The following is a 54842-nucleotide window of genomic DNA, read 5'->3' as shown; positions in this document are numbered from 1 at the left end:
GAACACATTCATCGGAATAACCGGTTATAAACTAGTGTAACCACATGTCAAAATCGAAGATGGTTAAATGAGAAATGAAGATTCAAAGTGGGTTACTTGTAAAGTTTAAAATAACATTTGTAAAATGTCCCACATTGTAATAATGTCCCACATTGTAATATAAGAAGGAGATATTGGACCGAATCCGAATTTGGGTTTCGGGATTTGGTAAATAGACATACTGGTCAAAAGATTATTCTTTTGTTACAAATTCTACTTTGAATTTTGTTGACAAAGTAAAAATAATATCAATTTTAATTTATGATATTGATATTATTATTATGGACAATTAAGCATACAATAAATCAGTTATGATTTCTTTGTAATATTTGTCTTAATATTTGTCAAAATAATTAATGTGAGGATCAATTTTTTCAAATCTCCACTTTATGGTTCTTGTTGACCATATTATAAAAGAGCCGCCCTCTTTTCATTCTGAAAAAAATTAAGTTGTCAACTCAATTGAACGCCAATCTTACAAGAGCCGATTGGCGTGCAGACTGTTGTGGCTTTATGAGTATCTTACAGTCTTCAAAGGCAATTCAACGCCAATCAGACTTTTGCTTTCAATTTATTTTCTAAGGCTTCTACAGCTTTTAACCGTCGGCTGTTACCGATTTACTCTTAAAATATTTGTTTTTTTTCTTTTTTTTTTGTCACAGAACTTTTATTAAAAACTCAAAATAGAGAATGGACCCAAAGATGCCCAACTCATGAAATCCATTACAAAGATAAGAAGATTTGAAGAGCTTTTTTTTGCTACAACTGCGGGTAAAGTAGAAAAATGATAAACGTAGATTGATGCAAAACCAGAAGAGATCGATCGGATGTCTTTCACAATTCCGATGATTTCTTTAGACTGGAGTTTGCCGGAAATAGCTCTGACGAGCGTTGAAATAGCGGAGAAAACCTTGAGCTTTTGGAACTCGATGGTTAGCACCATGGGCGATCGCATCGCCAAGAACCAAAGTCCAACATGACTTGATTTGACATTGAAGAACAAAAAAGATGGTCCAGAAGCTGAATAATAAAGCAAGAAACCATGTAGCCCCGTTAAGAACCAATTCTGTACTTGGGCTATGTGAACCCGGATGAAAAGACGTGAGAGGCTCTCAACAGCCATAAAATGGGCCAGGCCCATTGGAGACAAAGCATTAGTCTTTCTGATTAGGTCACGGCTCTTGAATATAACGAGGGGATGCAACAAACATACACGACAGAATTGTTGTCCTGGCGGTGGAGGATGTACTGCAGTAGGGTTGAAGCCGCGGAGAGTAGACTTCTCGTTCAGAAACAATTTGTATGAGTTTGATACGGTGCTGAAGAGGCTGAGGTTGTGTTGACTTTGGATGAGTCACGGGGGCGGCGGTTTGAACTCGTACTGATTGAACAGACCTGGACCTTGCATCCGCTTGTGAGGAGGGAGTGGTGGCTAGGATGGTAGCAGGGGTTGCAGTGACGACGACGAGTGAAGCGGAAGAAGCGGTGGTACTGGCGAGGATGGTAGAGGACGCGGTGGCAGAAGAGAAGGTCTGACCAGGGCCGGTCCTGGGCCAAGCCCAATGAAACATTGCTTTGGGCCCCCAAAATTTTTGAAAATCTTTATATGTAAATAGGTCTCCAATATAACCTGGGTCTGACGGATTGAGACTAACCAAGAAGCAGAGTAACCTAAAGTCACGTAAACTAGACTTTAGACGTTTGTGAATACCTTTTTTTGTTGCAATTTTCAAGTTTTCTTCTTTTTGTAATAAAAAACCAAACAGTTAAAATAAAGTATGTAAAATAACTAAAACAAACTCCATTAAAGACTAAGAAATTTTAAATTTGATGTTGTTGTACAAACACAAATTATTAATTCATTAAAATTATTTTTTTAATATTTCATTTAACTGATTAATAAATGTAAATTTGCATATTTGCTAAAAATTCTTTAAAAAAATATGTTTATGTACTTAAAGTGAAATTTAGTTTTAGTTTCAACAATTTTACTAATTAAATATTTCATAGTTATTTTATCCTCTTATTAAAACTCTTATATTTTATCTAAAATTATTATTAGTATATAAATTACACAGTTTCTACAGTTTTCAATACCAATCAGACTTTCAAAAATAATTAAAGTGAAAGTCACAGTTTCTACAGCCAAAATCTCTACCGCCAAAATTCTAAAGTCAAAGCCTAAAGCGAAAGTCATTGCCAATCGGAGGTTACAACACATAAAAAGGTTCGATAGACAACACATAAAAAGGTTCGATAGATTCTATCTTTGGTGTTGGAAGATGGAAACACTACAGTTGTATCATGGAAATATGAGCACTATGAAACTGTCACACTACATGGCATTTAAAGATTTAAGGAAACAAATTTACCATCTCGATTCTGTAATTCTTCTTTATCAGTTTATTTTGGTGTTGTAATTTAGAATTATGTTCTTATTACTTTTATACATATCAATTTCCCTATGGTAGTAAACTAAGGTTTCTACGTTTATAACACAAAAAATTATGATTCACCAAATACACATGAGGAGCACATAGTAGGGAATGTTATATATTACAAGTAAAATGGATGAAAATACCATGGTCATGTTTCTCGCACCCAAACGCTTTGATTCACTAATGTTTGATCAGTGGTGTCACATTTAAGAATTAGCGAAAATTTCATCGGAGTATGACGCCAAAGATGAGCATAGAAAAAGTTTGTTTCAGTTATACAAAATCTAAAGCGGATCATTGTTAAGAATAAGAAAAAGAAGAATACAAAGAAAAAGCAGATGGAGATCATGAAGGAAGATAACATTTATAAACATGTAGCGTATCAGAGAATATGAACACTGGTTGTGAAGTAATATAGTATATCCTATAGTTTGTAACAAATAGAATATAAATTTCATGTTAGTATAGACAGTTATATGTCATTGTTATTAATTGAGTTGGAACGAGTTTGGAGGCAGAAGCAACAGGATTGTTATATGCTAAGTTGTTAGTTTTTGATTTTATAATAGCATTTGAATACTATTAGTTAAAAAGACTAAAAAAGCATAGTGTTTATTCTTAGTAATGTACTAATTATAATTTTCAAATAATATATCTAAAATTAATTTTACTTTTTTTTTGCGGAAAAAACGATTTTGCAGGGTTTGATAGAAAACTTGATTTTGCGATTTTGACGGAAAACACACATTTCAAGAAAATATGATTGTACAATTTTGCCGAAAAAACCTGATTTTATGGTTTTGGTGGAAAAAATCAATTTTATTGTTTTAGTGGAACATGCCATTATACGGTTTTGCTGGAAAACACAATTTTTCAGTTTTGGTGCGAAAATGCGATTTCCGGTTTGAGAGGAAAAATGTGATTTTATAGTTTTGACATAAAAACACGATTTTTCAGTTTTAACTGGAAAACACGGTTTTTGGTTTTAACAGGAAAACACGACTTTCAGTTTTGACATGAAAATGCTATTTTCCAATTTTTATCAGAAACTGCGATTTTTTGTTTTTGGTGGGAAACACAATTTTTTCGTTTTAAAGGGAAAATGCGATTTTTTTTTAATTTTTACAGGAAACTGAGATTTTCTAGTATGGTAGAAAACCGTGATTTCTAGTTTTGCGAGATAACAAGATTTTTTTAGTTTTGACGAGAAATTATGTTTTTAGGTTTGACGGGAAACTGCGATTTTCCACTATTGATAGGAAATTGTGATTTTCTCGTTTTGATAGGAAATTGCGATTTTTTGGTTTTGACTGGAAAATATATTTTAAATTTTTAGCGAGAAAATGTGATTTTATGTTTTACTAAACAATGTGATTTTACGGTTTAGGGGAAAAACATATATTTACGTTTTGGCGAGAAAATACAACTTTATGATTTTGACGGAAAAATCCAGTTTTTGGTTTTGGCGGGAAAATGAGATATTTTTGTTTCGGCGAAAAATCCAGTTTTTGGTCTCAACAGCATCCTTTAGGGACTCAGTTAACGGCAGTTTGGAGGTCTTTTTCACGGGTGTGAGAGGCATTCGACAAGGCTGCTCCCTATCGCCGTATCTGTACGTCATCCTGAGTAATGTATTATCCAAACTGCTCAATCAGGCCGCGATAGCAAGAGAGTTTGAATATCACCCGCAGTGTCGGGAAGTTAAACTCACACATTTGAGTTTCGCAGACGATATCTTGGTGTTCTCAGATGTTACAGAAGAGTCACTCTTGGGAGTAATAGAGGTTATGAGAAGGTTCGCAAGAAAATCATGGCTGCATATTAATGCTACAAAGTCCTCCATCTTTGCATCTGGTGAAGATACCTCTGCACTACTCAACGCAGCTTCCAACTTGGGAATAGGAGTTGGTACCCTACCCATCAGATATCTTGGAATGCCTCTCACGACCAAGACTCTCACACCTCTAGACTATGAGCCGTTGATAGATAAAATCAGGAGGAGAATGCTTTGCTGGTCCAATAAAACACTATCTTTCGCGGGAAGGCTTCAATTGATCAAGACAGTGGTTGCCAGCACAGTAAAATTCTGGAGCTCAGTGTTCATACTTCCTGTTCAGTGTCTGGATACCATAGAAAGCATGTGCAGCGCGTTTCTATGGCCCGTCTCTCCAAATCAGACTCACAAGGCAAAGGTCAGCTGGGAGGACCTCTGCTGTCCTAAAGAAGAGGGCGGGTTAGGGATACGGAAACTGCGTGATACGTCTAAGGTCTTTGCCTTAAACCTTATATGGCGTCTCTTCACTCAACCTCAATCTCTCTGGGTTAGCTGGACGAAACACTACCTACTGAAGTACTCCTCTTTTTGGGATGTTAAAGAAAGCATGAAGGGATCTTGGATATGGAGGAAGTTGTTACAGCTAAGACCACTGGCCTATAGCTTTCTCAAGATGGAAGTCAGAGATGGGAATGCAACCTACTTCTGGTTCGATAACTGGCTGGGCATGGGAAGGCTCATCGATATCACGAAGGACATTGGAACCACCTACCTGGGCCTGGCTAGACAAGCCAAGGTAAGCACCGCAGGAAATCAGGAGGGCTGGTGCTTGAGGGGAGGCAGAAGTCGACGTTTCCAAGGCCTAACTACAAGAATCTTGGAAGCGCAACCTCCAGATCCTACAGCAGGAAGCGACATAGTGCTGTGGAAGCATGGAGAAAATGACTTTAAAGAAAGTTTCTCTTCGACAGCAACTTGGGAACAAATCAGGAGTAGCCGGGAAAAGGTTGAGTGGGGTAGGGTGGTATGGTTCACACAAAGAGTTCCTCGGTATGCCTTTATTACATGGTTGGCGGTGAAAAACAGGCTCTCTACTGGCGACAGAATGAGGCAGTGGGGTATGGATCAGGGCTGTGAGTTGTGTGGAGAAAGAAATGAGACAAGAGATCACATCTTCTTTGGATGTCCATACTCTTATACGGTATGGGAAGCTTTGGCTAGGAGGCTAGTTGGTGCTGGCATCAACCCAGATTGGCACTGGACTTTACAGTGGATACAGCATAGACAAGCTCATCGCCTTGATTGTGTCTTGGTCAAGATGCTGTTCCAGAATACTATCTATCATCTATGGAGGGAGAGAAATGCTAGAAGGCATCAACAAGCTTGGACCACAACAGATCAGATGAGGAGGCGTATAGATAGGGCTGTGCGCAACAGGATCCTATCTTTACGCTACAGGTTCGACCACAAATTGGGAGGACTAATGCAAAGATGGTTTCTACATACAATGTAAATGATAGATCGGATCATAGAAAGTAGCATTTTTTGATTCCCATGTAAATAACTTTCTCTACCTTTGATCAATAAATTTTATATTTCATCAAAAAAAAAATATTATATAAAAATTACAATAACTAATTTAATTAATTTTTATATTTGTATTAAAGTTACTTAGACTTTTTTTGGATTTTGAAATGCAATTATATCATTCAAACTTTATATTTTTGCATCTCAAATATTTAGATACATTAGATATTAGGATTTTTAACGTTAAAACCCCTCAACTATATTTGTTTTGGGTAAAAACCCCCAAACTAAGTATTTAACGTAAAAGCCCCCAAACTAAATTTATTTAATGAAGTAAACCCTAACAGGTCATAATTACCAATACTACCGGTAAATCTTTAGTTTAGGGGTTTCTACATTAAGTAAACATAGTTGAGGGGTTTTACCATTAAAAATAAGAAAATCAAATTTTATAATATTATCTCAAAATTAGTACTTAAATTTTCAAAATTAGCATTTTTAATTTTTTTTTGTAAATATATGAGTTTGATGTATTTTTAACATCAACATTATATATGTATAAATTGAAAATGTAAAAAACGAGAAAATATAACAAAAATTATATAAAGAATTTAGACGCAATAAGACTTTCTTCCCTAACTTCCAGATCAGACATATTCCAAGAGCACAAAATACTATGGCGGACAAGCTTTCAAGTGGTGCGAAGAGTTCTCCTTCAGCTATGTTATATGTAGATTCAATACTTTCGGTTTGGCTTTCTGAACAGTTACTTAGTTCTCGCTTATGTTGTCAAAAAAATTACTAATTTTTAAATAATATTATAAAATTTTGATTTTTTTTTTTTAAAATTTTAATAGTAAAACCTTTTTTTTTTAAATTTTAATAGTAAAACCCCTCAACTATGTTTACTTAATGTAGAAACCCCTAAATTAAAGATTTTGCCGGTAGTAATGGTAATTATGACCAGCTAGGGTTTAATTCATTAAATAACGTTAGTTTGAGGGTTGTTTCATTAAATACTTAGTTTGGGGGTTTTTACCCAAAACAAACTTAGTTGAGGGGTTTTAACGTTAAAAATCCTAGATATTATAAATATTACATTTAGATGGTGCATTTAGATGGTAATATTATAAATGTCCAAACGAAGACATTTGAATATTAACATCTAGATTTAGACCTGGATACAAAAACGAACAAGGCATAAACCCGGATAGAAGAAACTAGATAGGAGGATACTATTTTAAAACAAAAAGAAAAGAAAAGCAGTTGAAAAAAGAAAAGATAAGTTTGTTTAAGAAAAAAAAGAAAGAAAAGAAAATCTAAGTTTAAACCTAAATCCCAAATCCAAATCAAATCCATGAAAGCCATCTTGAGCATCTCAAATCCATCTCTAAACCTCCATTCCCCCTTCGAGTACTCTAAGCTAGTTTCTCGTGATGTTTTGGTGCACGATCGAGTCGGATCCCTGTAGGTGTGCTCAAACTGATTCTCACTTCATTGAGTGGTTAACTTGAAGATGAATTCCATGCTTAAATCCTTGTTCTTTTTAATATATACTAGGTGATAACCTATGCCTTGTGTGGAGTGAAATACCTAAAATAATGATATGTTTATAATTTAAAATCAATTATGTATTTGCATATTTTTCTCTATGTATAATTTAATAAAGCATAGATAGGACACGAAATATTAAATAATGTTTCTTGTTGTTTTTATTTTACTAATTTGATGGTGGTAATTGTTTAAAAATTGAGTTTAATTTTTTGTTTACCTCATCATAATTAATTTTACGTTTATAAAAACGTAATATAATTTTACATTCAATTTTATTCAGCCAATTTTATAGATTTTTAAAATCTTTGTTCTGCCCAAAACGAATCAAATGAGCTGAACTAAAAACATAATCTTCTCTTTCATATTTTCAATGGAGAGAATCAAGATCATTATCTTTTGTCAAAGCTAAAAAGGGAGGGGGGGGGGGGCATATGTTATGCAACCAAGTTTTGCTCAAACTATTCTGTAATATTATACATACAAATATGTAAAATTTGTAGGAATCCATTCGGCTTCATCTTCATTTTTTACTCTTCTTTTCCATAAAAATAATTATGTTTTTCTTTTTAATACATTAAATGAGCAAACATTAAAGGAAAGAGCTTAATATTTATTTATTTTCATATTCTAAGTTGATGATAGATAGTAAAATATTGAATGGTCCATTTAATGTTACTCTTTTAATAATCTTAATAAAGTCAGTCCAATTAAAAAAGAATACTGAGGAGCGCTTCCAGTTTGACACGTAAGCATGCTCTTCAAGGTTGTCATTTAATCAATGATTCATGATTAATATATAGGGAATGTTTATTGTTTTATTAAAAGGCTTTGCAATTTGTATGGTTTTGGTACTATACTAAACATGATGGATTTATCTTGAAAGTTCTAGAATTATTAGCTGTGAATAAGTTTGGAAATATCTGAATGGGTATTTCTGTGAAGATTATATCAAAAATTTGAAAGTTCATGTGTTTCAAAAAGTTTTTTTTTTTTTTTGCAACAAGTGTTTACAGAGCTTATTCAACAAATGCAAGTCAAAGGCATGCAGGTAATAATATACTTTTTTTATAGTGTGTTATCAGTTTTTGTTTTCAATTGTTACAGTGCATGATGTGTGAGAATAAGAAGGTAGAATGAAGTGTGATTAGGAGAATGATTTGCTTATCAAGTTTCATCTGTTATGCAACCAAGTTTTGCTCAAACTATTCTGTAATATTATACATACAAATATGTAAAATTTGTAGGAATCTATTCGGCTTCATCTTCATTTTTTACTCTTCCTTTCCATAAAAATAATTATGTTTTTCTTTTTAATACATTAAATGAGCAAACATTAAATGAAAGAGCTTAATATTTATTTATTTTCATATTCTAAGTTGATGATAGATAGTAAAATATTGAATGGTCCATTTAATGTTACTCTTTTAATAATCTTAATAAAGTCAGTCCAATTAAAAAAGAATACTGAGGAGCGCTTCCAGTTTGACACGTAAGCATGCTCTTCAAGGTTGTCATTTAATCAATGATTCATGATTAATATATAGGGAATTTTTATTGTTTTATTAAAAGGCTTTGCAATTTGTATGGTTTTGGTACTTTACTAAACATGATGGATTTATCTTGAAAGTTCTAGAATTATTAGCTGTGAATAAGTTTGGAAATATCTGAATGGGTATTTCTGTGAAGATTATATCAAAAATTTGAAAGTTCATGTGTTTCAAAAAGTTTTTTTTTTTTTTTGCAACAAGTGTTTACAGAGCTTATTCAACAAATGCAAGTCAAAGGCATGCAGGTAATAATATACTTTTTTATAGTGTGTTATCAGTTTTTGTTTTCAATTGTTGCAGTGCATGATGTGTGAGAATAAGAAGGTAGAATGAAGTGTGATTAGGAGAATGATTTGCTTATCAAGTTTCATCTGTTATGCAACCAAGTTTTGCTCAAACTATTCTGTAATATTATACATACAAATATGTAAAATTTGTAGGAATCCATTCGGCTTCATCTTCATTTTTTACTCTTCCTTTCCATAAAAATAATTATGTTTTTCTTTTTAATACATTAAATGAGCAAACATTAAAGGAAAGAGCTTAATATTTATTTATTTTCATATTCTAAGTTGATGATAGATAGTACAATATTGAATGGTCCATTTAATGTTACTCTTTTAATAATCTTAATAAAGTCAGTCCAATTAAAAATGAATACTGAGGAGCGCTTCCAGTTTGACACGTAAGCATGCTCTTCAAAGTTGTCATTTAATCAATGATTCATGATTAATATATAGGGAATTTTTATTGTTTTATTAAAAGGCTTTGCAATTTGTATGGTTTTGGTACTATACTAAACATGATGGATTTATCTTGAAAGTTCTAGAATTATTAGCTGTGAATAAGTTTGGAAATATCTGAATGGGTATTTCTGTGAAGATTATATCAAAAATTTGAAAGTTCATGTGTTTCAAAAAGTTTTTTTTTTTTTTTTTGCAACAAGTGTTTACAGAGCTTATTCAACAAATGCAAGTCAAAGGCATGCAGGTAATAATATACTTTTTTTATAGTGTGTTATCAGTTTTTGTTTTCAATTGTTGCAGTGCATGATGTGTGAGAATAAGAAGGTAGAATGAAGTGTGATTAGGAGAATGATTTGCTTATCAAGTTTCATCTGATTCTTAAGAACCTTGGGAGTACAAGTATAGGAACAGCTATGAATGAATGGTGCCTTGTTTAGTAAACTTCATCATGAAGAAAATATCTCAGCTTTATTTTTAATTTTTCTTACTCATATTCATGTTCTGTCATATAATTCTAGTCGTTCCTTTAAGATGTCTAAACAGAAAACAGAAAGCTCTAGTTGGAAAGAAACTAGAACTTGTTTGTCTGCTCTCGCGAAAGCATTTGTTGATATGCCTTGAATCTGGAGTTACATCTAGGCGATGGATGTTACATCACGTACATCATACCGACTCGGTTGCATCAAGAGCGTTGCATCAAGTTATTATGGATGTTACATCTGATCTTGGGCTTAAGCCCATGAGTCCGTTTAGTCTAGGGTTTTAGATGCGAGATGTTACTATATATATCTTGTATTCGAAGTAACCCTGAACTTGCACTTTGCAAGCTCAATATCACCTCCAATAATAAGATCTCTCTTTGCCCATGGACGAAGCCCTAGGGGTGAACCACGTTAAATATATGTGTCGTAGTTACATCGCGTTTATTCATCTGTTTCCGCATATGTTCCTTCTTACGTCCGTCACAACAAACTGGTATCAGAGCTCGGGGTTTGTGATCTTGTGAGAAGATGTCTAGAATAAACGCGAAGATCGACAAGTTTGATGGGAGAAATAACTTCAGTCTTTGGCAGATCAAGATGCAGGCGTTGCTGAAGCAACAAGGCATCTGGGGACCATTGTCAGAGAATAAATCTGAAGCAGCTGATTTGGAGGCTCTGGAAGAGAAAGCGTTCTCAACAATTTTGTTGTGTCTAGCAGACGAGATTATCATCGAAGTGTTAGATGAGAAAACGGCTGCTAGTTTGTGGCAGAAGTTGGAGAGTTTATACATGACAAAATCTCTGACAAATAAGCTACTTCTGAAGCAACGCCTCTTCGCCTTGCGTATGCAAAAAGGTATTGAGCTTTGCGACCATCTTGACAAGCTGAATTCGATATTACTAGAGCTGCGTAACATCGATGTTAAGGTGGAGGATGAAGACGCGGCACTAATCCTGTTGGTATCTCTGCCGAACTCCTTCGAGAACTTCGTGCAATCGTTCATTGTTGGCACAGATACAGTGAAACTGGAAGAAATTAGGTCGGCGCTTCATAGTCGGGAATTACGCCATAAGGTATCCAGCTCAGAGACAGACAATCAAGCATCGGGGTTGTTTGTCAGTGGTGTGAAGGGACATGGGAACATAAGGACTTCGAAAGATAGGAAGTCAATACCAAGGGGTCCTAAAGCATCTGATATTTGCAACTATTGCAAAGAGAAGGGACATTGGAAGTCAGACTGTCCCAAGATGAAGGAGCAGCAGTTTGGGTCTGTTGCAGTTGCCGAGGATGAAACCAAGTCTGACGACGACATCTCTCGTGTTGTGTACGGACACACACACTCTTCTGATGTGTGGGTTCTTGATACAGGAGCATCCTACCATATGACACCGAGGAGAGAGTGGTTTTCAGAGTACACAGAGGTACTTGACATCAAGATTAAGATGGCAAACGACTTTGTCTGCAAGATTGCTGGGATCGGCTCAATCAAGCTCAGGACACATGATGGTAGATTATGCACATTGAACAAGGTTAGGCATGTTCCATCAATGACGAAGAATATTCGGGTGGCGATGGAGTTTTGAATGTATACAGAGGTTCTGATGTGATTCTGAAGGATTTCATGAACGGTACTCTGTATTTGCTGAAGGGTACAACGGTTACCGGATCAGAAAATGTTGCATGCCAGAGATCCCAGAGGAAGATATGACTAAGCTATGACATATGAGGCTTGGAGATATGGGTGATCGTGGGATGCAAAATCTGTCGAAGCAAGATCTGCTTCATTTTGATATTGGTTTGGAACTCTGCTTGGAAGAGTTCAAACAGTTTTGTGAGGATGCAACATCTGCCAACCAAGCATCTTACAGACAGGGGAACACCACAGCGGGATGGTGTTGAAAAATTGATAAACCAGATAATGCTAGAGAGAGCGATGTGCATGTTCTCGAGTGCTGGTTTGGAGAAGCGGTTTTGGGCTGAAGCAGTTAACACGGCTTGCTACTTGATAAATCTTGTTCCCCACACATGCATCGAGTGCAGGATACCATCTGAGGTGTGGTCAGGTAGATCTGCTGAATATTCACTTTTAAGAGTGTTTATGGGCTACGGTGATGGAATCAAGAGATACATGGTCTGGTCTCCATCAGAAAACCGAATGGTTCTAAGCAGGAATGGTGTCTTCGATGAAGCTGCTATGGTTAGAAGCTCAGGGTCCAGTTCAGAAGCAGAAAAGGGTAGCACTGATAAACAGGTGGAGCTGCAAGATGATCATGAAGTGATCCATGTGCAGGCACACACAGAAAATCAAGAGGAGCGTGTTGAAGATGTTCAGTTGGAGTCTACGAAGATTCAACCGCTTGATATTACAGAGTGTAGCATCGTGATAGATCGACCAAGAAGGATTGATGTCAGGCCACCATAGAGATATTGCTTTGATGATATGGTGGGTTATGCACTTCGGGTTGCAGAGGAAGTGGATGTGTCATCCACTTACATGGAAGCTGTTTCTATTCCAGAGTCTGAGAAATGGCATGTTGCAACGAGAGACGTGGAGTCTCATCAGAAGAATCATACATGGGATCTTCACATTACCATCGGGGAGAAGGGATGTTACATACAAGTGGGTCTTCAAGATTAATGATGGAGCATCATCGGCAGAAGGAGTTAAGTATAAAGCTCAGGTTGTTCCAAGAGGGTTAAGTCAGAGAGAGGGAGTAGACTATAATGAGATGTTCTCACCTGTGGCCAGAGATACTTTCATCAGAGTGTTGCTAGCGCTGGTAGCACGTCAGGACTTGGAGCTTGAGCAATTTGATGTGAAGACAATGTTTCTTCATGGAGAGCTAGAGGAGATATACATGACTCAGCCGAATGGTTGTCGAGTTCCTGGAAAAGATGACTATGTGTGTACGTTTCAGAAGCCACTTTCTGGATTTAAGCAGTCCCCCAGACGATGGTACAAGAGATTCGACAGCTATATAATCAACTTGAGCTACATCAGAAGTCCTTATGATTGGTGTGTCTGCGTGAGTAAGTTGAAGGATGTGACGTTCATCTGTTTGCTACTCTACGTGGATGACATGTTGTTAGCTGAAGAGAAGTGTGACATCGAGAAGCTGGAGCTTCTGGGTTCTGAATTTGAGATGAAGGATTTAGGTGCAGCAAAGAAGATTCTAGGGATGGAAATCTTCAGAGATAGGGAGAAGAAGAAGTTGTTCTTGTCACAGAAGGCCTACATTAATAAGGTGTTGACAAGGTTCGAAATGTCTTCATGTAAACCTATTAGTACTCCGTGTGCATCAAATCTTCATCTTACCATGTATGAGGTTCAGTCTGAAGAAGAGACAGAGTATATGTCTCGAGTTCCTTATGCTAGCGCTGTAGGAAGCTTGATGTATGCAATGGTCTGCACAAGACCAGATCTGGCACATGCAGTCAGTGTGGTTAGCAGGTTTATGGGACAACCTGGGAAGGAGCATTGGGCAGCTGTGACGCGGATTTTCCGGTATCTGAAGGGTACATCTGATGTTGGTCTCATCTATGGATGCGATAATCCGCGATTGGTAACAGGCTATTCCGATTCTGATTATGCTGGAGATGTGAACTGCAGAAGATCTATGACCGGTTATGTGTTCACCTTGGGCGGCTCTGTGGTTAGCTAGAAGGCGACTTTACAGTCTACAGTGACATTGTCTACTACTGAGGCAGAGTATATGGCGCTGACAGAAGCTGCGAAGGAAGGAATATGGCTTAGATGATTGGTTAATGATCTCGGTTTGCATCAAGATTAGGCTACTGTGTATTGTGACAGTTTGAGCGCTATATGCTTAGCCAAGGATCAGGTTCATCATGAGAGAACGAAGCATATTGATGTGAGGTATCACTTCTTGAGAGATGAGAAGCGAATTGAAGTGAAGAAAGTAGGAACTGCAGATAATCCTGCTGACATGTTCACAAAGCCGGTTCCTCACTGCAAGTTTAAGCATTGCTTAGACTTGCTAAACATCTCAAACTGTTAGTATGGCCCTAAGGGGCATATGGCCCGAAGGGGCATTTGGTCCGCAAGGACATCTGGCCCGTTGGGGCATCTGGCCCGTCGGGGCATCTGGTCCGTAAGGACATCTGGTCCGTAAGGACGTCTAGTCTATTGGGACATCTGGCTGATAACGAACGTCTGGCTCTATTTGAGCATCTGGCCGTTAAATGGCGTCTGGTTCGTCTAAGCAGCACATCTGGTCCGAAGGGACATCTGAGGCAAAGAGAGCGATGGTACATCTAGCGCAGAGAAGCGCATCTTGTACATTTGGCACTTGAAGGTGCATCCGGTACATCTGTTATTGAGAGGATTTAAGTCAAGGTGGAGAATTGTTGATATGCCTTGAATCTGGATGTTACATCTAGGCGATGGATGTTACATCACGTACATCATACCGACTCGGTTGCATCAAGAGCGTTGCATCAAGTTATTATGGATGTTACATCTGATCGTGGGCTTAAGCCCATGAGTCCGTTTAGTCTAGGGTTTTAGATGCGAGATGTTACTATATATATCTTGTATTCGAAGTAACCCTGAACTTGCACTTTGCAAGCTCAATATCGCCTCCAATAATAAGATCTCTCTTTGCCCGCGGACGAAGCCCTAGAGGTGAACCACGTTAAATATATATGTCGTAGTTACATCGCGTTTATTCATCTGTTTCCGCATATGTTCCTTCCCACGTCCGTCACAACAGCATTTGATACACTCTCTCGTCGTTGAATCCCTTTGTATTTTGATTTTATTACACAAGAAAATAGAACCTCTAGATGAAGTTTGAATCCCCAAGGGTTTTGTTGGTTTTACATTCAAAATTCTCTAGCTGCAAATTTATTAACTTTTCTCATTTTAATTGTCAAAGAAAAATAATAAGGAACACTACAAGAAAACGCAAGTCAAATTGCTTACAACTAATAGAGACATCTTTTTTTTTTCAAGTTCGAATAATGTTTACTAATACCAAGTCAGATTGCTTACAACTAAACACTTGATGTTCCAGTCTGGAGAAAATCATATCTCGGAATTGCTTAAATTCTCCTCTGAAAGCCAGGAAGCTTCGGGACGAGACACTCCTTCCATAATATCTAAATCTAAAACTCTATTCATCAGCGGATGATCCGATGGGGAAGATTAAATGCCCCCAAACCCACCAATCTCATTTTCTCTGCGTCTATCAACATTTCATAGCTATACTTTTCTTCGCGTAATTAATACCTTCCATATATATACTGAGTACTTACTAAATCACAAGTGTTTTCCCTTTGTTTTGATCAGAAATGATAGAAATTAGAAAGCAAATCCAAAAACATAATATAAAACTAGAACTTGATTCGCGCGGGTGTTTATTTTTATTTTTTTATAAATATTTTTTTTAATATAAATGGTAATATATATTTTTAAAATTTATCCATATTAAATAATTATTTAATATGACATTTCTAAATCTAATAATTTTATAGTTTACATTGAGGGATTTATTTATTTTTGAACCGTCAACTATACCACCTACATTTTTTAGAATACGACCCATGTATCCACACAAATATATTTTCATTTTTTTTGGATCAAAAATTTAATGTATGATCAAATTATATATATATATATATATATATATATTATTTAAAATTTGGTGCTATATATTTTATACTCTTCAATATTTATCATACTGAATTTGAAGTAAGCTATTACTTATAAGAAAATATCCGTAAAAAATATATTTACATATTTATTTATATTTTAGTTATATACTATATGAATGACTAAAAAACGCTTAAATTATATAAAATGATAAATTTGATCGTTCATAAATCAATTTAGGTATGTTCAGAAATTAATTTAGGTAACTTTATAAATTTCATCGGGCCTGTGAATTAAAATTAATTAGTTTGAAAATAATTTAAGTTTGTTTATGGTTACTTTAATTGCAAAAAGAAAATAAATAAAAATTAGGATAAGGTAGTTTCTTTGTGGTATTTGAGTGTAATTAATAAGTTATTTTAAAAGGAAGTTCATATTTGTAATTCTAATTTAATAAGATATATTTTCGCTATATCTATATGAATGAATAAAGTTATATTAAAATGACAAATTTTTTCGTTCGGAAATCAATTAAGTTATGTTAGGAAATTAGTTTAAGTACTTTTATAAATTTCCGGGCGTGTGGATTAACATTAATCTCACAATACTAAAAACATGATATCAAGCCCTCTAAAAGCGTTCACGTGGAATTGGAAATTCAGGCCAATCAGAGATTGACTTTCTGCTACGTCACTTATTTCCCGGGTCTGAACCGGGCCAAGATTTATGTATCTGAGAGGGTCCTATTTTGAGATCCATCGTCAAACCCTTCATCTTCCTGCACCTCCCTTCTTTCATCAAACGTATAAAAAAATATCATTCACGAATAGATCAACGTTACATCTCTTTCGCTCCTTTAAGGAAAAACCACATTCAACACACAATTTTGCCTTCAGTTCCAAATTAAATCCCTTCTAAACATCTCTCTATTACATCTACCCTTTCATTTCAATCTGAATCCAGCCGTTTTATGTATCTATGAAAGCTCTCCAAACACGACTAAACCCTCGCCACAATCCACCGCAAAAACATGTCGTCAGCAGATTCGTCTTTCTCAATTCCCGTCTTCCTTTATTGCTGATCTTCATCATGATTTATGTCTCGGCTTCATACATCTCCCTCGACAGTCTCCATCTGGATTGATTCAACGTATTGGATTGCATATATGTTGGCTTACGGTATGAAACTTGCATTATATTTTGTTTTTCATCATTTTCATTTTAGTTTGGCATCTATTAAAGATTTCTAGAGTAGATTGTGGATACATTGTATGTCAGGAAAAAAATAGTGTTACTGTGGTTGAAGAAAATATGGAGAGCCTTAAGAAGTACATGTATTTATTTATTGAGTCAACATTTCCCTTTCTGGTTCTAAAAATTTGTTTTAATGTTTCTATTTTCTTTCAGAAACTTCTGAATCTTCTAAAGAAAAAGCTGAGAGTTTCATTCAAGGGAAATAAAAAGGACGCCACTGAATTCTTGGAGGTATATCATTTTAATAAAAAAAAATTCTTTCACTAATGTTTTGGCTGGTTTATGAAAAGTAGCATGCATCGTGTAATGTTTTGTTAGGAGATGAATGAGAAAGAAGCTACAGAGATGAAAGAAATCATGGGTCTAAAGGGGAATGGAGTTCTATGTGTCTACCCTCGGGGAAAGAACATCAAAAACATGCTGTCCATCTTAAAAGAGAAGAAGAAAGTGCACCAACGAGTTCAAGCAGGTATAATCATGTATGGTTTGATTTCTCATGTGTAAACATCTGCAACTTTTCATATATGATAATTCTATTCTTCACAATTGAAGTTTGTCCTTTAACTTGGATGAAACTTACCTCATCTTACACAATTGAATTAACGTTGTTACTTTCTTTTATGCAGACTTTTTTTCTTAGTTTTGCTTTTTAAGATTTCAAGAATAAAATCAGGTTAGTCCTATGGATGGCACCGTTCTGAGGTTTGGGGAGTTAAAAGAAAGTAGAGGGATGAACGAGCAAGTCAAAGGACATTCCTACTCAGCACCAGGTCTTCTCGGAACAAATTCTCCTTCCCATGGTACCTGAAGGTAAGGATGAATCTGAGGAAGAAGCTGTTGCAGATAAAATCGACAAGTCTTGGTTGAGATTCTCTTTGGCTTCTCCAAAACTACGGGAGAGCATCTCAGCTAGGTCAGTGAAATATTAGCACGTCTAAGCAGTGACTTTAGTGTCAAGAAAATTGCAACTTATATGATCGAGTTTTCTTGCAGTCCGATGAAGGGGATCTATTATTGTGTGATATACCTAAGACCAGGGGACTATCATCGTATACACTCTCCAGCTGACTGGAATGCATTGGTTCGTAGATACTTTGCAGGTTTGGTTACTCACTAATCTCTCATGACCTTTGTAACTATTGGTATCGTTCTAAAAACACTTTGTTTTTCTCAGGGCGGTTGTTTCCTGTGAATGAGTGTGCTACAAGAACTATAAAAAATCTCTATGTTGAAAATGAATGGGTAATTATTTATTTGTAAACGTACCAAATATGTGTAGGCTTTTCTTTTATCTCCAGATATTGATCGTCAGCTGCTAATCTAATTGAGAACATGTCGTACTTGAAGGGATATGGAAACAAGGTTTTATGGCACTTGCTGCTGATGGTGCGACCAACATTGGATCCATTGAGGTAACTTTGATGAAAGTTACATATCCTAACTTTCTAAGCCAAAGAAATTATTGACATTTGCTGTCACAGCTATTCATCGATGATCGAACCTAGGAGCAGGTGTACGATCCACAAGGTCATGGCGTAAAGCTTGAGAAAGGAAAGGGGGTATGTGGTTTCAAAAGATAACAGATACAAATTTGAGTCTAGGGAATGTGATAAAATAGCAAGGGCTTTCTCCGATCGAGGTCTTCCTCTCTCCGCTTTCAGACCATTAGGGAGGTGGAATATTCTTTTATTAATGTCTTTAGTAAATGGTCGATGCAGGTAGGTGTATTCAACATGGGATCAACTGTGGCGGTTCAAGCAGTTCCTCAGATTACAGATTCTGTGTCAAACTCTGTTTGTTAATGACAGTGTCTGAATATGACCGTTTGACAGGCTAATAGCGGTTGAGTGTTGGAGTTACCTAGATGCCTAGAAGAACTCGCTGGCAAGCAATGCTTCTTTCATGATTCAAGTGAAACCATACAATTTCACTCCCAACCATGGCACCTTCACGTATGATGTCTGCAACTTCTGAGGACGTGTCTGTGAAACTCTTTTTTGTGCACTACGTGTCTGTGAAACTCATTCAGAGATTAACTAAGCTTAGTAAAGAAAACATCTTCAACAGCGGTGATTGAAATAACACATCTACTTATTAGTTATAGGTTGAAAGCAGCAACACAACTCCACAAGCGGCATGGCAGATTGCACAACCACCTGCTTCTGGCACCAACCCGATGGATGGGGCTACAAAAGGGATGGACGTTGATCAACCAACACCACCCAGCTTTGGAGATGAGGAGAAGAGCCGCAAACACCCCTGGAGTGATTGTTGGAAGTACTACAAGTCGTCTTTCCCACCAAGTTTTCTTTTCCTACATTACAAGCTCTACGCAATTACTCTTTTCCGTCGTTTGTGTTTTTCCTATTTTTCCTAGTCGTCTTTTTAAATTAAAGGAAGTTGATGGCTTAACATGTTCACTAATATTCTTCTGGTATAATTAACATGAGGCTACCTTTAGTTAGTCCCTTGATGCATCAACGTACTATTAATACTCTCAATTTTTTTAAAGAAATACAGTGATTTGATCAAGTAACATAAATGCCGTAGCATTCAACCGTCTACTGATAGTATCATTTTTTTTTTGTAAACTAATAGTATCAAATCTTAAACCGATAAAAAGGTCATCAACTAAAAGCTGAATGACACTAAAATAGAACCAACCAAAAATAGTGACACAAATACACTTAATATGTTCAACGATGGTGAGGCAAATAATACTAAAAAAAAAACATCAAAAGACACACACAGGTCAAATGATCGTCATTTACAATTACAAGGTTTCTTCAAGTAAATCAAGAACACACCTACACCTCCCTACTTATTCCCTGACCCACAATTCTCTTCGTATGCAAATATCTACAACGTAACAACACACGTTTAAGAAGAACTTCACCTAGATGATTAATTACTCCATAAAGCAACAAGCCAACAACATATACGACTCCGCGCTTGCGCGCGGGGTTCTGCCCCTAGTTAGTTTAAAAATCAATTAAGTTTGTTTATGGTTACTTTTATTGCTAAAGACAATAAATACTAAAAATTAAGATAATGTAGGTTTTTGGTGGCATTGGAAGTAATTAACAAGTTATTTTAAGGGTAAGTTTATATTTGTATTTATATTTTAATAAGATAAACTATATCTTGACCCTACTTTGTAAGTGCTGAATTTTTTATGATGAATTTTTTTATTAATAACTTAACAAGTATTTGTTAATTTGTAAGAATTTTATGTATTTAGATAAAAGATTTTAAATTCAAATCGAACCCGCAATCAAACCGGTTAATCTGGTGATCCGATAATTTAATTTAGGTTTATAAAAATATCCACATTTAAAAAAAACACCAAAACCCGAGACTAACAGATTGAACCGATGGATGACCGATGTGTAATCCAATTTGATTTAAATTGTTATAGTGTCGTAATTTGTCACTTTTTAATTTAAATTTAAAGTTCATTGTTTTGCAATTTAATGAAATCATGACGTTTCGACAAAATTTTGTTAGGGTAAATAATAGATATAAAATAATTGGAAATTTGCTAAAATAGAACAAAAAAAAACAATCATATTGTCCCTTTGCCATAAAACCTACATTAACTTGTCCTCTTAGTATAATATTTATTGTTAATCCAATTAAGCCCCTCTACTTTTTTTTTGAACACCAAAGCCCCGCTTTAAAGCATAATATTCGATAATTTCATAATTAATTATAAAGAAAAATTAAAAGTTTCTTTTATCTATTTTTCTCACACAACTTTTTTTAGCTTCTTTGGGTTCATCACCTTCTACAAACCAAACCCTCAAATCCGACGATCTGGCTTACCGTTGCTTCTCTTCGTCGGCGTTTGTCTTCGGCTACGACCCATCCGCTCCCATCTCTCTGAGGAAGAGTTACGGGCAGACATCAAACTCTCCTATTCTCAGGATCGCCAAGCCGAAAGTACGCTTCTCTCTTATTTACCGAAGCTCGTTCTTTAGCTAAAGTGTTGATCTTTTGTGAAAATGGAATTCAAAGTTCTTTTTATCATTTGATTCGTATCAATTCGCTCTTCTATGTACTGAAGTTTTGTTTTTGAGGTTATTCACCAGACGTTCGTGAGGAATCATGGCAGGGCAGTTCATACAGCACAAGCTTATGCCATAAGCTAATGCCGATAGGATTAATTGGATTAATGGTGAATGTCCTGGACTGTTCATTTTTCCTTTTCTTTTGCTCTGCAGATGTCGTTGTGAGCATACTTTTAGAGCCAAAACTAAGATTGGCCCAAGCCTGGTCTTCAAATGAATGTTTCATGTGATCCTTTCTAGTTTGTATACATTAATTTACAAGTTTCCAGTTACAATCCTCTGCAAGCTGTGTGAATCTGTGCTACCATATTCTATAACTATTTATAACATAGTGAAAAATGAAGAGCCTTGATACAAGTTTTTGGAAACATTTTATGTTCTTTGTGTTTGTCCACACCAACTTCTAAGGACTTTTTGTAAGGGAGTTGCTCGCCGTCCTTTCAAATAAATGAGACACAGACACAGCTCTAGCTCATCCCTTGCTTCTTGTTTCAGCAACCAGTGCAGTATAAGCAAAGTCCATCCTTTCATAATCGAGATCATCAACCAAATCCATTGCTTCTTCAATGTCTTCACCTAAGACTTGCTCCTGTTCTTGATCTTCTCCAGTTGATGACGATGTTTGAGTAGACTGTGATGTCTTCACCTAACACTTGCTCCTATTCTTGATCTTCTCCAGTTGATGACGATGTTTGAGTAGACTGTGATGATGGTCCAGCAGTTGACTCTCTCCTCAAGCGAAGACTGTACTCTTTTAACATATCAGTCAAGACACTGTAAACCGACTGATACATCTCCTTAGCCGCATGTGTTTCTTTGCCATAGAGCTTCTCAAAACATAGCTTCACAAACTGCATTTTCTTGGTAGGATCAAACACAGAAGCAACAATAACCATCTTGCTGACATTCTTCATGCCACCCCAATACTTATCAAACTTTGTCTTCATGCCATCAGCCTTGCTTCTCAACTCCTTATCTAAACTCTGACACAACCGTATCAGATTGCTATCTATAGTGACTATCTCACGATAACACTTGTGAGAATAGACTGATGTGGAAGCGGAGACAACTAATGTAGAGTTGTAGAAGATGATAAGAAACTTCACTAACCTCTCCACTGCATTCCAATCAACAGTAGCAGGAGGCCAATCCTTTTGTTCCCATTCTCAACTTCGTTAAAGAAGTCATTGTAGAGCCGGTCTTCTTGTTCCATTTTATCAAAAGCAACCTTGTACTTGATAGCTCTCTGAAGCATGAGATAAGTAGAATTCCACCTCGTTTTGATGTCCAAAGGTAAACTGCCTCGAGTCATCTTTCCCGACTCAACTCTCAGCTGAAATGACTTCTGTCTATGAGTAGAAGACCTCACATACTGCACCGCATTACGTATCGCTTCCACGTTCCCATCAATATCCTGCAAACCATCTCTCACAACCAAGTTGATAATGTGAGCTGCACACCGCATATGCATGAAGCTGCCATCCAACACCAATGCTTCATCGCCAAGCAAGATGAACTCCCTTTGAAAATTTTAAAGGGCAGATGTGTTAGCTGTTGCATTGTCAACCGTGATGGTGAACACCTTCTCTATAGCCCACTCAGCCAAACACTCCAGAAGAACAGCAGCAATCGTCTGGCCTCTGTGATCACATACATGCTTAAACCCGATGATAAGCTTCCTTAGCTGCCAACTATCATCTACAAAATGAGCCATCACCACCATGTAGCTCACTCCAGTAGGATTTGCTGTCCAAATGTCTGTGGTAAGTTAAACCCTCTGCTTACTGACTTTAAACCAATTCTTCAGAGCCTCCTTCTTTCTCACATACATCTGGACAATGTCCCTGGTTGCAGTCCTTCTTGAATAAGGTTTGTAGAGACCAGCACAATCGCAGAAGTGTCTCCAAGCAACACTTTCAGTGAAAGAAAGTGGTAATTCACCCAACACTAGCAGCTCATTAGTCGCCTCTCTAAACACAGCTTCAGAAACTTTTGCATTCGTCAGACCTCCATCATTCGTAATCACAGTTGAACCAGGAGCTTGGCTTTGTTTCCATGACAAGTGAGACTTACAGGAGAGTAGATGCTTCCTAAGGTTGGAAGTTCCTTGTGAAGACGCACAGCCGAAGACACGCTGACAATGGTTGCATCTGCACTTGTCACGGTCGTCCTCTGTTCTTGTGTAGTGTTCCCAGACGTCTGATCTTGTGCCTGACTGCTTTTTTGCTGCTGGCCGAGAACTACCTCTTGAACAAACCTTCATTTTCCCATTCCTATCACGGCGTGCTTTCTCTTCTTGGGTTTCTTGAACTCCATTCTCTGTCTCAGAGTCAATGTTTGCCGGAAATGGTGAAGAATCCATCTACAAATAAAAAGAGTAAAGAACATCAATAAGAGAAGACCAATGACAAGAACATATCAGTAAGAACATACAATATGTTACATACTGATAAAAATATTGATTTCAATCTCAACTCTATATAACAAATCGATTTCAAAGCCAATTCTAGAAGAAAAAAAATCAATTTCAATCACAAAAAATCGACAAAACAATTTCAATCACAACTCAGAACATCGACTAGGCCTGGGCATGCAAATCAATTAACTATCCTAAATCAATTAACAGAAACACAATCAATGATCCTTACTTGAGATATGTTTCTCGATGACTCAAAAGCAAAAGAAAGAGAATGAATTTGAGATTTGGTTCCGAAATTCATCTCTTCTCTTTTAATAAGCAGAAGAAGAGCATCTGAAATCACAAAGGCCGGGTCTGTCAGGAAGAAGAAACGGCTGATACAAGAATAAAGAAAAGCTTGTGTTTTGGAAATCGAAATCGCATAAGGCGTGGGTACTGGGTAGTTTGCATTAACTAGGGCTAGTCTACTAGGGGTAACATAACTAAGCTTTAACTCGGCTCTAGTCGGATACCCGTATGGATCCCCGATATAACCCGTATCCGACCCAGTACCCGACCAAATTTAAGACCTCATCCGATCGGGTATTTTCCTCTACCCAAACCCGATCCGAAACCCGATTTTTCGGGTAAATACCGGTTCAGATCCGGGAAATATGCCCAGGCCTAACACAGACCAAAAGCCTTTTCAAATTAAAGCTTTATTTGTGGAAGAAAATATATGAAAGGCTGAAAGCTAATGTCATATTGAAAAGGGGTCTGATTATATCCTGTAAAAATGATCGAACTTTGACATCAAGAATGACAAAAAGAGTAAAATGTTGGAAAATTTTGCATAAGAGCAAGTTAAAGAGGAAGAAGACGCACAATTTTTATAGAATTTTTTTACGTCAAGAGGCACTTTATCACTTTTCAATTACATCGAAGGTCACAATGTACTTGGAAGACACTTTCTCATGGGACCTACAGCGAGAACATACATAGTTGCCCTTAATGAGAAGAAAATGAGATATTTCTTAGACAAGAGGAATAGAAAATGTGTTTTTTTATTATTGTTTACTCTACTTCTTAATTTTTTATTTTTGTTGATTTAAAATTAAAAATACATATAGCAAATTTTGTTGATATAATAAATTATATTTTTTTATTCTCTATAATTTGATATCCACTTTGATATATTTTTCTGTTATATTTTAAAATCTATCCTTGTACACGTATTCAATGATTGTGTTATGGATGAGTGATATGTGGATGTTTAAAAAACATAGATAACTACATGTATAATATAAGATCACCCTTATCCCCAGAGACCATTAGGGTCTCTTAATGACTTCTTTAGTAATAAATAAGTGTTAAGAACGTTAATTAAGATACACTTAATTTTCTATCCTCCATTGCAAGTTTCTTAAGTATGAGTTCTTTAAAAAAAATAAAGTAAAACATAAATTTATTTAAGATAAAATTTATTTATAAATAAAAAATAACAAAAGATTACATATTAAACATAGATTTAAAAAGAACATACAAACAAAGATTAGTCAAATAAACGATAATAATTTAAAATAAGCGGCCGAGCTCAGTTGTTGTCTTCATCACGTCCAAATTTACGCCATATATGTTCTACCAAATCATTTTTCAATTGTTGATGCATTTGTCTATCACGAATTGTAGTTCGAACACCCATAATATTGACGATATTTGTAGGGATATCTGTATCAAAATGAGATCGACATGTGAACTTCCGTTGTCCTCAGCTTGTTGGAACTCCGTAAGATTGAATTGAGTGTATCCATCTCGTTCGTCTTCTACTATCATATTATGGAGTATGATACATGCTCGCATAATCTTCCCAATTTTGACTTTATCACAAAAAAGTGCTGGATTTTTAACAATGGCAAAGCGAGCTTGCAAGACTCCAAAAGCACGCTCGACATCTTTTCGGACAGCTTCTTGACGTTGAGCAAATAAAACTGCTTTCGGCCCTTGTGGTATTGGAATAGATTGGATAAAAGTTGCCTATTTCGGATAAATACCATCGGTGAGATAGTAAGCCAAATGATACTCTCTTTCATTGACATAGTAAGTGACTTGCGGAGCTTAACCATTTATCATGTCATCAAAAACAGGTGAGCGATCAAGAACATTGATATCGTTTAAGGTACCTGGAGATCCAAAAAACGCGTGCCATATCCAGAGATCATATGAAGCAACCGCCTCTAAAACGATTGTTGGTTTACCCGAACCATGAGAATATTGCCCTTTCCAAGCGGTGGAACAATTTTTCCACTCCCAATGCATACAATCGATGCTTCCTATAATCCCGGGAAATCCACGTTGCTCTCCAATATCAAATAGACGTTGAAGATCAGCCGGTGCTGGTCTTCTTAGGTACTCATCACCGAATAAATTTATTATTCCTTCGACAAAATTTTCCGCACATAACCGAGTTGTTGTTTCACCGAGCCGGAGGTATTCGTCGACCGTATCAGTTGCAGTACCATACACCTAGACACGAATAGTTGCTGTACATTTTTAGAATGCAAAGAGACCAAGCCTTCCAAGACCATCTTCTTTTTGCTGAAAGTATTGAACTTCATTGGAGAGTTGATCAACAATATGCATGAACAATGACTTGTTCATTCTAAAACGGCGTCGGAAATAATTTTCAGGATATGTTGGAGTATCACTGAAATAATCATTCCATAACTGTGTGTGGCCTGCTTCACGATTTCTTTCGATATAAACTCGTTTTTTTCGTCTCTTCGATTCATCTTCTTGGCCACCATAATTAAGGAAAAGTTTCTCAAATGTTTGATCAAAATGTTGATAAAAAAATTGATCAAAACTTTCATCATCTAGTCCCTCATAAGTGTTATGGGAAGAAGATGCCATGAGATGGAAGAGCTTGAGATAGAACTTGTGTTTACAAAACTAGAGATGAAAGAGCTTGAGATATAACTTGTCTTTATAAAACTTGAGATGAAAGAAAGGTCTTGATAGAAATTTTGAATCGTGTGTTTGAGATTGATATTCTGTTTGATGTTGTGTTTGATCTAGTATTTAGATAAAGAACTTAATCACTTGAACTTCTGTTTAAATAAATAACTTGAGATGGAAGAAAAAAGAAAGAACTTGCGACTACAAATGAGCTTGAATTCTACAATCCTGAAAACACTTCCTTTTATAACGTTTGATACACTTTGCTTACAAAAGTCCGTGACATGCGACTACAACTGAGTCCGTGACAAGAGACTCCAACAGACTAAAATACAAGACATGTCACATGAGACTACAACATGAGTCCGTGACAAGAGAGTACAAGAGACTAAAATACAAAGACATATGACATGATCCTGCAAGAGAGTCAAAGACAGATTCCGTGAGTTGCAAGAGAGTCCAATAACCTGAAACAAACAACAACATGAATCAATAACCATAAGCAAGCACAATAACGTGAATCATTAAACAGAACATCAAGAAACAAAACAACAAGACTCATAAAACAGAACAACATATCATTCTCATTACTGAAACAGAGGATGAACAACAAGAATGATGAAACAGAACAACATATCATGAAACATAACAACAAATCATAACAAGAAACAGAAACAGAAGCAAGCACAAGAACTTCAAACAGAAACAGACAACAAAGAACACGACCTTGAGACCTTAGAACTAACTAGACAACAAGTCATTAATCAACTTCTTATTCAGAGCTTCTTCGTAATCAGCAAGAGGTTCCTTTTTGGCTAGTAGACTATCAAGTAGACTCATCTTGGAAAGCCTCTCTTTGATAGCCAGCAGGTCATGCTGTTTGATGGACCACATTCTTTGAAACTCTGAGAGGGTCTTCTCCTCTACCGTAGACTTCTTACCAGAACCCTTTGCAGCCTTAACACCATGGGGTCAAATGGTACCTTGATCAGCTTCACCAGTTGCGTGTGAGCTTGATGATTGTGTACTGTCCTCACACTTTCTCTTTTTAGAGATGCCATCGGTTTTTATGGTTGTTGTACACCATTTCTGATCATTCTTCAGCTCCTTCCACGAGTGTTCTAGATTGAATTTTCTTTTATTGTTGTTGTAGAAGATTTCATGAGCTAATTTGAGAATGTCATTCTCATTTTGTCCACTACTTTTTTTTCTCTTGTTGCAGCTTCATAACATCCACAAAACTTGGAGACAAGATCATTGATCTTGTGCCAACGCTGCTTACAGTGGCTAGCTTATCTCTGTTCAAGGGCTGCAATCTTCAGACTGGCCGTAAAATATGCTGCAATCCTCTTCCAGAAAGCACCAGATCGTTGCTCATTCCCTACCACAGGGTCTTTGTTGGTGTTTAGCCATGAGGAGATGAGCACAATATCAGCCGTTGGAGTCCATTTCCTTCGCTCTCTACGCTCTGCAGGAGTGGGTTGACTCTCTTCTACTGAACAAAACTGTGATGAAGCTTCAGTGCCTTGACTTTCTTCTACTAAACGAAACACATTGTCTTGTTGACTATTTAAAAGCTCAACAAAGTTTGGTGTCTGCGTATAAGGATTATAATCCATATCCGGAAATGTCATAGAAGAGTTAAAGCAAGACAAGAATGTCTTTACTAGATGGAAGAGAAGAAAGAAGTTTAAAACATGATAAGAAAGAGAAGAAGGAAAGTGTGTTTATAGATGGCAGAGAAGGAAGAGAAGAAATGAAGTTTCAATTGCATTCATCACAACCAACCAAATAAAACGACTTGACATTTCTAGCTAACCATCGCTTCTATTTATCACACAACCCTATTCTACTCTCAAATGCATTTATCTACCACATTCATCACACTAAGCAATTCTAGCTAACCATCACTTCTATTAATCACACAACCATATTCTAACTCTAACCAACACATTAATGACCCTCGATTAAATTGAGACCAGAACCTAAATCAATTCGTTTCAACAACCAGAGACAGAGTAACACTAACCTTATTTGTGCATTGTAATCCTTTGCTCGCCGAACCTTGGTCATATCTCTTCATCCATCCGGCTTAAGACACATTGTCAGAACAAATGAAGAGGGGTTTGATCCTTCTAGATGACAACACAAAGACAGAAACAACAAATTATTCAGTAACCAGAACCCAACACAACAAACAAATCAAGATTGAAACAACTTTGCAACAACCAATTCGAAATTGATCAATCCATCTTAAGACAGCATTGAACAGCACAAACGAATCAAAATTGATACACGATCTAGAGACAGAATTAAACAGCACAAACAAATCAAACTTGATAAACCTTGAAGAACATAAAACAGAAGCTTTACCTTTCGAGTATCAGACAGCCACCGAGAGAGAGGTCTTGCGCCGTCGCGGAGAGCCATGGAGAGACAGAATCGAAGAGAACAAACACAACAAAATGGAAAAACAAGTGGATCAGAACAAGAATAGACATAATCTAAAGACATGCATAAACAAACAACACAAAATATCTTTACCTTTCCATTCGCGGAGAGCCACCGAGAATCAGGTCCGTCGCCGTCGAGGATAGACACCAAGAGAGAGAGATCGACTTTTTCCTCCTTCGACGACGGCCACCAAGAGAGAAGTCACCGTTTCACAGTGGAGAGCCTCGGAGAGGAAGAGACCACCTCTTTCGTCGTCGAGAGAGAATTCGAGAAAGAGAAGCCAAAAGAAAGAAACTAACCAAAAACCTCTCCTCTATCCCTTAATTTCTTGACACGTGTATGCTAAGATACATTGCTTCGATGCCCTAATTAAGACCCGTGTCTTAGCTTAATGTGTGTTTTTCATTTTTTTAAATCATAATTACCTTAGAAACTCTACTTAAGAGCCTGTGATATTAATGCTCTAAGCATGGAACGACACATGTGGATGGGTGTGGGAAGATAAGCGTGGACGGGTAAACATGGACGACTATTTGTGGATGTGTAAAATTATGATTAAAATTCAAAATTCAGCATACTACATATCTCATGGTGGAAGACTGTGACGAGCTCGAACCACCGCAGTTTCACCAAGCTCAACTCATCCATGACGATGTTGAGCTCATAATCCATGGTGTGGCGCACCGGGAAAAGGAGCTGACACGTTTTGACTGGGGTTTTGGAGGAGGAGATGACTCGTTTGAACTTTTTGTTTTGTTTAGCTTTGTTTTCACCACTCAAGCTTTGTTTTCTCGACATGTACGTTGCAGTTATTGGTTTGAAGTTATTAATTTTTTCATCCTTGAAATTGTGGACACATTGGCACCCATATCACAGTCTTTTAATATGTTACATTTTTAATATCTATGTTTAATATCTATCCACAACATCAAGCTTCAATTCCTTATCCACAAATTTAAGAGATCTCTCTTGTTCTTTATTCATGGTTATGTTAGCGTCTATATCCACAACATAATCAAAATCTTCTCGTCCCTGTCCACAGACAAACATTGTTGTTGGAGTTGTGTCCTTAAGTTCAACTATTGTGGAGCTTGCTCTGATGAACCTTTTGGAATTTTTACATTTATCTCCGTCCACGTATCACCCGTCCACACATTGAATATCTATTAAGGGCAAAGTTGTCCACAGTTTATTGCTGACCCACAACAAAGTGTCTCACATGTAAGAAGTGACTCTGAGTGTAAAGAAAAGTCAAAAATGGCCTAGAGAATAATCAACTCATTTTTATAACTTTGAGAAATGGGTTTCGGAGGAAGAAGACACACAAGTTTTAAAATTTAGATTTTTTTATAATTTTTCTTTGTAAAGAAAATCTCATAAACACGTTTTAGGAAATTAAAAATATTTTCAAATATTTTTAGAATAAATCATAATTGAACTTGCATTATTTTTGGAAATATAATTATTCTTATCCGTAGAATGCACTTTTACACTGCGTAGAAACAATAAAAAAAATTCCATAAACAGATTCTACCACATATAGCGGTATGAGTTGTGTCTAGATTCCGCATTCCTAAAAATTTAGAATATTTTATAAAAGTAGAAACTACATTCACAAAAAATGTAGTTATCTTTAAAACTGGTAGAATTCGCATTCCTCGTATTTAAAAGTTTAATTAAAAGTAGATTGTTCGTTTTAAAAAAGGTAGATGAACTTGTTTAATCTAGAATTCAATTTCTACTAATCCATTTTTCGTAGAAGATGTAATCTACTTCTCGTAGAACAAAAGTAAAATTTTTAGTTTATCAAGGTTTTCAACCCAAAAAATATATGGGCGTTTCATCAATTGTTTCTATTTTATATAATTTTTTTGATTCATAAAACTATTTATTTCATTAAGTTTTAGAAATAGAATGGGTAAAAAGAAGAAAAAATGAACAAAAATGGTTTTATACCAAAGAAGCAAAGAGGCTCATTTTTTGTTTCGTTTTGCCAATTTTTCCTATAATAATTAAGAACTATAAATATATCTTGATCATATTACTTCTTTTTATATAGTTTGATTAATTTTATTGTAATCATTTTGTGTAATTTATTTTGTAATAATTTGGTGTATATTATAATCAGTTTAATTTTTTTTATTAACAATTAGTTTAATCATTTTTCTTTAAATAACATATATTTTGAAAAAAATTCATAGTTATTTTTGTTATTATATTTACTGTACAATGTATAACGTTTATATATATATATATATATATATATATATTTTATGTAATGGCTATTATTGAATTATTATGTTGCTTAAATAAATAATATAACCATTATTTAAGAAATATAAATAAAATAATTCATTAATTTAATTGATTTATTATTGATTGAATGTTTTTGTAGTATTTAAAACTGTAAAAATATGTTCTATTTACTTTCGTTGTTTATTAATTATTTGAAGTTTTAAATTATTTAATTTATCTAAATAATGTGAAAGAAAATTGTTAGAAATTATTAAAAAGATGAAATTAATATTTTATATTGTTTGGATAATTATAGTGTTGTTGGAAAACATGGATAGTAGTATAAAGAAAAAAATATTAGTGATTTAATGTAGGTTTAACTATAGAGTAGAAATGTGTATTTAATGTAAAAACTTACAAAATAAAGATTAGGTCTAAATAATGTTTATGTTTTAATAAGATAGATATGTTTATATTTATTTTAATTGAAAAAGACCAAAATATTAAAATTAAGATAATATAGTTTTTCAGTGGCATTGGACTGTAATTAACATGTTATTGTAGGGGTAAGTTCATATTTATACTTTTATTTTGGTAAGATAGATATATCAAAAATCCACTTTGAAGAAAAGTAACAATTACAATTTTTAAGATAGCTGTAAGAACTTAGTCCCTTGACTTTAGGGCCTAATCTGAAAATTTAGGAGCTATAAACATTTATAAAAACTTTTGAATTTTTTTTTATATATAATTTGGGAGACTAAACAAAATATCAAAAGTATCAAAAAAAATTAGGGGGCAAGTCAATGTTTTATTGGGCTTGATCCAAATCTGGCCTGGCATGACTTGACAATGAAACAAAGAATAAATTAAGCAAGTGATCTGTGTTAGCTACAATCCAGCTACAGAAATTAAAGGACCTTAGACATCGCCTTCGGTTTTCCGTAACGTTTTAAAATCTTGGGACTGACATTTTTCCCAGATTTGTGGTCAATGTTGATGATATAACCATTTTCTAAATCCAGTCTCAAATTCTTGGTGCAACATGAAGTTGTAAGATGTCTGCCCTGAAGTAGTCGCTGACGTAGTTGCTGAATCAGACGTCGGGTTAAGTGGTGAAGACCATGTGGAGTCAAGATGCTGAGCTGGAGTCGTGTAGACTTGGAGAGCAAGGGAGTATCTTGAAGATATGGAAAGAGGAATAAACTTGAGTAGCAAGTTTATGACTTAAAGAAAAAGAAATAAGTGCATTCCAAGAAAAAGAAAGTTGCACTTATTGTTATGGAAGATGTCCATACATGTTGCCTTGGAGACTAGGGTTTCAGGAACATTGGAGGATAACTATAAGATAGCTATGAGGTCGTCTGTATAGAGAAAGAGACACATAGGCTGATCTTATAGAAAGAGAGAGAAGCTCTTGGAAGTGTTTTGGGTCGTGCTGAAGCAGTGGCTGAAGTACTCGACGGAAGAGAGACACAAGCGGGTAGCTTAGGAATCTTTCAGTAGCAGTTGTTAGGGTGTAATAGACTGTGTAAAGCTGATTAAGCAGAACTTGTAATAGAGTGTACAAGGCGATTTCTAATAAAGCTTAAGGGTTGTTTGTAGTTGTTTGTCTCTTGCTTTACTTTCTGCATTACCTTATTGTTGTGTCATCTTGCACTAACAAGTGGTATCAGAGCGGGGCACCTAAGTTATCGGTGTTATCCTGAAGGTGAAGATGGACATGATTATTTCTGTGCAGAAGGCGATCATGTTGAATGCAGACCAGTATGGTCATTGGAAGGCTCGCATGAAGCAGATGATTCGAGGAATCAATGAAGATGCGTGGACAGCTGTGGAGATTGGTTGGGAGGAGCCTACCATAGTCACAGGAGATGAGAAGAAGCCTAAGCCAAAAGACGATTGGTCAGAGGCAGAGCGCAATGCATCAAAGTTCAATGCAAAGGCGCTTTCGGTGATTTTTGGAGCTGTTGAAGCAGAACAGTTCCAGCTAATTCAGGGGAGTACTTCAGCTAAAGGGGCGTGGGAGATCCTGCTGAATTCAATTGAAGGAGATGAGAGTTTCAAGAGGACACGTCTAGATTATCTTCGGTCGTAGTTTGAGAATCTCAGATGGTCTGACAATGATTCGGTGGCGAGCTTTAGTGTTAAACTCAGTAGTATGGCGCATGAAGCATTTGTACTTGGGAAGAAGTACAAGGAGAAGAAGCTGGTAAAGAAGTTACTACGCTGTCTTCCTACGAAGTTTGGAGCTCATAAAGCGGTCTTGCAGATGACTACAAACATGGATGAGCTCAAGTTTGACAAACTTGTGGGTATGCTGAAGGCACAAGAGATGGAGACAGACAATAGTTCAGTCTCTACATCAAGCAGTGCGCCAAGGAGTGTGGCACTTGTAGCTGACAAAGATACTAATAGGTTTCAGAAGATTGAAGATGACATTGGTATACTGGTCAAGAATTTCGGTAAGACGAATTCCTCTGGTGGGAGTAATCAGTATGGTCGCCCGGAAGGTGATCGTGGCAATGGCAGAAGGAGAGAAAGTCTCTGGTGCTATGAGTGTGGAGCCGTTGGTCACATAAGGGTTGACTGTCCTGTAGCACAGCAAAGAGAACTTAAGTGTTCTGAGTGCGGAGGTGTTGGACACACATGGCGTGAATGTCCAAACTCAAAGAAGGGAAAAGGAGTTCCATCGCAGTCGTCTGATGATTCAGAGTCGGAAGAAGATGGAAAGGTGATGAAGAATATGGTTGCATTTGGTGCACGCAAGGAGAAATCTAGTGAATCCTCGGATTCAGATGTCAGTACAGACTCTGAGGATTATCATGTGATGCTCAACAAGTGGTTGAATCTCAAGAATGAGAATCCGAGGTTGCAACACGAATTGGTGCAGGGCCGTGAGCAGTATGAAGATCTTGATGAAGAGCTTGCTGCTGTAAATGAGAATTATGAGTCTCTGGAGAAGGAGGTTAGCAAACTGAGGGAGGTTGCTATTGATGAGCGTGAGAGAGCAATGAGGCTGGAACGTGATTTAGCTGAGAATCACAAACAGATCAGGATGCTCAACAGTGGATCCAAGGACTTGGATAAGATACTCTCAATGGGACAACCAGCCAAGGCGAATTGGGGACTGGGATACCGAGGAGCTGAGAGTACTGGCGTACAACAGAAGGGGCTATCACATTTTGTGCATGGGAGCACATCAAAAAGTGGAGCCAAAGGAGCTTGTCATGAGGTGCGTCGGGACGTACGACAGGGAGGAAGGCAGGAAGTTCTACAGCGCGTAGCTGTGAGTAACAAGCCGAAAGTAGTACATCAGTGCAACAACATGAAGGTCAGAAAGGAGGTTCTGAAGCATGGTTGTGCAGCTGGTACAAGGAAGGAGACTGATCGGTGCATCAGCAACTGTATCAGGCCAAGCAAGAAGCAGCATCGGATGTGCTGTTGGTTTTGTGGGAAGGTTGGACACAAGAAGGTGGAGTGTTTTGCTCGTGAGAAGAGCAGAAACATGGCCAAGAAGGTGAACAAGACGTTCACTAAGCCCAGGAGGGTTGAAGAGGTGTCCTTAGCCAAGAGTGGCTTACTTGATGAGATCAAGGATGAGACATCAGAAGATGGATGCAGCTCTGTTAGGAGTGATCTTCAGGAAGATCAAGAAGCATCAAGCGTGGAGTCAGGACACGGAGTTGTCTGTTACACAAAGGGGAAGGAGATTGAAGTGCGTCAGGAAGTGGTGCGAGATGATCTTTAGGGGTGTGAAATCACTCCAAGACAATAGCAACGAGTGCAGAGGGCACTCGGTGTAGATGGGGAAGGGCTCATGGTCAAGGAGACGGCACATGAAGGTAGCCAGGTCCTCAACAGAAGTGGGTCGAGAGGTAGCTTGACAGGTGCGTCAGATCGTGATGCAATACTTGTTATTCCGCTGCAGCAGGGGCTGTGTCATGATTATACATGAAGAAACAGACGGTAGGTCTGTAAAACTTGACATCTAAGCATCTGTTTTAGCTTAGTATGCAATCAAGCAGGGGGAGAATGGTGATATTCTGTTACAGAGGATGCATATCTCATGGGGGAGAAAAGCATGGTGTGGTTCACATCTCGTGGGGGAGAAAAGCACATTTGGTATGAAAGTTTCCAGGTGAGGAACGAGGTTGCTGAACCAGAAGAGTGTTGTGCTTGATCGGCACACAAAGCTAAAAGGGGGAGATTGAAGATGTAAGATGTCTGCCCTGAAGTAGTCTCTGACGTAGTTGCTGAAGCAGACGTCGGGTTAAGTGGTGAAGACCATGTGGAGTCAAGATGCTGAGCTGGAGTCGTGTAGACTTGGAGAGCAAGGGAGTATTTTGGAGATATCGAAAGAAGAATAAACTTGAGGAGCAAGTTTATGACTTAAAGAAAGAGGAATAAGTGCATTCCAAGAAAAGGAAAGTTGCACTTATTGTTATGGAAGATGTCCATACATGTTGCCTTGGAGACTAGGGTTTCGGAAACATGGAGAATAACTATAAGATAGCTATGGGGTCGTCTGTATAGAGACAGAGACACAGAGGCTGATCTTATAGAAAGAGAGAGAAGCTCTTGGAAGTGTTTTAGGTCGTGTTGAAGCAGTGGCTGAAGTACTCGACGGAAGAGAGACACAAGCGGGTAGCTTAGGAATCTTTCAGTAGCAGTTGTTAGGGTGTAACAGACTGTGTAAAGCTGATTAAGCAGAACTTGTAATAGAGTGTACAAGGCGATTTCTAATAAATCTTAAGGGTTGTTTGTAGTTGTTTGTCTCTTGCTTTACTTTCTGCATTACCTTATTGTTGTGTCATCTTGCACTAACACAACATTTCTCTGTGAGCTGACGAAGATGCTTAATATTGTCAACTTTCACTCCATTCACTTCCTTTAGCTGTTTTCACCGCAATCAACGATTCTTTTAGTCAAGAAAATCTAACTTAATAGTGTGAAACTATGATTCAGATCTTTTCGTAGCTTCTAACGTTAAACTCAAAAGCTGAGACGAATTGATAGACTCACATCACATATTATAACCAATGCAAACACGAATTGAGAACACACGTTACCTGTAAATCTTCTAAATCTCTGTAGCCTGCATTGACGTCATCCTTTAAAACCTGCTCCAAAACAAACAAATATCTAGTAAGGTGCCTGAATATTCTTCTTATACCTAATAGTGCCTCTAACTTATCCTCTTTAACTATTCAACATGAAAAAGTTTAAAAGAAAAAAACAAACCTGAGAAAGTATGACTATCTGTTCACCGATTTTTCTGGGAATCTTTCCTGATAAACTTTCGCTTACGTCAGCAAGATCCATGTATGCCTGAGTGAGAGGCAAAAAGACAAAATCCGCGAATATGTAATAACTTGGAAGCTTATCATCAGTGCCGGTCCTGACATGGTAATGACCACAAGAAATTTTTCAAAAACGTGGCCTATTCTATATACGTGTAGCTACAGTAACATATGTATACCAATGATTTGTTTCTTAAAAAAGGCTGATTTTTTTCAAGTTTTTTAGTGGGCTGGAAGCTGTTGTTTGCTATGCTTCCTGTCAGGGCCGCTACGGCTTATCATTGTACTCTCGGATCAGTGGTTCCACCTGCGTACAATACATAACACAAAATGTGAACCAGCGATTAAAATAAACTCACATAGCCCCGTGATTTAGAAAAATCTGATAATAAAGCTGCCATTGGGAAAAAATATGGACGTAATATTTTATATTGATACTGAATAAATGCTGTTTTCCCTCTCTTAAGATTTTTAGTGATGTTGTATCGCATGGTTTCTTCATAGAAACCAAATGATTGAAATTTATGCTTTCGGTCTTTCAAAAAACAACTGTACCAAACATTAAGATTATTAATTTTCACCAGTGAATCAAGATTGATTAATACTCCCTCTGTTTTTTTAATATAAGTCGTTTTAGAGAAATTTTTATGTTCCAAATTATATGACGTTTTCGGTTTTCTATGTAAAATTTATTAATACTTAATGTTATATGACCAATGATAATATACCTTCTATTTTATTATTGGTTGATTTGTGGTTAAGTAAATAATTAATGATGTTTTTGTTTAGAAAATATAAAAAATTAATGATTTCTTAATCTATGTGCACAATTCTAAAACAATTTATATTAAAAAATGGAGGGAGTATATAATAAGTTTTACCTGTCTGGTCGTTTCCTACTGAAACACCATCGACAGAGAGAAGAACGACTTTCTCTTTGAGAATACCATAACAATTCGACAACAGGTTTACTCCTCTTATTAGAGTCCTTGTCATTTTAGGGGTCATCTTGAATAGACGACGGATTCCAGCGTTCTCCATACGCTGACAAGATATACCCAATGAACAAAACCCAGGGAACTGAGCATTTTCTTCAACACTAGTTATGAAATGCTTAACTACTGGAGTTGGGATAATGTAGCTGCATAATGAAAGTCACCAATAAGTTTAAAGCTTTCCTCCGTATATTCAAAGATCTACTGTTTCAACTCACCCTATGTTCTGTGAACATGTAAGACCTAGCTTGAAACGCTACACCAATAACTTATAGAATCCCAATAATAAGAAGTCCTTCTCTTATTCAATCTCAAAGTTCTCAATCACAAATCACAAAATATAAATCACACTTTATGCATCACACCCCTTGTTCGGAAACTCGCTAGGCGCTACGCGTGCGGCACAACCAGGCCTAGCGATTTATTAAAAAAACGGAAAAAATCGGGGAGTACGCGGGGAGGAATTTTTTGTACTTTTATATGTATTATACTCCATTTTTATGTATATTACCAATTTTTATGTATGATACATGTTTCTTTTACATTTATAATACATGTTTATGTAAAACAAATTGGTATGTCCATGTTAATATCAATTGGATAGAGTAATTTGAAGCGTGTTGGGTTATGTGTTCACACTTCAAGTTATAAATGGAGGGCGAATTGGTAATTACAACTTCATCTTCTCCCCTGTGAAAATATGTATTTTAAAACAGTTGCTTAGAAGATTTTTGCCTTAGAACATAAAGATAATATGTGAAAAGATCTTGATTCAATTTATTTTGGACTAAAACACTTGAGTTGCTTTCAAAACGAAGCTGATAGTTCTCAAAGTCGTAGTTTTCTGTGGAAATACAATTATTTAACTTTCCGATGAATGAATGAAATCAGTATAATAGCAGAAAAGGGTTCTGGGCTTCGTGTGTTTAAAATACATGAACGTAATCTGTTTGACAATTAACTCGGCGATTTGTGTTATAAATCGGTCAAGGCGGACAAAACACGGTGCACCGCCTGGCATCACCGTAGAGACCCTACTCGCCACGGTAAGGTCACGAGTTGGGAGTACTCGGTCGATTAATCAGCAACCTGGGCGCGTTTTTGAACAAGGATTCACACCATGTATCCATATATATATAAGACTTAATAAATCCTAATTCCCTTAGCACTATCATATTTCCTAATCCTAAAGATAATCATGACTTTAATAAGGAAAAGGAAACTTGTGTCTCAAGCTTATCAAACAACATTCTCCCCCTTAAGCTTGAACTTGTCTTTACAAACATTTTGAACTCCAATAATGTATCTCATCTCTTTGATTTTAATTCTTCCAAGTGACTTGGTAAAAATATCCGCCTTCTGTTCGCTCCCCGGGATATGATCGACTTCAACTTGCTCGTTCTCGACACACTCACGTATAAAGTGAAATCTCCTGTGAATATGCTTACTTTGGCCATGGAACACAGGATTTTTACTTGTTGTCGACTTTGATAACCACCTTTCTGCTTTCTTTCCCGACAGCTTCACTCAGAAGTTCTTGCAACCATATCGCCTGTTTTCCCACTTCTGTCGCAGCCATGAACTCAGCTTCACAAGACGATAACGCAACTATTTCTTGCTTTGTTGAGCACCACGTTATAGGACTATCACCAAGGTAAAATATTTGGCCGATCGTACTCTTACCATCATCAATATCAACATTATGAGAACTATCACTATATCCCAACAGCTTAGTACCTTTGTCACGTGGGTAGTATAGTTCGAGAGGGCAAGTACTAGGAAGATATCTCAGAACTTGCTTCAAGACTGCACCATGAGGCGTCCTAGGATCTTGCATATACCTGCTGAGAACACCAACGCTAAAAGATAGGTCTTGACGCGTGTGTAGTACGTATCGGAGACATCCAATGGCACGGCGATACTCCCTCTCATCAATATTTTCCTCATCGGGTGACTTAGAGAAGCCTGTGTTTAACTTCATAGGTACATGAGTTAAGTTACAAGTACTCATCTTAGCTTCTTCGAGGATTCTTTGGGCGTATCTATCTTGCTTGAGCACGATCCAACCGTTACCTTGCAACACTTCAATTCCCAAATAATATGTTAATAAACCAATATCGCTCATCTCAAACTTTGCTGCCATCTCTTGTTTAAACTCTAGTATAGAGTGTAAAGAAGATCCAGTAACTAGAAGATCGTCTACATAGACCACGACAATAAGTAGCTCTTGGTCGTTTTCTTTGCAATAAAGCGATGGTTCCTTTGAACACCGCTTGAACTTTCAACCTCGGAGTATCTGGTTAAGCTTTATATTCCAAGCTCTAGGTGCTTGTCGTAATCCATAGAGAGCTTTCTTTAACTTGTACACCTTTTGTTCTTCACCAGCAACGACAAAACCTTCTGGTTGAGTGACAAACACGTATTCCTTTAGATCTCCTTGAAGGAACACGGTCTTAACGTCAAGATGGTGTATCTCCTAGCCGTGTGATCCTGCTAAAGCGATGATCAGTCTAATTGTCTCAATACAAGCCACCGGAGCGAACACCTCATCATAGTCCACGCCATGCCGTTGAACGTACTCTTTAGCTACTAAACGGGCTTTGTATTTACTGATAGAACCACCAGCATTATGCTTAATCTTAAACACCCACTTCAAGCCAATTTGTTTCACACCTCTAGGTAACTCAACAAGATCCCAGGTATTGTTCTTTTCGACCGAGAAGATCTCATCTTTACACGCATCAATCCAAACCTCCAGCTCCTTAGCTTCGTTGTAGTCTAAAGGTTCCTCATTAACAATCATCAACAAGCGTTCACTCTCTACTTCAGAAATAAGAATGTAATCGTCAAGGTATGTAGGTCTTGTAGTTGGTCTTGTTGATCGTCGTGGTTGAATGTTATCATCACTATCCCCATCTTCAAAAACTTCTTCATCACATTCATCAATGTCTTCATTCACATTAGTAGTATCCAAAGCTTCAACGTCTGTGGTGACATCATCCCAACGTCTTTGGACGATGGTAAACTCACCAACTTTATCGTCGACTGCTTGTTCTGTCCAGCACCATTCCTTGTCTTCATCAAACACAACGTCACAACTCACAACAATGCGCTTGGTTAGAATATCGAGAAGATGGTAGGATTTTGATCCCGGTTCTGTTCCTAAGTGGACAAGAACTCTAGACCTGTTGTCTAGTTTCTTCCTACCGGCCGTTTATGTTCTAGCATAACAAGCACACCCAAATACCTTCAAGTGCGCCAGATTTGGCTTTTGAGTCCTCAACGCTTCATATGGAGTCATCCCTTCAAGGGATCTTGTTGCAACCCTATTAATCAGGTAAGTGGCATGCCTTATTAATTGCTTCTCCCCACATATGATTTGGTAAGCTCATAGTTTTAGGATACTTCTTGTCATCTTTAATAGCGTACGGTTCCGTCGCTCTACTACTCCGTTTTGTTGAGGAGAGTAAGGTGCAGTCAAGTGACGATTGATCCCAAACTTTTCGCAGTAAGACTGAAACTCATGAGACACGAACTCACCTCCTCTATCTGTCTGTAACGTCTTTAACTCGGCTTTTATTTCTTGCTCCACATGTGACTTGAAGATTTTAAACTTCTCGAACGCTTCACTCTTTTTCTTAATCAGAATTGTCCACATGTCTCGTGAATAGTCGTCGATAAGAACAAAAATATATCCCTTGTGGGCTGGTGTTGGTGGTGTGATAGGTCCACATAGGTCTGCGTGAACCAGTTTGAGAAGCTTTGATGCTCGAAATGAAGTTGCTTGTGGGAAGGGCTTCATGGTTTGTTTTCCCTTCAGACATGAAACACAAGCTTCAGTACTGTTCTCGACTTCAGGTACGCCAGTAACGAGTTCTTTCTTAACCATCGACCTCATGGTCTCTTTGTTGATATGACCTAACCGTGCGTGCCATATTGTAGACTCTGCACAATTCTTTACCTGCAAACACTCAACATGATCTGCTTGTAGTGTGACCTTGTATAAACGATTCTTAGCCCTCGTCGTCTTAACCATTAGTAGTCCATGTCTGTCAACTAGCTTGAACATGTTATCCTTCATGTTTACATCACAGCCTGCCTTAGTGGCTTGTCCCAAACTAATGATGTTGCTCTGCAGCGCCGGTATATAGTAGACATCTTTCAAGACTTTCTTTCCTCCATTGATAATGAAACGAATTGAGCCTTTCCCCATTATATCGATCAATGAATCGTCTCCAAAACATACCTTCCCAGTAATGGTATCGTCAAGCTCAAAGAAAAACATACGGCTTCCACTCATATGGTTGCTGGCGCCATTATCTAGATACCACACATCCTTTGTATCTAATTCGGTATCAAAGACTTTAGGGTTCACATTATTCTCATTCAAGTAAACGACCTCGTTCATCATCAGAGCATCAGCTTCTTTAGTGTCATCGTCCTTCTTTTCATTCCTTTTGACGGTCTCTTGAAGCTTTAACATCTTGGCTGGACAATCAGTAGTGTAATGTCCAAGTTTGTCACAGTTGATATCTTGCATATTTACATGTTTTTAGCCTTCATATCTTGTACATTTTGATCATATAGATTAGGAATTAGGCATATTTAGAGTCCATATTGCATGCATTGTCCTTATTAGGTGTTGGAGTGTCCTATGGAGTGATTAGAGGTGTTTAGAAGCATTGTGGTTCAAGAAGAGATGGAAAATGAAGTTTGGTCGAGTATAGATGATTGCAACGCCGTTTGTACCACGCGGGTTCACTAACCCGCGTTGACATGAAGCAACCGAGAGCTCCGATGCGGCTTGAGCGACGCAGGATGCTGTACCCGCTCGCACGAAGTTGGAGAATCGAGACGACACCGCGACACGGGTTCCCTTACCCGCGTTGTCGAAGAGAAACCGTCCATGGATCACGCGGGGACGACGACGCGGGATGCTGTACCCGTTCGCATGATCCGCAGGCGTAACGACGGTCCGACGCGGGGAGAGTGACGCGGGTTGGATCCGATCGTCTGTACCCGAGTCGAGATTTATCCTTAGTCAAATTTTAACAATTTTAAGGGCTTTTTAGACTTTTTAATGGAAACCATTAGGTTTTCTAGGGATTGTATAAATACCCTTGTAATCCCAAAATTGAAAATTATCTTCTTTTCTCTCTAAGAACACATAAACCTCTTTAAAGAAAATTTGGATCTTGAATCATTTTCTATCTATATTCTTTGTGTTTGTGTGATTATCTTGCTCTCTAATCATGTTTAACCTTGAATCATCCATGGTTTTGGGGTTATTCATGTCTATTAGTGAGTAGACTAATCTTGGATTCATGGGCTAGGGTGATTAAGGGTGATTAGAGAAGATCTAGGGTGTTTAGTGTTAGATTTATTTGTTTCCATGCTTGTTGAGGGTTTTCAATATTATGTTAGTCTTGATCATACTAAAATAGATCTCTAGGCATTTCCTGCCCACAAGGTGTATGATGAAATGCCTGAGCCAACTGTTCATTGCTTTTAGCTTGCTTTACCTAAGAGATTAGTTGCTAAAGGAGTTAAGATTGCTATTAGACTTGTTCTCCATGTTTGCTTTAGTAACATTCAACCTAAGAGATTAGATGCTTGAGTTGCTTTACCAAAAGAACATTCATCTAGAGATAGAGCTTGTTTAGCTTAGTGTCTAGGCATAAGGAAAGTGTTTGATTGATAGCTTGCCACCCTTAGATTGGATCTACATCACCCAAGATCAAATGCCTAGCCCCATGAGTCCTCTTGCTTCATATTGAGAAAGAAAGATCATTACTTTATTGCATTAGCTTATTAATTCTTAGTTCATACCATCTTTAAAACCGGATTGCACTTAGCTTAAGCATGAACTTGCATTCCCTTTGCTTTAGAATCACCTAGGATTGGTTCGACAATCTTTTATACTACACCATTTGATTAGGAGCCTTGAAAACTCTTAACATCAACAGTTGAAGCATGTGATATGTGAGGCATCTCCTCCAACTCGTCCTTGTCTATAAGTTCTCTTTGTTGTTGAAAAGATCCATAACTGCCGCGACCTCTTCCTCTCCAATTCGATCTGCCACCGCGTCCTCATCAGCTTCCCTGTTTCATCATAGGTATCCTCTTCTTCTTCAGTTATTCTTTCTTTGTACGCCTTTAATCGACCTACTATATCCTCAAAGCTTGTAGTATTAAGATCCAGAACTTGTTCAAGCGAAGCAACCATGTGAATGTACTTCTTTCTTGGTAAGCTCTTTAAAAAAAAATTCACAAGCTTAGATTCTTCAATTGTTTCTCCTAAGGAGGCAGACTTGGAAGCTATTTCAGTTAGTTTGCCAGAGAACATATCGATTGTATCTCCATCTTTCATGTTGATTCTATCAAACTCTGTCATTAAGGTTTGTACCCTAGCTTCTTTCACTCGCTCAGCTCCGACATGTCTCGCTTTTATTGCTTCCCAAACCGCGTTTGCTGTATCAATATCGCCAACTTGTAAGACCAGAGCTTTTGGTATAGACTGGAACAAAAACGCAATAGCCATATTATTTTTCTTATCGTCTTTGGTTCCGGAGTCTATTGTTTCCCATACTTCGCTGACTTTAAGTGCTATCTTCATTCTCATGGCCCAGACGGTGTAGTTTGACGGAGTTAGCATCGGAAATTTGACTGAGGTAGGTCTGCAGTTTTGGTGCAACACGATATCGCTTTTGACATCTCCCATTGTCGCCGTTCGTAAGCTTCAAAGTTCTTTGTGTGTGACTCTTATACCAAATATAGAATCACAATAATAAGAAATCTTTCTCTTATTCAATCACAAAGTTCTCAATCACAAAATATAAATCACACTTTATGCATCACACCATGCATCCATATATATAGGACTAAATAAATCCTAATTCACTTAGCATTATCATATTTCCTAATCCTAAAGATAATCATGACTTTAATAAGGAAAAAGAAACTTATGTCTCAAACTTATCCAACAACATAACTTTGCTATGCATGAATGATGGACCACCACTGTTGCCAGAATTAATGGCCGCATCTGTCTGCGTTGTCATTAGCTTAACGTTGCTGTGAGCATATTTTGTAACCTCAACTCTAGAGACAACACCTTTCGTAATGGAAATGTTATCACCACCTGCAAAGTTAGAACATAGTATTATCAATAATCATCTTTCTAAACGTAATTTAACATACCATAAATTAACCACAATATATACACAAACATCAACCAAAGATACTTGCAAATATATACCATGATAATCTATACTATTATTTGAAAAGTGAATTTGCTGATTTGTCGTCATGCTCTCATAATTTTTGGTTTAGTCATATTTTATGCTCAATTATTAATTTTAATAAATAATTTTATTGATTTAGCTGATAATTTATAATTTATCATTATCTTGAGAATAATTAATTTTTTTTAAGGATAACATCATAGTTAGATTTATATTATATTTACTATAGTAATATTAAAAAATTAAAAAAAATGTTTATATTATATTTGGTTTACTAATATTAAACCTACTCTAATTTAATATTATATATTATATATCACATAAAATAGAACGGGTCATCTATCTTTTAAGATAATTTTTTTTGTACAATCAAAATAACTCATTGTGATAATTTCAGAAAAAAATCGCAAAAAATCAAAAATATTTATACTGTTATTTGTGAAATAATGTTTTCGCTCTCACGTTAAAAGTTAGAGTGTTAAAGTCTTTATTATCCTTAATAAATAATTAGATTAGATTTTTAATACATAATTATCCATAAATTTAAAATGAATTTCATTAATTTGATAACCATCATTATCTAAAAAGATTCTATATTATGTTATCCAAAAATATTTTACATTATAATATTTTTAAAATAAATATAAATCTTTGTATATAGTTTTATGTAAATATGAATGTTTTCAAATTTATTTTATGTAATAAAATATATTTTATTAAAATAATTTTTTTATCGTATATAAAAATTTAATATTTAATTATTTCAAAAACATGAATATAATTTATTCTAATGGTTTTTGAATTGATAATATATCTATTTACAAACTTTTGTAAAAAATTTAAGTCTGCACGTGCGGGCAAAACACCTAGTTTAGTTGTATTACTCTATTATTTTTCTAAACCCAGTCTGACTTTTACCTCGAGGATATCCAGCAACAACACGGTTCCATTAAGTGGTGGTATGTCTCCAGGGTCCAAGGGCTTCAAATCCTTCCAAAACTTTTTGCTATTGATTTTCAAAATAGCCAAATCACAATCATGACCAACCGTTACGACTTTTGCTTTGAACTTTGTTGGTGAACCATGCTTTCTGACTTGCACGAATGTGTGATCAGCCACTACGTGAGCGTTCGTAAGAATTTTATTGTTTGATACCACAAATCCTACATCAATTAGAAGCCAGAATATTATTTAAACCGTACAAAGAAGAAAACAAACATGCAAGTGTACGTAACAACTTAATTAAGTAACCAAGAGCACGCACGCAACAGGTTCGTAACGTAGCAGAAGCTTATAAGGTTAGCTAGTACTTAATCCTAAAATTAGGGTTTCTCAGACACTACAAGAAAACAGGGAGATTCTGATGGCCGAAATCGTCGGAAATTCGTCGGAATAGACCGATTCCGACGAATTTCCGACGAACCTGTCCGTCGGTATCGTTTCGTCGGAAAAAAAAAAATTCGTCGGAATTTCGTCAGAACTTCCGACGACTTTCTGACGAATACCGAGAAACGTCATTCTGACGAACTTCCGACGATATTACGATGCGGACATACGAGACCAGAGTTCATCGGAAAAACTACGTACCGACGGAGAGCGTTCCTCGGACAATTCCGACGTAGCGTGTTCCTCGGTATATTCCGACGAACTTTGGGCGTCGGAATATACCGACGGACAATGGTCGTCGGAATATACCGACGCACAATGTTCGTCGGTATATTCCGACGAAATGTGGTTCGTCGGTACATTCCGACGGATATATGTCCGTCGGTATATTCCGACGACCATTGTCCGTCAGTATATACCAATTTTAAAAACGAATTAATTTTGCATTTTTATATTTAAATTCATACAAACCGAAATAAATTAAAAAAATCAGAAATTTAAAACTAATAATATTATATAATTTAAATTCATACAAACCGAAATAGAAAAAAAACATTCAGAAAGTTTAAAATTCATACAAACCGAAATAGAAAAAAAAAACATTCCGAAAGTTTTAAAAAGCCGAAATAAACTAAGATGAACTCGAAGACATCAAACGATCTAGCTTCTGCATAATCTCGGTGTTGAACTTCTTCTGGGATGCCAACTCAGCAATGATAGTGGCATTCTCCGAACGGATAGTGGCATTCTCCGAAAGGATAGTGGTGTTCTGCTCCTCCAATGCCCCAATCCGTTCATCTTTGTCATGTAGCTCCTCGAGAATCATGGGATCGGCATACGGAGCTTGCAAAGAAGATGCCGGATACGAAGAAGCACGACGGGACAACCCAACTAAACGGCCTCCTTTCCTTTTAGGAACCGCCTACAAAAATATTTAAAGTAAGTAAATAGGGACAAGTAAGTAATCGAGATTATAAAAAAAATATATTAATAAAAAAATTACCTTTTCAACCATCTCATTTATTTGCAATAGAGACAGGTTGGTTGAAGCTCTCGTAGAGTCGCCGTCTTCAGAGAGAGGCTGAGATTGAGATACTATTTCAGCTTCCACCAAATCAACTACACCTTTGATCACGGGGTCCTGAATTTGACCCGTCGCCTTGTTAGTGTGAGCCACCTTAATGAGTTGGAGACGATCAACGGGATTATCGTCATTTGCTTCGATCTAAAAAAACCGCCATTATTAGCCAAGGAATATATAAAATATTTATTTAAAAAATATAAAGATAAATAATAATAAAAAACTTATAAGTTCATCCTCCTTAGTAGACATAGAGCAAGCGCCGAGGTTGTGCAAATACATACCTTTCCCGCCACGATCGCTCTTCCGGTTCCTGGAGTTCCTAGAAGACGTCTCTGCAGTTTCTTCCTTCTCCCAATGAGCTATCAACTGCTCCCACACCGTCCCGTTGATGAACCGTGGCTTCTTGTTCTTCTGCCAAACTGTCTTCCACGCGTTTATCTGCTTTGTATAAGAGTCCATGGCCTTTTCGTTGAATTTCTTACGGACTGTTTCCGTAAGATCGGAGTGCCAGTTGAACTCTTGCTACAAAACAAACACAATTTAATAAGTAAATATATTAAAAAAAATGTAAAAACTTTCAAAAAATGAAGAGTTACTATACCGCAAACTGACGAAACCACAACTCTCGTTCGTCGGAAGGGATCACACTCCACTTTGGATATCCAAAACGGAGCATGGAGTACATCATCTGGTTGATGCTCCGGCTAATGCCATTTTTCGACTTGGTGAACCTTTAAAAAAAATACAAGTTAGCAAGTTAATTAAAGGAAAAAATATAACGGTACAAATAAAAAAAATACTAACCAAGTGCTATGGCCTCGTCGTGGGTTGGGTTGGAGAAACGGGAGATGCTCTCGACCTGGTTGTTGAACCAATAGATGAACCGGCATGACCCCCGGATCCTGTTGAGCAGCAGCGTGAGGGGCAGCGTGAGGGGCAGCGGGAGCTGGAGCGGGAATATATGCGGGAACCGAGTCATGAGACGATCCCGATGCACGGGAACTGCTCACCGAACTACGTCGAAGACGGGCTGCGGGGCGGGCTTCATCCTCGGCCCTAAAAAAAAAAATTAATACATTTAACCTTTTAATGTTTTCATTTATATATTTACAAAAGGTTTTATAAACGTTTTAAAAAAAACTATTAAACCTTTTATTATACATAGTTTATTACTAGAAACTTATAAAAAATAATAAAAAATTTTAAAATTTTTTATTATACATACATGATTTATATGTATATATATGTATACAAAATTATAAAAAATTTATAAATATAGAAAAATGTTGTTAAAAATTTATAAATGAAGAAAAATGTTGTTAAATATTTATATATTTTTTTTTTAAAAACGTTTTATTATACATAGTTTATTAGTGGAAACTTATAAAAAATTATAAAAAATTTTAAAAATTTTTATTATACATGATTTATATATATATATGTATACAAAATTATAAAAAAATTATAAATATAGAAAAATGTTGTTAAATATTTTTAAAAAATTTTAAAAACGTTTTATATATATATTTCATTACTGGAAACTTGAAAAACGTTTTTAAAAATAAAAAAAAAACGTTTTAAATTATCAAAAAACGTTTTTAAAAATCAAAAAACGTTTTTAAAAATCAAAAAACGTTTTTTAAAATCAAAAAATGTTCCAAAAAAAACTAAAACAACAATCCAAACAACAATCTTAACTTATATATCCTAAACTATCCATTCAATCCTAATATTTTCAATCAAACAACCTAAAATCCGAGATCTAACTTCAAAAACCCTAAACAATTGATATAAAGGAAGGTTTGGGATGATTCTTACATGATTTGGGGCTTGGGGAAGAGATATGAGGGTGAGAAGAGGATTCGCCGGTGAAGAAAGGTGGAGAAGGGCCGGAATCGCCGGAGAGATGGAGAAATCGCCGGAGAGTGTGCGTTTTGAGAGAGAGAGGCCGCGGAGGTCACTTATTGTCCACATAAGTACTGCCCGCATCTGAAAGTTTTCTTTGCGCGAAACATCGTATGTCTCAAAACCATGCGCCCATAGTTGTTGCAACTCATATATTAGTGGTTGAAGAAACACATCTAGTGATCTTTTAGGATGATCTGGCCCGGGGACGAGAATTGAGAGAAACAAAAACTCTCGTCGCATGCACAAGCTCGGCCGTAAGTTGTACGGTGTCACAATAACTGGCCATAGAGAATACTGTCTTCCATGCTTTCCAAATGGGCTGAAACCATCAGTAGATAATCCAAGATAAACATTTCTTCTCTCTTCCGCAAATTCTGGATATGTTGACTGGAAATGTTTCCAAGCCTTTGCATCTGAAGGATGTCTAATCTCACCATTTTTGGAATGCTCTGCATGCCATCTCATTGCTTTTGCTGTGCGCTCACACTGATACAACCTCTTCAATCTTTCCGTCAAAGGCAAATACCATATTCTTTTGAATGGGATCGGAACTCTTCCCCTCGTCTCCTGATAACGAGGTTTCCCACAAGATTTGCATACATTCCGTGTCTCATCCGCTCTCCAGTAGATCATGCAGTTGTCAATACATACATCTATCACTTCATACGGTAGTTGAAGACCTGCAACAAGTTTCTGAACCTCGTAGTATGAACCCGGTGCAAGGTTATCCTCAGGTAGAATACCTTTGACAAAATCAGTAATCGCATCCATACATTCTTCAGCCAAATTATAGTCTGTCTTAATACCCATTAATCTAGTTGCAGATGATAAGACTGAATGACCATCTCTACAATTTTGATACAAAGGTTGTTTTCCTGCATCCAACATGTCAAAAAATCTCCTAGATTCGGGGTTTGGTTCTTCCCCTCTATAATGATCATGTACCATCTGCTCAGTACCTACACCATAATCTATATCCGTTCTAGATTCTTCTAACCTAATATCAGGCTGAAGTTCACTAACAGGCTGAGGTTCGCTAGTACTACCATATTCATAACCAGTTTCCCCATGAAGGTACCAAACTTTATAATTACGTGAAAACCCTTTCATATACAAATGAGTCCAAACATCAAATTCTTTTATAACTTTATTATTATTGCAAGAAGAGCAGGGACATCTTAACATACCACTTTTTGCATCCGGTTGCGGTTGAACAAGCCTCATGAATTCTCCAATCCCTTGAATGTATTCTTCCGTAAGCAAATTGGTGTTCGGATCCAAATGAGGTTTATCCAGCCACGAACGATAATAAACTTCTGAAGACATGATTTTCACGGAATTGTTATGACTAAAGAGAATGAAGAGAGAATGAAGTGTGAATGAGTTGAATGAGGAGGGGATGTATTTATATGAAATTGCTTACGGACCTCCGACGACTTTCCGACGAAATTCCGACGGATGTAAAGCAGTCCGTCGGAATTCCGTCGGTATTGTCCAATCTCAAACGGCTATACAATGGTCATATATATTTGTCGGCAACGGTCACATGGTTCGTCGGAAATTCGTCGGAAAATACCGACGGAATTCCGACGACTTTACTGTTAATCGGAATGTCGTCGAAAATTCGTCGGAATATACCGACGAACTTCCGACGACTACAACAGTTACATTTTTTATCGGAATGTCGTCGAAGAGTCGTCGGAAAATTCTGACGAACCATGTTTCGTCGGAATTCCGTCGGAAATGGCCGACGGAATTCCGATGACTTCAATTTTTTGGATTTGGTTGGAAATTTGTCAGTAATCCGTCACAAATGTCCGACGACATTGGTGTCCGTCGGAACCTCCGTCGGAATTCGGCGTGTTTTCTTGTAGTGGGATGATAATTTTTGCAAACTACTTCAAAGAGTTGGAACATGAAATAAATGAAGAATTAGTTTATTAAATACAATTAAAAATAAAATATAAACATATAATTATTATGCTCATTCAACATGCAGTAATCAACCACATCGTGGTGGTCTAGTGGTTTCCACTAGAGGAGGAGTTGCTCTGTTGGTCCAGGCCAGGGATCGACTCCCCTCTAGTGCGAAATTATTAGCTACACATGTGGCCACGCGGATATGGGTCCATGCTTACGGCCCATTTGAATACCCGGAAAAGGATCCATCCGTGGGTTGCACCTCCCACCCGGAGGTTAGGTCTGTGTTTTTAATAGACCCGGGTTTAACCATTTTTTGTCAAAAAAAAAAAAAAAAACATGCAGTAATCGCTAAACGTTAAGCGTCATTCCTTCATGTGAATGTTTTGAAATATACAAAAGAAAAAAATCCACAAGAGTGTGACATATGTGTAACTATTACCAGAGCCACTTGTTTTTGTCGGCAGCCTTTTCTTTTCTGCCATGGTTGTAAAACGCTAGACGTGGAAGAGAGGCAAAACACTTTCACCACTTTTTTTTGTCGGCAGCCTTTGCGTTTTCCGCCGCAGGAACGGAAGAAAAGCGTTGAGAAAAGATGGTGCTAACGCTCTGGCTGCTAGAAAAACGAAGTATAAGGAAACGAAAAGACCCGAGAAACATATGAACTTAGTTGGAACTTCTGTCGATCAGATAATTATTGTTTGTGTCATATATTAGTGAGAAAGAAATCTCTTGATGCGCTGTCCAGCTGTTTATAAAGAGAGTTTCATATATATAAAACGCCATTAATGTCCTTTTTTTTGTTTTTAACAAACTTCGAAGCTTTATTTATGGGAAGAAGCTTGACGATGCAGTTATTATTTTTTTCTTATTTTTGTACTCGGTTTTGTATTCTTTCTACTTTATTGTTGCTAATTGTTTTTTCCCATTTCAGTAATTATGCGCTTTTTCCTATCTTTATTTTAGTTTCTTTACTATTTCCATTTTTTGTTATTAATTAGTATGATTTATCCTAATTCTAGATATACATATCAGATTATCGGAAGTTTTTTTAACAAGAGCTTATATTATATTAGATTAAAGGCCTAACGGGTTGAAGTTGTAACAACTGAATGCATACTTGAAGGCAAAACGATTAACAGAAAACAATATGATAAATTGAAAGGGTTAAGGGTCATGACATGCCCATCAGTGAGAAGAAAACCATGGAGAACTTCACTTGAATTACTAGGACTATAAAGTGTTTTTTTTTTTTTCTTTTTTTTTTCGTCAAAAAAAAAAGAACACTTTATAGTCCGAATATGAACCGACTTTTCAACACCCAAATGAAGGAGTTTGAAAACTGCCGTAAGACATCATCGCTGAAGGTACGCATCTCTCCTATTGACAGAGGAGCTTGATGAGCATAGATGGTATGATGGCGCATATGTTGCACCCATAACCGTGTAGCTAATTGAAAAAACTCACTGGAGATGCAGAAAAACCCAAGTCCTTAAAAGGACTTTGTTGGGCCGACAAGAATAACTAGAAAGAGACTTTAGAACCATTGCCAACAGCAGTAAAACCTGGCCTTGACTGCCTAAATGTGGAGCCAAAACTAGAAGAATAACTCCTGACCAAATACCCAATTGGAAGCATGATAGGTTTAAGTGAAAGGGGAAGCATCGAAACTGGTCCTGACCAGGGGTGGACCCAGAAAATTATAAAACATGGGACACAAAATGAAAGACAGATTTAATGTAAGGATATATATATAAATATTTAACTTGGGACACATAATATAATAACACATAAAATTAGGGCATTTACCTAAATTTTGGAAGTAAAATCTCTAAGAGAAAAAATAGAATGTACCACATGCCACACCCTCCCCTAACTTGCTACCCCTGGTCCTGACTTGTTATATTTAGGATAGTGAAACCAATCTCTTGGCAAAGAGGTCTCCTGCACTTTCCTGTTTCTGTAATGGACAAACGTTGGGTTAAACTCCTGGGCTCTTTATGGACTTTCTAATAAAATTTATGCGCACAGATTCAGCATAGTAAAAATAACAGAGACACAACTTTATATATGAAAGGAACTAAGACCATGATTAATGGGAGTTCTTTCTTAAATATGGGGTTTTTAGCGTAATTTAAGAGCCGGTTCTTAACTTTAACAAAAAAAAATGTTAAAAACCGGTTCTTAAATTATGCTAAGAATCTCATTCCTAAGAACCCCTATTAATCATGCTGTAAGGAAGTACAACTTCTTTTTAATGAAGGGATCGGTAACAGAGACACAACTTTATATAAATTCTTCTCTTTCGCATCTACCACCACCACCATCAGTCATCATTATGACTAGAAACAATAACCATGAATATCTGAATCTCACTTAACATTTATAACTACTTATAGAAAATATATATCGTATGCTAACTCAATATCATTTTATATATGATATATCAAAGTATCACATGATTATATATATAAATGTGACTATAGCTAAAAATATTTTACATTATTATATCAATAAATGTACCAAAATTTTATTTTTATATACATATTTTCATATTTATATTAAAATTTGATATATATAATATTTTATAATTTTAATTGTAGCTAAAAATATGATATATCTTGTTATATATGATACATTAGGTTAAACAAAATTTTTAATACTCTTGTTATCTTGTTATCATGACATATAACACACAATATTAATATTAATAATAATTATTATTATTATTATGATAATAATAATAATAATAATAAAAAGTATTATCGTAGATAGTTTATTGGTGATATAGAGTTTTGAATTTTTATATGTTAAAAAAGTCTTAAATCTGGGAATGTATATTAAAATTAGATGGTCATATAAAAATGAGTATCTTTGATAAACTTAATAAGTAATATTTTGTGAAAATAGATGTTAAATTATCATGTAGTTTTTAAAAATTTCTCGTGGAAACTAAAATTCCTCTAACATAAAATATTTTATTTGGTAATTTATATTGATTTTGTCGGTACTTTCAAATTTGAAATTAAAAATTATTAATTATGATATGAAATTGGAAGTCATATTTTGAAATACAGCATTTTCGGGTGTTAACTAAAATTAAAATATTCTTTAAAAAATAAAAAATGAAATATTAAAACTAAAAATATATTAATTTATTTTATATTTTATAAGTTAAATCACTAGCCAATATCATAATTTATAATATAAGAATTTTAAACAAAAATACTTCTATAATTTTTAACCATTAATATATATATATATGTGCATATATATATATATATGTGCATATATATATAAACCTACAAAAATTTTAAAAGAATTTTTTTTACTAAAATTATAAATTTCATCTATACCAAAAACATTAAATTAAAATTTATATTATAATTTAGAATATTAAATAGTTTTATATTTATATAATTTATAATTTACTATTTTTGTAATTATATATTATTTTAATATTCTTAACTTTTTATCAAATCGGCATCTACTGTTCAACCAGTTATATGTATCTCATAAATCCTTTCATTTCTAACCAATGTGTCAATCGGAAAAATTGTTTAATGAACAAACCGTAATCATTAGCATTTACAAATTTCTACATCTGAATTTTTTTATATCATCTATACACTTTTATATCAGCAAACTCCTACGTCTACACTTTGTGAGGGTGGACAAACCGAACCTGAAAATCTAAACTGATCCAATCTGATAAAAGATAATCTGAACCAAAGTGAACCCGATATAATATCTGAATGGATATTGTTTTACGGTATTTAGGGTTTTGTGTTTTACCCAAACTAAACACTAATCCCAACAGATATCCGGAAAAAAAAAACCAAAAGTTTTCAAAAACCCAAAAAGCTTATACCAAACACAAACTCAGTCTTGAATAAGTACCCTCATAAGTTTTTA

The 54842-nt window shown here is 36.3% G+C and overlaps 1 protein-coding gene and 1 long non-coding RNA gene across 2 annotated transcripts; one reads left to right on the top strand and one right to left on the bottom strand.

The window, feature by feature from the left end:
- Positions 1-15856: 15856 nt before the first annotated feature.
- Positions 15857-21402, top strand: LOC106444804. Its single transcript, XR_007319738.1, has 9 exons — positions 15857-16900; positions 17129-17206; positions 17294-17888; positions 17969-18075; positions 18150-18217; positions 18323-18387; positions 18457-18614; positions 18694-20917; positions 21067-21402. It is a non-coding gene; the product is annotated as an uncharacterized LOC106444804 (long non-coding RNA).
- A 14498-nt stretch (positions 21403-35900) lies between these two features.
- LOC106442916 (uncharacterized mitochondrial protein AtMg00810-like) lies at positions 35901-39528 on the bottom strand. The gene is made up of 4 exons (XM_013884536.1): positions 38861-39528; positions 36332-36488; positions 36160-36210; positions 35901-35984 (listed from the first exon to the last, which is right to left on the bottom strand). The coding sequence occupies exons 1-4, from the start codon at positions 39526-39528 to the stop codon at positions 35901-35903; spliced, it is 960 nt and encodes a 319-aa protein (XP_013739990.1).
- Between the last annotated feature and the right edge of the window lie 15314 nt (positions 39529-54842).

This window comes from Brassica napus, chromosome C2, assembly GCF_020379485.1.
Source record: "Brassica napus cultivar Da-Ae chromosome C2, Da-Ae, whole genome shotgun sequence".
NCBI lineage: Eukaryota > Viridiplantae > Streptophyta > Magnoliopsida > Brassicales > Brassicaceae > Brassica > Brassica napus.
This window is presented reverse-complemented; position numbering and strand designations above follow the sequence as displayed.

Bases quoted from the DNA above. Each gene is read 5' to 3' on its own strand.
- LOC106442916 (XM_013884536.1), bottom strand. From the start codon at position 39,528: ATGGCAGCAAAGTTTGAGATGAGCGATATTGGTTTATTAACATATTAT. The intron at 36,489-38,860 runs GTAAAAATCCTG...TTACCATGTCAG, and splicing joins GTTATCAAAGTCGACAACAA to GACCGGCACTGATGATAAGC. The intron at 36,211-36,331 runs GTTTGTTTTTTT...GTTTTGGAGCAG, and splicing joins AGATAGTCATACTTTCTCAG to GTTTTAAAGGATGACGTCAA.